The following is a 72,089-nucleotide window of genomic DNA, read 5'->3' as shown; positions in this document are numbered from 1 at the left end:
TGACAAGATTGAAATGTATGTATATAGTAAATTGTTTGTGAAGCAGTATTGAAGATTACTGTAAGTCAAACAATTTACTTAGTCTCTGATTGCTTCACAAATATTTAGGTGTGAGAGCAACTCCTTGAAGATTATAGCAAATCCACCAATTGCATGCAAGAAAAAAGAAAGATATGATATCCATATCATAACAAACCAAATTCCCATATACTGAAAAATTAAAATCAGCATAGCTGCACTCATAAAGCGTCTTTTCTACCTAATGTTAACTGAAACTAGGTTACTCTACATGAGTAAACTTCAACATCTAATTAGGAGCTCTGAATTGAGAAGGGCTTCGAATGGAGAGAAAAACGATCAACCCCTTAATCAAAGAGACCAAAGAGACCACCCTGCAACAAGTTCAAGTAAAAGAGAAAACAATTAGATAAAATCCAACAGTTCAGATATATATATATATATATATATTTTTCAGTGCCTGCAAACATAAGTAGTATGATATGATGGTTTCAGAAAGGCATGTTATGATATGATCCTAACACAGCATATTGGCATATGCACCACAAAAATGACTCAAATGATAATGCATGTTAATAAAGCACGTACAACTCCTTCTCACAACATGGGCAAGAAATGGTTTTATGATTTGCAATATGCAACTTTCAACTGAAATCTTCATGTAAAAAACTGCATATGCACCACACAAATGACTCAAATGATAATGCATGTTAGTAAAGCATGTACAACTCCTTCTCACAACATGGGCAAGAAATTTTATGATTTGCAACTTTCAACTGAAATCTTCTTGTAAAAAAGTGCAGACTATGATTTAGGCAATTATCAAAATATTAGTGCAAAATTAATGTACTAGCTCCAAAAGGATTATGTCAAGAAAGGCTTACATCTTCCTCCTCTGACTCCTCCTTTTCCTCTTTCTTAGACTCAGCAGCAGCAGGAGCAGCGGCAGCAGCAGTGGCACCAGTATCAGCACCACCTGCAACTGCCACTGCAACTGCAGCAGCACCACCAGAAGGCACTGAGGCCAGCTTCTCTCGCCCAGCAGCAATAAGTTCTGTTATGTCTTTTCCCTTAACTTGTGAAAGAAGAAGCTCAATCTTGTCATCATCAGCTTCAGCACCAACTGTAAACAATGAAACAATAAAGAAGTCTCAGCCAATTGTGGTACATTAATGCAAGGGGGATTTCCACAATAGAGAAAAACAAACCAACAACTTGTGCTACAAGGCTTGTCTCCAACAAAACTAAGCAAACAGATAATCCAAAATCAGCATTATAGAATCCAACAGTAACACAATGAATATCATATTAGCAGTCTTATGTAGGGTCTCCAATAATAACAAGTCACATTATTCACAACTCCCATTTCCAAACTAATTAACATAAGTCACATTACATTGAATTCAAACAATGGCACTCCCAACTCCCAAGCCAAAAGATGGGTCGATAATATATTTTTTTCTCTCTTCAAAATAAGAAACATAAAAAAATAATAATAATAAAGGTAAAATACTATTTTAGTTCCTAAACTTTACCAAAAGTTTCTTTTTCATCCTTAAATTTGAAGAAGTCCATTTTTCATCACTAAACTATTGAAAAGTTCATATCTTTCTTCCCTAAACTATTGAAGATTTTTTATTTATGTCCTTAAACTTTATTAAAAGTTTATTTTTCATCCCTAAACTATTGAAAAAAAGAGAGTTCTTTTTCATCCCTATTCTTGTTTCTAACTATTAAAAAAACTCTTTATAAAGTTTAGGGATGAAAAAACAACTTTTTAAAGTTTTAGTAACGAAAAACAAACTTTTGTTGTTTCTAACTATTAAAAAAACTCTTTATAAAGTTTAAGGATGAAAAAAGAATATTTTAAAGTTTTAGGAATGAAAAACAAATTTTTGTTAAAGTTTAGAGTCCAAATAGAATTTTATCCTAATAATAATAATAATAATAAAATACTACACATACACAGTACATATATTTTTTTTAAAAAAAATTGTAACTCCCTTTTTGCAATTTATCCTAAAGCCAAGAAAACATGAGTAATGTATAACAAAAAACCAGTCATACATAGATCTATACAAAACAAACATGTTTATACAAGTAAACAAGTAAAAAAAGAAAGCTTTTATTTTATATATTTTTTTTTAAGTGTGAAAAAATAACCAGAGCCGAGAATGTTCTTGATGTCTTCAGCAGAAGGGGTGGTGTTCCCTCCCAACACAGCAAGCAAATACGCAGCGATCACCTTCATCTTTCTCTACTCAACAACTCACAAACCCTAGCAATCCAAATTTTTAGAGGCAACAAAATAAAGGCCGAGAAAAGAGGGTTTTATATGTGTGTAGAAGACACTAGGGCTTTTGTAGTACGACGTGGAGTACAAGAAATGTGTCTGTTTGGTTCGGGTCCGAATTCCAAATGGGGTCTGGGCTTAACATGCAGGCCTATCACATGATCTCACGGTCTTCTCCTTTTCTTCTTTTTTAATTTTTTTTTATTTTTAATTTAATTTTTTTATTCACCCTTTTATTTTTAATTTTCCTAACATTAATATTCAATACTTTTAGGAGTGGCCCCTAATAAGTTTGGTTAGGAATTTTGATTCTAGAATCTTATGAGACTTTGGGAACTGAATTAGAATTTCAAGTAAGAAAGTCTAAGGATACAACATTTTCATAACACCCTTATTTTTAGTTCTGGTAGTCCAGGTCTAATATTTTATTATTCTATTTAATTTTATTTTAATATATGAGGGATTGACATCTCAATTGTAGTGAAAATATTATAACAGTTTGTTGTATTCGTAGAAAAAAATGTACAGTAATTATTAAAATGGTTTCAATTATATGAGTAAAATATTTTATTTATTTTATATATAATTTTTCCTTCGTTTCATATATAATTATAATTAATCAATGCATTAATTAATTGGGAAACTATGGTTAGTGCTCTCACTTTGGGGGCAATTTCAAGATAGCTCATGAAAAGGAGCTCTCATGAATGCTATGATTTCTTTTTTCTTCATAGAAAAATTGATGCACAGCAGTACAAGGGTACAAGGCCAACTGAATCAACTAGTAGGTTATTCACATCAAGATTGTAAAATGTAAGGTAGTAGAATTGTGTGAGAATGAGAATGACTCATTATAACATAGGGTTTGTTCTTTGCCTTTGTTTATATCAAAAGTCATAGGTGGACATGGAAGGTTGCAATTTGGGCAGAAATTCATGACAGCCAAAGCCCACAATCTTCACTGGACCTCATTACGATAAGCTGGAGCTGAAGGTGTTCAATAGCTACAGGACTCAAGCCTGTTACCTCTTATAATTTTGGGGAAGTGGAAATCCAAAAAAAGCAAAGGCACAGTCTAATGTAGCCACAAGTTTTTCTCTAAGAGCATATTCTATTTGATAAGGTTTTAGATTCTTTTAAGTTTAAATTTTTAGATCAATAGTCTTGTAGTTCAATTAGTACATTTTAACGTTTTTATTAGGAATGTGTAGGATTCAAATTCCTAGACCCCATTATTGTAAGTATGGAGATATTTTCTCAAAAAAAAAAAAAAAAAAGTATGGAGATATCAAAAAATTAAAATTTTTGGCTTCTTGAATTGTTGAGATATAATGTCTTATTATTTTAAAGGGGAGAAAGAAAACAATCTAGGTGGTCATTATGGAGAGGTATTATAAGATTTTCACAGTCCAATTATATTTACTCAAAAAAAAAAAAAAATCCTATAATATAAGACCTTATGTGGGGCCCAATAATTTATGGGCCAGGCCCATTTGCCCGTGGAAAGTCCAAAGGCCCAAACCGAAAAAGGTTAAGGCCCGAGCTCAAAGATACAAGGCAAGGAGATGCAACCGAGGACAGTCTAGTCCTCGGCAGGCCCAAAGCTCCATTGAGAAGAGGGGTAAAAGAGAGATATAGGAACAAATTTGGAAGGAGATCTAAAATATCTTGGGGAAGTTATCCTTACTACCCCTCCCAGATAAGACTCTGCACATAACAGAGCCGTATTCTTCAGCTTTATCAACCATCCCCAACAATTCTGGGATGAGACTGATGGGACAAATGTCAGTCTCGTAAAGGTTGACCCTACACGTGAACGAAGGACAGCGAACGCAGGCTAGTATAAAAGAAGAAGTAAGTGAATCTGGTAAGGGGCTCTGATCCAACCCCCAGAAAGAAAGACTCCATGGGTGGAAACACCCTAAGAACACATGCAGATCACAAAAAGACCCACCGTCGGGTAACCAGGGTAAGGCCCCAATGGTCCTCGGATCAAGTCCGAGGAGCCTAATCCCATAGGATGCGACGCCATAGGGTCTAAATATTCAAACCCAACTCCTTTTTCTACCGGAATTCCTCTAAAATCAAGACCGGAACATCGCCCCGCGACCAAAGCCAAGCTTTTCAAGCCCACTCTCTACAAATCATATTGTGAGGGATCTTTCATGTGCGAGCCCACCATCATTATTGGGCCGCAAAAGAATCGTGTCCCTACACCTTACATTTTATTTTTATTTTTATTTTTATTTTTTTATTATCATGTTTTTTTGAAATACTTTTTTTTAATCATTTTTTTTTTTTTGCAATATTATAAGACGAATATTTTATTTTAGGAGACACTCTTTTGTTTGGGGCAGCTATTGCCTAAATAGCCTAATGATTGAGCTGCCTATACTCTTAATGGGGGACAAAGCTGAACCAACATTCCTTTAATTCTTTAAACACAAAGTCAGATAATTATCTAAGTCCTTGATTGATCAAATTGAAGTTCAATATAAGAGCATTGAATAACCACCTGTAATCACATCAAATAGATTAAAATTACAATCCTCTTATACACCAGCAAATTAACGAACACAACCTATGTAGTGAAGTACTTTGTGAGGTGTTTGAGCTGATTTCTCCATTATTAGGCCTTTGAATCGATCTAAATTTTTTGTTTTCTTCTTCTTTTTTGGGTGGTGACACTATTTGTTTGGTAAAAATCTCTAGTGGTGTAAGGATTATTTTGTGTACCGCTTTTGAGGTGTTTGATTGACTTGTAGGGTCTTTGAGCCGTCTTTATCTCCAACGGGATTTTGAAACATGACGTGGTGGAACAGAAAGCTCTGTACCATGCAAATGTAAAAACACTTTGAACGATTGGCACTGGTTCTAGTTGTCCACTTCACAACAAAAAAAAGGTCTCTTAATTTTTTTCAAAATAAAAATTCATTATGAAAGTAAATTAAATTATCTTTAAGAAGCAAGTGTAGTCTCATCCTCTTCGAGGATTCTAGTCAGGGATGGACACATGATTTTAAGTTAGCATGAATCGAAGAATAAAGAAGAAGAAAAAAAATTAAATAGACATTCATATAATATTAAAAAAATAAATACACAAAATCAGTGTTTCTAAATACAATAAGATGCAATCATCTACAAACAAAGACAAAAACAAAAACAAAATAATGTTTTTTTTTTACAGTGGTGCTAAAATTTTTACAGTGGTGGTGCTAAAAATTTTAGCTTTTAATATATCAAAAAACCACTTTATTTATTTTACTACCACACTTTACAATATACTCAATATCAAACGTTTTATTTTTTTATTACTTCATTTAAAATGATATAAATAACTCACTAAAATAATAAGGAAGAGATAGAATTTGAGTTTTTTAATTGAAGGAAGAGATTTTTTTTTTTTTTTTTTTTTTTTGAGAAACGAAGAGATGTAATCTTAATAAAATATTGTATTTTATTTTTAATAGCTTACTACAGTCCACTAGTATTTATACCAGTTTACTGTAATTGCAAATAACACATGATTTTTTTGTTCTTTAGTGATAAAATAGTATTTTTTTTTAACTAAAATACAATAACTATTGTGAATATTTTTATTGTTTTTATTAAGTTTTTGCATTAGATAGTTGCTATTTAAATTAGGTTAACTAAACTGATCGGGGAGAAACAGTTCAAATACAAAAATGAAATAGAGAATTACTTAAAAAAAAAAAAATTTGGACCCAGGGGGCCCGGGCCCCCACCTGGGCCGTCCCTGATTTTAATAAAATTTCTTGTCGGTCGGATAAAAAACTTTAAGATTCAAACTGTATTTATTGCATAAACTAATTAGCGTTTTAATCTTATAATAATGATAAATCAATTATAACATAATGTCGTAAGTTAAATTTTTTTAATCTATTTTATAAAAAATTGTCTCACCCACTCTTTTGGACCGCTAGGTTTTCCCACATGTCACTGACATGACTCACAAGAGTCATGACATTTATTTATTTATTTATTTTTTTGATAAGGAGAGTCATGACATTTATGCAACAATAATTATAGTAAAAAAGGGACAAATTTTTGCGTAGGTACGTCAGGGACGAAATTAGGAGCAAAATTTGGGAGAGGGGCCAAAGCCTCAATAAAAAAAATTCATTAAAATACAAATTAACATATATTTAATGTTAAGAAAGTATCAACAAAAGAGAGGAGAAACAAAATAACTGTTTATTAATATATTTTAAATTAATAATTTAAAAATAGAATTCAACATTCTTTTAAATAACAAAAATCATCTATAGTTGATTTTGTACTAAACTTTGCAACAATCTTCCTTTCAATCCTAATTTTCTTTTAATTAATGATACATGAATTTATAAATTTTATGTAGTAAAATTTGTAATACTAATGACTATACACTACACATTAGTACCAATTTATTAACGCAGCTATTCAATTCCATAAGACCACACATAAAATTAAACGAATTCACTAATAAACAACCATCAACAACTAGTAAGTAGTAAGTAAAAAAAAAAAAATATATATATATATATATATATTTTTTAAGATAAAATTAATAGCCAAACACACCTGCCATCCCAGCCCACACACTGATTAATGGCCTCCCATGCACCCCACTCTCACTCGCTACAAGTACATTAACTTGATTTGTAATTTGTATTCATCCATCTTTCTTCTTTTTTGCTTTGCGTATTTTTTCCCTTTTTAGCAAAAATAATCATATATTTTTCACAAAAATTTAAATAATCAATCTTAAACACTCATAAAAAAATAGCTTGGATCTAAGAAGAAAGAGTAAGAAACAGCTAACAAAGTAACATAGATGTTATGGTACAATTGTTTGCTAGTTGGGTTTTATCATTTTCATGGGCCAATTTGTAACTTATTGGGAGCAGGGGGGCCAAAAATAATTATTTTAGGCTCAATTATTAAACTACTCATTAAATGTGTATATTATTACTATTTTTTCAAAAAAGTTCTGGGAAGTGTTTTTTTTTTTTTGGGCCCCTCAGGCCTCAACGCCTTACTAGTCCCATCTCTGCGGTATATGATCCGAATAATATATTAAATGCAAACATGGGAGTAAATACAAAATTTAAGAAGCTAAAAGTTCTTATCAAAAAAGAAAAAAGGAAAAGAAGAAGCTAAAAGTTAGTTCAGAAATCTAATTAATTACGGGTTGAAGGAACTATTAAGATTTGTCTTGCATGGTTCTGAATATTGAACAGTGATCTTAATTCATAAAAATCATAAACCACTGTTGATTCTTGGGCCCGCTTTAATTGTCACTTATAAAAAATATGTTTTGAGCCCTGGAATCTCCAAATTTCTTTAGCTTGACTTGTCCTTGTCTGGCTTTCTCAATTTTATTCATTATAATTTGGAAGCCCACACTTACCTGTAAGGTTTTTGTCATCCCTTCAAAAAGTGAGGAAGATAAGACACATGCACAGTATATTAAGTGAGCAAAAGTAGTACCAAGATGTGTTATCTTTTCAAATAATTCGAATGGTACAATTTTTTTTTTAGAAATTTGTTTTATAATTATATACTAATGTCACATCAAACGTGTTATAAATAATGTATAATAAAAATAATCTTAAAATTAGATTAACGTGAAAGTGACATGTTTTCCTATTCATTATTATATGAATAGTTACTATCTCAATAAATTATGATTTTATGTGTGACTAACATTACTTTTTTTTTTTTGTAAACACATTAATCTTATTTTTAGGATTAAGCATGTCCACTTGTTGGTCAAAGTTGAGTTATGGGGGTGATTATTACTTTTTAACTTTAGGTGTGACGTGTGAGGTTGGCTCTCTAGGCGGTTGGCGAGTTGTGATTATTCCTTTTTAAAATAAAAATAACATAATACATTCATTTTCTTATACTTTTTTTGGTAACAAAACAGGGAAAAATTATAAAAAAATTAAAAAGAATAAGAGGAAATATTATTATTTTTTTATATTTTGTGTAATAATTTTATTATTATTATTATTATTTTGGTATAAGTTGCTTCGTAAAGTCATGTTGTCCCCCAAATATAATTAATTTCTGATACTAATGTCTTGTACAATGCTTAGATGATATTATAATAATATTTTGTTAAAAAAATCACATATAAATATTTATAAATAGTATATAATAAAAATAATATTAAAATTAGATTCACATTAAAGTGATATTATACAACTGTAAGGACACGATTCGTGGCGGACCGTAATAGTGTCGGGTTCGCACGTGAAGAGGCCCTAACAATATCATTTGTAGAGCGTGGGTTTGGAAGGCTAGGCCTTGATCGACAGGCGATGGGTTTTTCGTGGTGTTCATACAAGGTTAAGTTTCCCCTCACCCCTGGAGCCTTTCTCCTGGAGGTGGGCTGGGAGGCTCTGGTTTTTGGCCATTTTTCCCAGCCTCCTCTTTAGGTTACTGATTTTTCCTTTTTATGCTCGCATGTGTTCACTGTCCTTCGTCCACGTATAGGGTCAACATTTCCAAGGCTGATATTTGTCCCATCAGCCCATATTCAAAGTCGTTGGGGGTGGTTGTAAAAGCCAAAGAATGCGGCTCTGTCAGATTCAGAGCATTAAATGGCAGTAACAGCAGCTTTCCCTGGATATTTTAGATCTTTCTTCCAAGTTTCAGTCCTATACCGTTTTTACCCTTCTTTCTGGGGGATACTTTGGGTCTGCCGAGGACTGAACTGCCCTCGGCGGTACCCAAAGGCTATCTTGTCGAGTTTGGGCCATAGCCCTCCTCGGCTTGGGCCTTTGGATTCTCCCCAGGTAGATGGGCTTGGCCCATAAATCATTTGGGTCCCACAATAGCCCTTCAAAACCCGGCTGTCCAACCTCTTGGTTGGAAATGGGGGTTTTGGTGATGCCGAACCTCCTCCTACGGCCCAATCAATTCGGCCTATTAATAATGCTAGCGGCTCTTCATCTGCCCAAGAAATGCACCGGTCTACGAGACAGTTTTTTGATTTCGCGCTTGATGCGTTCCTACCGTTTGGGTATCCAAAACGCGCTTTTAATGACCACTATTTACGTGACTACTTTACTTCGGCGGTTTGTTTTGATGGGCTGGAGAAACGGAACCAGCATGTTTGTGTTGGCAGATTCCTTTGGAGATCTGAACCTATTAAATGTCTCCCGCTCCACCCTCTGTATAAGAAGGAAGGGAGGAGGTTATTGTTTTTGTAAAGAATCCCTTTTCATCCTTCTGAGATTTGAAATACTTGGCCTCCCCTAGGGTTCATTTTACCCACTGGTTTATACATTAAATCATGATACACTTTACCATAACAACGAGTGATGCAGGAGCCAAACCCCTCCCATAAACGCCACGTTCCGATAAAACTCATTATGGCTCGATCGGGACAGGGATAGCGAAGACTCAAAATCAACCTCACCCTTCTTTCAGTCAAAATCCGAAGCAGGGACTTATCACGTCAAACTTCCGGTGTGACTGAGTCGAGAACACCCATTATCAGTACCAACCGCTCTCCTATGAGCATACCTAGTATGGCTTCAGTGTGTTGGGAGTCAGGATCGAGGCAGGGACTAAGTGTCTCTACTTCTTCCTCTCTTTCTTCACTGGTGCTATCCTCCGTCTCCTTTTCTTAGTCTTCCCAGCACCAGATCCATTATGGTGCTTTCACTTCTCCCTCTTTTGCTCCTTTTTCTTTCTTTTCATCTCTTCTCTCTTCTTCTCCTCCTTCTTTACTCATGTCCTCCATCTTCTTCATTCATCTCCTCCATCTTCTTCATTGATTTCTTCCTTACTATTTCCTTCTCTTTCATTTTTTCCCAAAGAAGGTTCTTATCGTAATATGAGCAGTATTGAGGCAGAGATTGGAGAGACTTTGAAGACGAGTTTAAATGACGCCTGACAGTTTACTTATCTGTACTACGGATGTAATTGTTGCTTAGACAGTTCACATTTTGTATAGGCTCGTTTGAGCCCTTTTTTGTACGTTGTAATAATTTTTCATATTAATAAAAATTGTTGTTTATCTCATTTCGCATGTTATGTCTCTATGTTTTTATAAATTTGCAAGCGCTGCTCGGCACAATAATATAGCACCTAAATCAATGACGACTAATACCAAAATACTTGATAATAAAAAGATATCGCCATAACTTTAATGGAAGTGCTTGGCACAATAAGGCCGACCCGTAAGAAATAGAACTTACCCGGAACTAGCCGAGGAGAGAACCGAAGGCTTGATGCCGTGTGAGAAATAACCATCCGAGGACATATCACCCGCCAAATGAATAGCCCTCTTAGGCTACTGAATACTGGGGCATTCCACCCCCTTCCTTATACCTTTGTTGGCCTTAGCCTTTTACGGTGTTTAAGCCGTGGCTGAAGTAACCTGGCATTTTTATCAAGTAGCCAATCTTTCGAAACTTAATTAATTTATTTATTTTTTTTATACAAGTAGTTGGTTCCCCCATTGGTTTGAGTCCGAGGACTATGCAATGCCTTGGTTCAGTTTATCCCTTTCCTCAGGTATCTCACAAGTTGCCGAGCAGGAGGTTGTCCTCGGCAACGGTTATTCCTTGGCATGGGCCGTAGTCCGAGGACCCCCATGCAGAACGAGCCTGGGCCGCGATTTTACTAAGCCCACAAATTAAGAGGCATTTCTGTAGTCTTTAGTCACGCGGTACTTTTTGGCGTCCCAGTGTTCGAGGTGCGCCTTCGCGAGACTCCTTTAATCTCAGATTTGCAGACGGCATTGGAAATCGAGCCAGAGACGTTTTGTCTGTAGCGTTCCTTGGGACGCTGCGTGAATTAAATGCCACCACCTTATCTTTTAAATAAATAGGAGAGAAAGTTGCTTTACTTTCGCACAAACCCTTTAGTCTCCTCTCCTAGTACATCATGTTTGAGGCGAGGATTGAGGCAAAGGAACTCTCTCCGCCACAAAGGCGCGTGTCCTCCTGAGACTCCAGATAGTGGGGTACGGGCAAAGGAAGCATGAATTCAAGAGAATATTCCTGTTTGACAGAGGGGAAAGGGTGTTTCTCCCTCTTTTAGTCAAAATCCGAAGCAGGTTCTGTTCATGCCATAATTTTGGTGTGTCAGAAGAAAGGTTCTCCGCCCCCAGCGCCTCTACCTTGTGGCAGGCAAATTTTTGGTGAAGGCTCCTCAGCTTCCGGCTCCCTGCACCTTTCCCTCAGCGGTGTGAGGCTTAAGTCGGGTTCTTTTGCTGCCTGAGTTACGGGCGTGCAAAAGCATTGAGGAGGAATAAGGTCTCGAGGCAGTAGCCAACTTCTCCTCTGTGCTACCTCCTCGGTTTTATCTTCACTCTCTTGTATTTTTCGTTACTTATGTAGTTAGTTTCAATATAAGCTCTGTTTCAGCTTTTCATTGTACACTGTACTGTTTCTTTGTCTTAATAAAATATGTGTCTATTTCTCTATACATATCTTTCTTCTCCGTAACAACTACTGTATGCATGAATATTAAATGTAAGCTTGCCCTCAATGATATTCCAGGCAGAAAAATGCCTTAACACAAATTCCTACTAGTTTAAACTCACAAATATTATTAAGCATAACAAGGTTAATCCTCAATAAATTAAACTCTTGGAACTAACCGGGATAATCGCTGAGTGCTGCGCGATGCATGCTAGAGCGGTGTCCGAGAACGATAAACTCTAAATAATTCATTCGAGAGGGTAACCGAGTAGCAAGGGACTTTGGTTGTGCTTTTGGGTAATATATTGCACCGTACCGCATCAACCCCTTTGATACTGGGGATCCGAGGGTAGACCGAGGAATCCGTGCAATCAAGGTATTAACCCATCTGTTAACGAGGAGTTCTCTTCGGATGGATTTTGAGGCTTATGTGCCATAGTTTTTTTTTAAATAGTTGGTTCCTCATCCAAGTAGTTGGTTTCCCCATAGGCTTGAGTCCGAGGACTATGCAATGCCTTGATTCTGTCCAAAACCTAGTTTTCCTCATCCAAGTAGTTGGTTTCCCCATAGGCTTGAGTCCGAGGACCATGCAATGCCCTGGTTCTGTCCAAAACCTAGTTTTCCTCATCCAAGTAGTTGGTTTCCCCATAGACTTGAGTCCGAGGACCATGTAATGCCCTGGTTCTGTCCAAAACCTAGTTTTCCTCATCCAAGTAGTTGGTTTCCCCATAGGCTTGAGTCCGTGGACTATGCAATGCCCTGGTTCTGTCCAAAACCTAGTTTTCCTCATCTAAGCAGTTGGTTTCCCCATAGGCTTGAGTCCGAGGACTATGCAATGCCCTGGTTCTGTCTAAAACCTAGTTTTCCTCATCCAAGTAGTTGGTTTCCCCATAGGCTTGAGTCCGTGGACTATGCAATGCCTTGGTTCTGTCCAAAACCTAGTTTTCCTCATCCAAGTAGTTGGTTTCCCCATAGGCTTGAGTCCGTGGACTATGCAATGCCTTGGTTCTGTCCAAAACCTAGTTTTCCTCATCCAAGTAGTTGGTTTCCCCATAGGCTTGAGTCCGTGGACTATGCAATGCCTTGGTTCTGTCCAAAACCTAGTTTTCCTCATCCAGGTAGTTGGTTTCCCCATAGGCTTGAGTCCGAGGACTATGCAATGCCTTGGTTCTGTCCAAAACCTAGTTTTCCTCATCCAGGTAGTTGGTTTCCCCATAGCTTGAGTCCGTGGACTATGCAATGCCCTGGTTCTGTCCAAAACCTAGTTTCCTCATCCAGTAGTTGTTTCCCCATAGGCTTGAGTCCGTGGACTATGCAAGTTCTGTCCAAACCTCCACATCCAGGTAGTTGGTTTCCCCATAGGCTTGAGTCCGTGGACTATGCAATGCCTTGGTTCTGTCCAAAACCTAGTTTTCCACATCCAGGTAGTTGGTTTCCCCATAGGCTTGAGTCCGTGGACTATGCAATGCCCTGGTTCTGTCCAAAACCTAGTTTTCCTCATCCAAGTAGTTGGTTTCCCCATAGGCTTGAGTCCGTGGACTATGCAATGCCTTGGTTCTGTCCAAAACCTAGTTTTCTTTGGCACTGGAACTTGGTTTTACGGGAGTTAGCTCCTCGACCAAGCCCCTAGAATTATTCACGCGATTAACGCTGACAAACGTAGCCCCTAATCAAGAAGCATAGCCCCTAACGGAACTTTACGCTGAAACTTTATAACCAATTGTTAGGAATAAAAAAGGAACTATTTCGACCTACCGCCTACGCCAACACACAAGCCTCCCCACAGACGGCGCCAATTGTAAGGACATGATTCGTGGCGGACCGTAACAGTGTCGGGTTCGCACGTGAAGAGGCCCTAACAATATCATTTGTAGAGCGTGGGTTTGGAAGGCTAGGCCTTGATCGACAGGCGGTGGGTTTTTCGTGGTGTTCATACAAGGTTAAGTTTCCCCTCACCCCTGGAGCCTTTCTCCTGGAGGTGGGCTGGGAGGCTCTGGTTTTTGGTCATTTTTCCCAGCCTCCTCTTTAGGTTACTGATTTTTCCTTTTTATGCTCGCATGTGTTCACTGTCCTTCGTCCACGTATAGGGTCAACATTTCCAAAGCTGATATTTGTCCCATCAGCCCATATTCAAAGTCGTTGGGAGTGGTTGTAAAAGCCAAAGAATGCGGCTCTGTCAGGTTCAGAGCATTAAATGGCAGTAACAGCAGCTTTCCCTGGATATTTTAGATCTTTCTTCCAAGTTTCAATCCTATACCGTTTTTACCCTTTTTTCTGGGGGATACTTTGGGTCTGCCGAGGACTGAACTGCCCTCGGCGGTACCCAAAGGCTATCTTGTCGAGTTTGGGCCATAGCCCTCCTCGGCTTGGGCCTTTGGATTCTCCCCGGGTAGATGGGCCTGGCCCATAAATCATTTGGGCCCCACAATAACTATTTATAATTAGTTGCTATTTCAATAAATTGTGATTTTATGTGTGACTAACATTAATATATTACTCTTATCTTTAGGATTAGGTATATCCACTTGTTGATCAGGGTTGAGTTATGGGTTGGATTATTACTTTTTAACTTTGGAGTGAGGTGTTATCAGAAATTAAAAAAACTTTGGGTGTGAGGTTGGGTCTCCGGCAGGTGGGTAGGTCGTGATTATTCCCTTTTATAAATAAAAATAAAATATTGCATTTATTTCCTTAGACTTTCATGGTAACAAAAACAAACAGAGAAAGTTTATATATATATATATATATATATACAAATAAGAATAAGAGGAAATATTACTTTTTTATATTTTGTGTAATGATTTTTATTATTAATAATTTTTTTTGTTATAAGTTGCTTCCTAAAGTCATGTTATCCCACAAATATAATTAATTTCTGATACTAATATCTCGTACAATATTTAAATGATATTATAGTAATATTTTGTGCCCAAAAAAAAACACACACACACATAAATATTCAATTTTCCCTTCTCTAGTTAACGACTAGTTTGAAATTAGACTCAGGCTGTCGAAAACCACCTCCCATTTTATAAAGAAACCTTTTTGTTTTTCCTCTTTGGCATAGCATTAACCTGACGTAGATAAAATATTAATAATAACCTGACGAGATTCACGTTGCATTAGTTATAGAGAAAATAGCAAATCTCAGGTCTCAGCCAAAATCAAGACCATTGTGTGAAAGTGTGAAACCATTTCAGAGTATTATATCATTAAAATTATATAACTGCACTAAGAAGAAGTGTACTAATGCAAACGTAGTTAATTCAGTTGGTAAAATATTTTCTGGTTAAATGGTAAAGTCTCTTATGGTCGAATAAGAGATTTGAAGTTTAATTTCTGTTTATACCAAAAATCGATTGGTATCTTCGTCTAATGATAAAGAGAACAATTATCAGAAACGGATAGGTTGAAACTTTATCATAAAAAAAAAAAAAAAAAACTTTATAAAAAAAATGTAAACAATAAGATTATTATGTTATTGAAATTAAGGAAGTATTTACTCATCCATATTCTACTATTCAGGTCGACAAATCCTAAACACGTGATCCCATCACTGTCCCTAAAAGTCTTAACAATGCTGGTGAGGAAAATATTCTGAAACTTACAAAAAAGATAAAAGTAATGACTAAAACTACCACTATAGCGCCATTTAATAACGACCAGAAGACTAATTTTTGCCACTAATTGAAGAAAAGGTTCTAAGAGAATTTGCGTAAATGGCCAGGTCAGAGTTTGAGTTCAATTAGAGTAGTTATTTCCTTTTATAGAATTATTAGTTTAATTGTGCGTTTGACTCTAGTTTAAAAAGTTAATTTATTTTACTATTTTATTTATTTTTGTTACTATTTATAAGCCCTACTGCACTTTTTGGTATTATTTATTGGTCATTCTGTACTATTTTAGTTAACTTTTACATTTAATTACAGTACTTTTAGTAAAAAGTTTTCAATTTCAGTAAAATAAACGGATCTCAAACAGATCATAAGTGTTAAAAAGTCAAGGTGACCTTAAAAGTTAAAACCGTTTTACGATTATTTTTTTATTTATTTATCAAATCACCAATTAATTTTGGGCGTAGTTGGAATTTTCAAACCCCATATCTTTTATTCAATAATAAGATATTTTACTAATTACATTTGACTTCTCACTAACTACACAATCTTATGGGTGGTATCCTTCATCATTTGGAAGTTTACCCTCAATTTAAGTGGGCTGCTGGATGATATTCATAATGATATTACGAAAAAGCAATTCCAAGAGATTATCCTAGTAGCTTTTACCTTTCAAGGTCTCATGATATAGGTCCATGAGATCATATATTTAAAATTAATTGCATAGCGTATACGAGATGGGAACTATATACATGCCTAGGAAAATAGTTAGATATTCTAAGAGCTCTAAATACCTATGTTAACAAAAAACAAATGAAACTATGAAGAAGCGTTTGAAATAGCCCTTGGCTATGGAATGTAGGCTTGAATTGAGTTTAGACTCTATAATCTAAACCTCCATTTTATTGAGGCAACATGGTTTAGTTATGAAGGTATATATCATTATATCTATCAAGGGAGGAAATAAATAATCACCTCTGAATAATTTAATTTGAGTGGTACCTCCAAACATCACCTTAGGAGACGTCTAGGGTTCTATCCACCACAATAGAACTCTTGATGTAAAAAAGAAAAAGGTAAATAATTCATTACATTTCTTATGTGCCATTTACAATGAACTATCTTTACTTTGCACATCTTTGGATTTTTTTTTTTGTCAACACAAGGACTAATTAATTATTGACCTTAACAATTACTACAAGCATGCATGTTTTTAGTCATTTTGATGCTTCTTTATAACTTTTTTTTAGAGAGTTTCAACCTATAGCATCCGCTCCTGATAATAGCTCTTTATTATTATACTAAGACACCAATGGATTTTTGGTTTAGGCGAGAACTGAACCTCTAAACTTTTATTCAGCCATTAAAGACTTTACTAATTGAGTTAACTAAAACCCACTAATACCTCTTCAGACCTTATAATGGGAAATGGGTTTCATATTCTATTTCAAGTTAAAACAATTGTTTAATGGAAGGTAGCGAAAAATAAAGATGATAGGGAGAGAAAATATGGGAGCCTGTGGAGGGGGTTAGTAACTTGAGATTTAAGATTAATAAATAATAATAATATCAATGACCCAAAGATTATTTCAAGTATATGTAGGGACCATCATGATATGGTTGATACTAGCTGGATCAATCTATCACTATTACAGGAAATTCTCTATCACTTTGAAAACAGTTTGTCTTATACAATAAAAACCATTTTATCATGAAATGGAGATTCAAATCCTAATATATATATATTCTCTATTGTCCACAACCTAGCTACATGGGAAGCACCTTCTCATATCAAGTGACCTAATTTTACTGATTATTCCTTTCGTGTCCTCTCGGGTCTTTGTTAGAGGTAAGGAAGCTAGGCTAGTTCCCTGTGAATTGGTCTTTGTGTTTAGGTTTCTTTTTTCTTTGTCTTCTAATGAAGTATTCTTATTTAGGGGGAAAAAAGAGAGATATTCTTTGATGTACTTTTTTTCAATTATCTGTGGGCACCCGGCCACCTGTCTATTTTTTTTTTGGTTTTTCCATCTTTATTGCATTATTATCAATGTAACCAAGTGTACTTGATGCCATTTATATGATACACACACTCAAATGATTTGTCATTGCAATATTCTCACCCAAAAATTCTAATGTCGCATAAAATGCTACAATTATAATAAGTTGTGAGTAGTGAAAAAAAAAAGTGGTTGGTTTATGTGAAAATAACAAATAATCAATCATAATCTAACATGTAGAATAATTGTGGAAAAAAATTGTAGCATTTTATGTGATATTAAAAATACTTGTCTAGAGGTCTACCCAAAAAAGAAAAAAAAATTGCCTAGAGGAGGTTGTCTAAAGTTTAAAGCAATCTATCAGAGCAAATCATTTTTATTTTTTGAAAAAAAAAATCAGAGGAAAGCATTAAAGATTAAATAAAAGAGTCTTTATATCTTCCTCATGAACACCGTTGATTGATTCAAAAAGTGCACAGCATACTCAAATGACACTCTTTCTGAGTCTTTCTTAGTTTTGATTCACTTTTGAAAGGTCAAATGCAAATGTAAGTTTTTTGCTATTCAAATGAAAATGCAAGTAAAACACGTACTTACCCTTATCCGTATATGAAAACATTAATTTTTAGAGTACTCTGTTTTAAGATGAGGCTTTTTTAAGGAAAAAAAAATCATTGAAAATATTATTATCTTAGTAAATTTTGTTTTTGCTTTCTGGTTAAAAGAAAAGGCTTACTAAAATGTAAAATCACAACAAAAATGGAATTATCATGTTTAAACTTTTTAAAGTCTTCTTCATGTTCTTTGAAAAAAACAGCTTAAGATACAATTAAAGAATCTGACAAACAAAGTGGTCTCAAAGTGCCAGCTATGACCAAACAAATTTTGCTTTTGATTTCAACACAGATTATACGACTTTGACTTCGTTTGCACAGTCTTTTTGATAACTCCGAACTCCAAAGTCTGGGATTTCGAAGAAGGAGGGATACATATTACAATATTCTTTGAATTCCTTTTTATTTTTGTTTGTTTTTACCTTTTAAATTAATGAAGATTATTAGCTTGGACGGAGTTTATAAAGTGACATGTTCATTAATTTATTCAAAATGACTAGATCTAACAAGTCATCGACTATTAAATTCCATCAAGTCAGACTTGTACAGATCCCATCAAATCAGACCTGTACAGTAATTAAAGTGACCCGTGTAAGTTAAAAAAAATATATAATTTTCTTAAAATAGAGAATAATACCCAATCCGAAAAAATGCGTATTTTATATTTAAATTATATATTTAAAACAAATTTTAAAATAAATTCAAATGTAAAAATGTGTTTTTTTTTTCCTTCTATATTCATATTCTTAAAAAGAATAATAAAACACTATTTATTTTGTAGAACCAAATATTACCTTGCAGTCTCCACAATTGACTCCATAGATTTTTGTTCTCCACAAAAAAGAAAAAGTGCAATTGATTTGTCCTTTACATCACTCATGAGTCATGACTTTTGGAACCCAACTGTGCGTTGTAGTGTTGTACTATGCGTACGTTAGGAATAATTAATTATTTTTATTATTGATTTATTTTATTTAAAATGAAAATTAGATAGAAGTATATCTATACCATAAGTAACTGAGTTTTGAAAAGGTTATGGGGGCATTTGGTGGGAGAATTCAAACGACAGCTTTCCATATTTAAATAATATAATATATATTTTCATACTATTTTTTTATTCACACATAATTTTTTAATATTTAAATAATATTATTAGAACCTATATTTTAAAAACAACCTTTTATGAAAATGAAAATACATAGAATATTCTATTGAAAGAGGTTGAAGGGAGTGATTTATTAATATGCGTCTTTGCCTTTTCGGTGCATGTGGATGTGGCTAGCTTTTGATTCGGTCAATGCGTATAAATTGATACGGATAAGTACTTCATAGTTCATAGTTCATAGTTCATACCCTGTATGTTGATGAATAGTTGAATACAGAACACTAATTTTATCTCATTTTAAAATTTGAAGGTGAACCCCAAAATTTGACTAAGAAGTCAACTATTGAAACCATGGGCCATGCATAATTTTATCCCTACTTTATAAATCCTTTTGAAGCCATTTGAAGTTATGAGCTTATCAAAGCTCAAAAGGATGTTGAGGTTTAAAGTTTAAACATTAACAAGGTAACATGGTGTGACAAATAAATCTTTATCAGATGGGTTTATTTAAATGATGATCCCTTTACATGAGAAACTAAAAAAATATAATGTAAAGAGTTTTTTAACTCAATCTCGAATTACCTTTTTCCTATTTGTTTTAATTGGTAATAAAAATATCATTTTATATTTTCCTTTTGATGATATATACATACTGTACAATCTTTTTGTGACCATATGCATGTACAGATATCAAACCGAACACAATCTAAGCATTATGTTTGATGACGTTGAAAATTGTCACCAATGGGTCACACCGTACTCGCGACTCAATCGAACCTGCACGATAAAAACGATCGAAAGAAAACCTTTAGAGAGCACCGGTGTGGGGCCGGCCAAATACTCTCCGAAGGTCAAGTCAGAATTTGTCTCTTTACTCTAGAGTGTTAGGTAGGGTCAATTCATCATACCTCGATTTGCGAGAATGTTAGTCCTTTTATAGCAGTGGAGAGGTGGCTTTTCTTCTTGACCTCCAGATCTTTTCAATGTGGGACTCTGATACAAATTCTCCAAAAGCGTGGTGGGCCGGGATTCCCCTTTTCGGATCTTAGGGCTTTTCTAGGCGATACGGATTTCGGATCATGGGCCCATACTGTGTCTGTCAGCGATGGGCCTTAAAAGCGCGTGGGACCATCCTCACACAGGCCAAACAGTCCCAATCCGTCAGGCCCCTTAAGATAGGCCCATCAGATTATATATTTCATCATCTTCAGTTGCTCCCTTCACCCCAATGATCCGTCTGCTTTTAGGTCAAAGGATCAATGGGGTGACGGTCCTAATGTAGGGGCATGACGGGTATTTTAAAGACGGAATGGGATCCGTGAGACAAAAAGGTTTAAACTGATTGACGGAGTTAACCGTCGGGTAGGATGACGGTTTAAGATGGATCAACCGTCCGAAGAAGATTCATTGAGTCGACGGTTATAAGTAAGGCACAATCTGTTGATGCGTACTGACAGGTTGTCAACATTTATTGAGCATGCCACGTGTCAATCTCTGAATGGCCGTTGTATAGGATCGATGCGTCGCTTCGTCTTCCGTGCATCCCCTATATATATGAGGCGTCTCAATCTCTCACTTTCGCATTTCCAAACAAAAACGTCTGTCAGAGCGAGCCGTCAACCTTGTCAGAGCAATCCGTCGACTACTGATAACCATCAATCACCACAACCGTCACCCGTCCTCTGCCAGGTGTGGTAAGTATTTACTTTAATATCATATTCAAGTTACCTTTTTGTCCAAGCATTGTTGTTAGGCTTACTATACCCGTCAATGCTTTCAAACCCGTCAAGTCTTAGGTTTCATCATTAATTGTAGAAAATGTCTAGTGCGTCAAGTAACCAGTCGGTGGTTCGTGACGGGACGGAATACGAGAATGTATACCCGTCCGGTCATAAAGACCAAGATAGTCCTGGCGAAGATAGGAGTCCGTCTGCATCCTCTTCGTCCTCAACAAGTGAGGATGTGGAGATAATTGAGGTAGAGGGTCCTGCTGACGACGGGAATCAAGCACTGGAGTCCGTCGTAGGTGCTGATGGACTAAGGCAGTTCATCATGCTACTAGAGTGGACTGTGCATAGGTTCACATCCGTCATCAGGGAGACACATTTCAGTACATTTAGAACAAATTTCCAGATTCCAGATTCCAGATTACATTCCCATCCGTCTACCCTACGTGTCGGAGAAATGTTATTATGACGGGGTAGAAGGAGTTGGAGTGTACGAGCAGGTGTTGAAGGCAGGACTTCGGTTCCCGCTCTCTACACTCCATAGGGAACTCTTGCATTACCTGGGACTGTCCGTCACCCAGATAATGGAGGGTTTTCATAGCAATGGAGATTCTTTATGGTGCAATGTCAGATGGAGAAAGGAGATTGACGGTCCGTGAATTTCTTCACTGTTACCGTCCTGATGAGATTGATAGATCAAGGGGGTTGTACCGTTTTGCTAGTCGGGGTCCCCTGTTGAAGATTATCTTTGAAACCCCAGACTCAAATAAAGACTGGAAGAGTCGCTACTTCTTCATGGAGGGTGACAGATGGATGAACCGTCCAGGAGAGACGGAGTATATGCCCGTCGATACAACTTGGGGAATAATAAATCAATCGCGTATGCACCCGTCTTGCTTGTCCCTTCTTTTTTATACATCCGTCCACTTTTATGTTTGTATTTTGACCGTCTTTCTCTGCAGGTAGACGGCGCCCGCAGGTTAGCCTCGAGGAATTTAGTTTCCTTGAAAAGATTTGCAGGAAAACTAAGCCGGAGGAAAGGACCTGGGCTAAGTTAGTGAATCCAAAGACAATACACTGGTATTGTGACGGTCCAGAACCTACCCGTGAGGCCATTGCATACGACGATAGAATACACAAACGTGAGTCCGTCGACTTTGACTCTTGAAATTGAAATTTTATTTCAGAAAACGCCTTTATCCGTCTTGTATTGCAGAAATGGATGACGCCAAGAGAAGGGCAATGATAAAATCTCTCGCCGTCGAGCAAAAGAAGACGGGTGAGATCGTGGTGCCCAATGTGGCGGGGTCATCGGCTAAAAGGAAGCAGCTCCCAAAATCTGACCGTCCACACAAGCAGCCAAAGGTGTCAATGGAACCTGTGGTGGGCTTAATGGCTGAGGGTGCTAAGACCGTCACCCAAGTTAAACATGGGGTCGGTAAGGGCCTAATGAATGCCCCACCCGTCAACGAGGAGAAACCCCCTCCCCTTCTCCGTGACGACTCGAAGTTCGCTTTGGAGAAGCTTTCGTCCATAATTTCTGCAGAGGACTATGAGGATCTGGGGAATCACTCGACGGAGGCAATGGGGGAGACGGGGTTATTCGCCGTCGGACAGGTAACCTACTTTATCCTTCGGAGTATGTCCGTCCACTTCTTAGTTTCATATTTAACACTTAATTTTGTTTATTTCAGTCCTTGGTTATGATGAAGGGCTTGATGGACCGTTGCCTCAACCGTGAAGCGGCTTTGGAACGGGTACGGTTAAAAGCTGGGCAGACGGAGGAGGAGCTTAGCCAGCTGCACAAGTGGAAGTCCACAATGGAGCAGAAATTTGAACTCTCAGAGATGACGAGAAAAGAGCTTGAACAGAAGACGGAGGAAGCTGGGAAGGCCTTGAAGGGAAAAGATGATGAATTAAAGGATTTGAAGAAGAAACTCCGTCAGGCCAGGGAGGTCGCCGTCAAAGAGTATCGCGACTCGGAGGCTTTGCTGAAGGAGCTGGGGGGATCGTTCCTTCAAGGCTTTGACGATGCACTCCGTCAGATAAAAAAGGCCTACCCAGATCTGGACGTGTCCATGATAACACTTACTGATCAAGACCAGACGTTTGCTGTACCCGTCGCTTCCGAAAATACTGAAGATCTTTTCGGTGAAAATGCTGTCCAGGGAGACGGGGAGTCCGCTGTGCCGAATGAGGTGCCTGTTGCCGACCCCAAGAAAGCAGACTAACCCTTGTAATTGTTGAGGATCCGTCCCTTTTTATGTACTGTTAGTAATTTGTAGACGGTTTGTTTTAAGAATGATTTTGTACTGAACAATGTTTTCCATTCATTGTCTCTTCGTTATTTGTATCCGTTAAGGATTTTTTTTTTGTCTACTTGTATGTTAAGTGTTAATTTGCATAAACTGGTCTGTTGATCCGTCCACTTAAAAGCTTTTCTCACCTCTAATCGGACCCGTCTATTACGTATACGATATACTATCCGTCCGCTTTATTTAAGCTGACTTATATCGTCATGTTGTCCGTCCACATCGTGGGCGTTTTAGAACCGTCCGTGTTGGGAGCATATCATTCATGAACTTATAAAATTACTCACCGTTTTCAGTGATCCGTCCACTTTGTGGCGGTTGCACCGTCCGCGGTTATCCGTCCAATTTGTTTCAGCTATACCGTCCACTTTATGGACATGTAGAATTACTAACATTTTAGGTGATCCGTTCACTTTGTGGGTGAAACACCGTCCAATTTATGGACGTGTATAATTTTCACCGTTTTGGTGATCCGTCCACTTTATGGACATGTGAGATTATTCAACATTTTAGGTGATCCGTCCACTTTGTGGCGGATACACCGTCCAATTATGGACTTGTATAATTTTCACCGTTTTGGTGATCCGTCCACTTTATGGACATGTGGGATTATTCAACATTTTAGGTGATCCGTCCACTTTGTGGCGGACATACCGTCCAATTTATGGACGTGTTGAATTGCGGTGATCCGTCCACTTTGTGGCGGATACACCGTCCAATTATGGACTTGTATAATTTTCACCGTTTTGGTGATCCGTCCACTTTATGGACATGTAGGATTATTCAATGTTTTGGGTGATCCGTCCACTTTGTGGTGGAAATACCGTCCACTTTATGGACTCGTAGAATTACTCTCCGTTTTGTTGATCCGTCCACTTTGTGGACCGTCCAACTTATGGACTTGTATAATTCTCACCGTCTTGGTGATCCGTCGGGCATTCATCTTGTGAATTTCAAGTAATCATCTGTGGGATGGTGACATCCGTGTAAGATGGTCCATCCATCTTGTGGACTTTATTTTGTGTCCGTCCATCTTGTGGACTTTTAACTAGCATTCGTTAACTTTGAGGACAATTGTAATGACATCCATGTAGAAGAAGATCATAATTGTATCTAATTATAGAGATGCGTAAAGGAAAAGTACCTGCCCCCTTGGGCTTAAAAAAAAAGGCACGACAAGATTGTAGCAAGAGAAACACAGTTTAAAGAAAAAACTTATAAATAGTTATAATAAAAGCCAAATGGAAAATTGGTTGCCGTTCGCCGTGTTACTATCACTGGTAGTATTTCTTCAAATGCTCAGCATTCCATGGATGCGGTAGCTTCTCCCCCTCTGTAGTCTCCAGGTGGTATGTTCCTTTCCTTTTCCATGCCGTGACTCTGTAAGGTCCTTCCCAGTTGGGGCCGAGTTTTCCCTGTGTAGGGTCTCTAGCTGCACCCAGGACCCTCCTAAGTACCAGGTCTCCTACTTGGAAGTCTCTGTGTCGGACCCGGGAATTGTAATGTCTGGCCATGCGATCCTGGTATCTTGCGATCCTTTGCTCCGCCACCGACCTTACCTCATCTATCAGGTCCAGCTGTAGCCTCATAGATTCGTCGTTCCTGCTTTCGTCATGGTTGTGAACCCTGTAACTTGTGAGGCAAACTTCTGCGGGGATGACCGCCTCACTCCCGTATGTCAGTCGGAATGGCGTCTCTCCTGTCGGAGTCCTCGCCATTGTCCTGTATGCCCATAGTATGCTCGGTAATTCTTCGGGCCATATTCCCTTTGCCCCCTCGAGCCGAGTCTTGATAATCTTTAGCAGGGATCGGTTCGTGACTTCAACCTGGCCATTGGCCTGAGGATGGGCGGGTGATGAGTAGTGGTTTTTTATTCCTAGCTGTGTGCAGAAATCCCGGAAGTGGCTGTTGTCGAACTGCCTCCCGTTATCCGAGACAAGGACTCTAGGAATACCAAACCTGCATACGATGCATCGCCAAACAAAACTTCTAATGTTCTTTTCTGTAATGGTGGCCAAGGCTTCCGCTTTTACCCATTTTGTGAAGTAGTCAATACCCACTACCAAGAACTTCAGCTGCCGTACCGCTGTTGGGAAAGGTCCCATGATATCCAGTCCCCACTGAGCGAACGGCCATGGAGCCGTGATAGGGGTCAGCTCCTCAGCTGGCTGTCCGATAAAATTGCTGAACCTCTGGCATTTGTCGCAGCTTTTAACATAAGACTCGGCATCCTTCTGCATGGTTGGCCAGTAATACCCAGCCCGTACCAGTTTGTGCACCAACGACCGCGATCCAGAGTGGTTCCCGCATATTCCTTCGTGTACTTCCCTCATTACGTAGTCTGCCTCCTCAACCCCGAGGTATCTTAGGTAAGGGCGGGAGAAACCTCTCTTGTAAAGAATGTCTTTTATCAGGACGAATCTTGCAGCTTGGACTTTCAGCTTCCTCGCTGCATTCTTCTCTTGTGGCAGTAACCCGTCCTTCAAGTACGAAGTTATCTGGGTGGTCCAGTTTCTTTCAGAGCGTATCTCCTGCATATTGTCGGGGTCTATTAGTGGAAAGAGTTGAACAAAGGAAAGTACATTACCCACTACCACATTCGCCAGCCAATCGGGATAGTAGACCTCCCTGATGAAGCTTGCCTCTTGGAGTTTGCGGACCTCCTCCGCTATTGCTTGGTCTCGTTCCGTTGCGAACACTCTCTTCTTTTGTCGGACGGGTGGAAATGAGGGCAGTACATTCAATTTGTGTACCATGACGGAGGGATCGATTCCCGGCATATCGTCATGGCTCCAGGCGAACACATCCTTATTGCTCCTCAGGAAAGCTACGAGCTCTTGACGGATTGCGGGTTTGGCAAGCGTTCCGATCTTGGTTGTTCTGTCCGGATTGGAACTGTCCAGAGTTATCTCCTCCAGCTTCTCTGTTGGTTCCGCCACCGTTCGATGCTCTTCTATGTTCAAGGCCTGGATTTGGTCTTGCATCTCTATCATAGCGACGTAGCATTCTCGTGCGGCAACTTGACTTCCGCGTAGCTCTCTTACCCCATACTCCGTCGGGAACCTGATCATTAGGTGGTAAGTTGATGTTGCCGCCTTCCACGAGTTGAGCGTAGGTCGTCCAAGAATGGCATTGTAGGCGGACGAGCAATCAACCACCAAGAATGTCACGTTCCTGGTGATTTGTTGGGGGTAATCTCCTACTGTCACTCGTAACGTTACCGAGCCCAAAGGGAATACCCTACTCCCTCCGAAACCAACGAGCGGGGCGTCTGTCGGTATTAGCAGGTCCCTGTCAATCCTCATCTGCTGGAATGCCGGATAGTACAATATGTCGGCCGAGCTGCCGTTGTCGATCAACACTCGGTGCACGTTGTAGTCTCCTGTCCGCACGCTGACGACGAGGGCATCGTCGTGTGGATGGTGTAGGCGTCGTGCATCCTCTTCCGTGAACCCAACAATAGGGCCTTCTCCGTTTGCTATCCTTGGCACTCTACCCGTCAACTGGACATTCTGTACCATCCGAAGGTATGTTTTGCGAGCCTTCTTTGACGATCCGGCCGCAGCAGTTCCTCCGATTATCATTCTTATGTCTCCAATTGGGGGTCTTGGTCGCTCGTTTTCTCGGCGGAGGTGTTGTTCCTGTGGGGGTTGATCTGTTCTTCCCTTGTTGACGAACTTCTGCAGCTTCCCCTGTCGGATAAGGGCTTCGATTTGCTGTTTCAAGTCGTAGCAATCGGCCGTGTCGTGGCCGTGGTCACGATGAAAGCGGCAATATTTGTCTTTGGACCTTCTGCTGGGATCACTCTTCAGCTTTCCCGGGAACGTCAGGGACCCTTCGTCCTTAATCTGCATTAGGACTTGGTCTATCGGCGAGGTCAACGGGGTGAAGCTTGTGAATCTTCCGCCCGTGGGTTTTGGACGTCTGTCCTCCCTTCGATCTCCCATTCTTCCTTTCTTCCGTCCCTGGTCCTGTCGGGGATCCTCTTGTCTTTCCCTTTTCTTGGGTCTATCTTCTCGGGCTAGTAGCGCGTCTTCAGCGTTCATATATTTGGTGGCCCTGTAAAGCACCTCCGTCATGGTCTTGGGATCGTTTTTGTATAGGGAGAACAAAAACTTACCCCCCTTCAGCCCGTTCGTGAATGCTGCTACCAATATCTTGTCGTCGGCTTCGTCGATCGAGAGTGCTTCCTTGTTGAAGTGTGATATGTAGGCCCGCAGCGTCTCCTCCTCTCGCTGCTTGATATTCATTAAACAAGCCGTGGATTTTCTATGTCGGTGTCCTCCGATGAAATGCGTAGTAAATTGAGCACTTAGTTCCTTGAAGGTGCAAATGGAGTTGGGCGCTAGCCGGCTGAACCAAATTCTTGCTGCTCCCTTCAGGGTTGTAGGAAAGGCCCTGCACATAATCGCGTCTGCCACTCCCTGAAGGTGCATCAGGGTCTTGAAGGTCTCTAGGTGATCTAGAGGGTCCTTGACTCCGTCATAACTATCCATATTTGGCATACGGAACTTGTTCGGCAGGGGGAAAGAGTTGACGGTTGCCGTGAATGGCGAGTCAGTCCGGTTTACAAGGTCGTCAAGATCACTTGACACTCGCCCCTTGAGAGTGTTCATCATTACATCCATCTGTTCCTTCATCGCCTGCATCTCCGCGATGACGGATTGTGGAGCCGTATCCGTTAGAGAAGGGATGCTAATGTCCCGTCGCACTTGTTTACTCGGGGCGTTACTCCCCTGTGGTCCGTCCTGATTTCTCCTATCAGCGCTGTTCCCTTCTTGATCCGCTCCTTGGTTATTCTCCGCGGCATTCTTTTGTTTCAGCTGTTCTTCTAGGTCGTGGTTTTGTTTGGTGAGGCGCTCCAAGGCTGCGGCGAGCGTCCTGACCTGTTTCTCAAGGGCAGTCGTTGGGGCTTCTTCTTCCTGAACGTCATTTGTGGTTGCCATTGAGCGTGTGAGTACCATGTAACTCTTTTGTCTAGGAAGCGATGAGGTGTTACACGTCGATCCCCACAGACGGCGCCAACTGATGACGTTGAAAATTGTCACCAATGGGTCACACCGTACTCGCGACTCAATCGAACCTGCACGATAAAAACGATCGAAAGAAAACCTTTAGAGAGCACCGGTGTGGGGCCGGCCAAATACTCTCCGAAGGTCAAGTCAGAATTTGTCTCTTTACTCTAGAGTGTTAGGTAGGGTCAATTCATCATACCTCGATTTGCGAGAATGTTAGTCCTTTTATAGCAGTGGAGAGGTGGCTTTTCTTCTTGACCTCCAGATCTTTCCAATGTAGGACTCTGATACAAATTCTCCAAAAGCGTGGTGGGCCGGGATTCCCCTTTTCGGATCTTAGGGCTTTTCTAGGCGATACGGATTTCGGATCATGGGCCCATACTGTGTCTGTCAGCGATGGGCCTTAAAAGCGCGTGGGACCATCCTCACACAGGCCAAACAGTCCCAATCCGTCAGGCCCCTTAAGATAGGCCCATCAGATTATATATTTCATCATCTTCAATGTTCCTCTAAGAAAATTAGTGTATTTAAAAAAAAAAAACAAAAAATGTTATCTTTTAAAAAAAAATTATATTTAGTGTCCTCCGTAATTTTTAGTGGCAATTATCAAACGTAGTAAACATAAGAGAGCCCTAGATTAGAACAAACACTTCTTATCTGAATGAAATTTATAGTCTCCCTAAAAAAAAAAAGAAGAAAAAAAGAAAAGGAAAAAAAAAAGAGTGCCCTAGTGCATCATCTAATACAATTATCTCTACTGCTAATCAGCAGAATTCTTGAGTAGTTTTCAATTATAAGTTTGGTTACATAAAATGTAAAGGAGCATTCTTCTGTGAACTAATTGTGTGACATTGAGTCAACAGAATAATTATAATTTTTTATCATCGTACTTATTTGATTATTTCAACACTTTGACTCCATGTAAAATGAGTGATGGTAGTGAAATAGGATTTGAACTAGTGGAGGTAGGTCTCCAGCATATATAATAACAAGATGATAATTGGTATGTGAACAACTCTTGAACAACACAACAATATTGTCAATGAAGTGATGAACTCTCCATAAAGAAAAAAAAATTATCATGCTAATCCTCAGTTTAATTTTTTATTTTTAGAGATAATTACAATATACAGCTAACATTGCAGTTTGAATTTTTTCTGTCCTAAATCTCCAAACACTTTATATATGAAAAAGTACCAATTTAGTTACAAAACTCTTAGCAATCCTCAGCTTAACTCATGGGAAAAAGAATATATTTTCATTAATTTATGAAGTTTAAAAATCAAACTGGGCAAAAGATATAAATTGTACCTAAAAGGCTAAAACATGGGGGCAAGCACTTAAGTAGGTCTTAAACTAAAATCTAGGGCCACATCTTAACCTCCTTGAATGTAATTCAAACCCAATATTACCTTTTTAATACTAAATCATTTTTCTACTAATTTGTTTCTAGTTTTATCATTTAAAATTTCAATCTTGGCCATTAGTTCATGGTTTCTCACAGTTCCGCGTGGCCATTACTAATGGCCCATTAGTTCATGGTTTCTCACACTTCCGCATGGCTCATGCCTTGGAAAACCCAAAGCAATGACCCCCCCAATAATGTTTTACTAAACTCTCACTGGTGTACCACGTCAAGCACGGACAAGGTCAAAGTCTTTCTCATTTGGCCTTCATTCAAGTCTCCCTTCTAGCTTCTTAACAATTTCCATTCTTTTAACTCGACAAAAATGTCGCCTTTATATTTTAGAAAGCATTTATATCGTGTAATAGAAAAAATTGTGACTTTTACAATTAAGTCTCAAAATTATCCACATCAATTCAGTTAAAATGTATAAATTTGTAAAATTACAATAGTAATTATGTAAATATATACAGTCTATTGTAACTTTATATATTATTATCTTCATTTTTTCTTCTCACCTCTTATCTTATCAAATTTCTAACCCTTACTTTCCTTTTCACTTTATGAAGATAATAATAATTAAAAAATGAAAAATGATTATTTGATTAAAATAAAATATAAAATAGATAATTTGATGTGAATAATTTAAAATAAAATGGTTACTTTTTTTCGTTTTATGAAGATAATAACAAATAAAGAATGAAAAATGATTATTTGATTAAAATAGAACATAAAATAAATAATTTGATGTAGATAATTTTAAAAAACAATTTGTGTAAAATAAAAAAAAATAGGCAACGAATTTTTGTATTGCTTTAAAAAATCGCCGTAATAAAATCAAATTTCTGGGGGTTTCGACTCAACAAGTCGATTCTGTCTGCAACAGCGAGTAGCCTTAGCTCTACAAAAAAGCGCGTAACAAAACCGCTACTTCCAAAAACAGAGTAAAGGAAAAACATAAATATAAATTGACAGGTAGGTTTCCCGGTGAAACCATATATATATATCGAAACTCCGAAACTCAATGCTTGTCTCTCTCTTTGTGTTCTTGTTTGGTCTTTGTTTGTAGCATATAATCAGAGACTTTTCATAGCTCATTATTTTGACACGGTCTTTGAGTTTTGAAATTAATGAAGGTTCAAGTTCAAAGCTTGGAGCTCCAGTCAAAGCGAGCTTCTTCTTCTTCTTCTTCTTCTTCATTTCCTTTCTCTCTCGACGAAATGGGTGTGCCATCTTCGTCGTCTTCGGGTCTCATTTGCCCGGACTTTCGGAGCTCCGACCCGCTTGACTCACCCTCCTCCACCACCGACGAGTCACTGACGAAGAAGAAGAAGAAGAGGATGTCTGACGTGGAGTCCACGCTCGCAGTGGTGGAGGAGGAGGAGGAGGAGAAGGAGTCTGAGGCTCACGCGCCGGAAAGCGCGTGTCCCGCGTCGGACGCGGCTGTGAGGTTGCAGAAAGTGTACCGGAGTTACCGTACGAGGCGTAGGTTAGCGGACTCCGCTGTTGTCGCTGAAGAGCTCTGGTGGGTACACAATATCTCTGTGCTATATATATATATATATTTCTTGTTGAATTGAATATTTGACTGAAGGATGAGACTATTATTAGAGTGTGATTTTGTGTGTGACTGTGTGTGTAGGTGGCAAGTGATAGACTTTGCTAGACAGAGCCACAATACGATATCTTTCTTTAATTTCTCCAAGCCAGAAAGTTTGGCTTCCAAGTGGAATCGGATTAGTTTGAATGCTGCAAGGGTAATTTTTTTTTTTTTTTTTTTTTGAATAAAGGTTTAAATTTTTTTTTTTTAAAGTTTTCTTATTGGATCAGAAAATAACAAGTTTTGTAGTTACTGTAGGGAATAGTTGGCATGTGCTTGATAGTAATTTGGGAAAAAGACGATTTGGGTGTGAATGAAGTGAGTTCAATTTAATTAAAATTTGGACTTTTATTGGGCAGGTTGGCAAGGGTTTGTCCAAAGATGCCAGAGCACAGAAATTGGCTTTTCAGCATTGGATTGAAGCTGTAAGTACTATTTACTTTCTTCTCTCTAAAGCCTTTGCAATTTATCTGATAATTAGAGTTTTGTTTTTGTTTTATAATTTGTATTCACTTATGTTAATGTTATTACTTGAAATTGTAGATTGATCCGAGGCATCGATATGGGCATAGCTTGCATTATTACTATGAAGAGTGGTGCAAAGCCGATGCTGGTCAGCCATTTTTCTACTGGTAAGCAAAATTTTGCTCCAAAATAAGTTGGCATTGCAAAAAGTTATTCTTTTATGGTATTGGGATTCATGATATTGATACTTTGAATCAAAATGAGCATAATTCTTAGAGGTGAAACAAATTCGTCAAGCTTTACAAAGCGAGTTGTCTTACATGGACAAATTTGTCCTAGTATGCATTCTGGGTATATAATGTTTCTGATGCCTTTGTAACATATGGCGTGGATTTGGCAAGAATATTTTATGTACCTTAAAAAAAGAATATTTTGCTCAGAAAATATTCTATTTTTATATTGGATTGTGCTAGATATTGATAAGGTGCTTTTCAGTTATCACAATCTATGTAGTTATTTGATGGTAGTCTTGTGAGTTTTGTGTCTCTCATTTATTTATCATATGAAAGGTTCTTCATCCATTTTGTTGATGTTGGTTTCTGGTTTATTGCTCAAGTAGGATTATATTCAATCAGAAGGTTATGGTCATACAGTATGTCCATGCCATATATGTTTCATATGATCTGAAAGTCACATATTCCCTTAAAATGTTCTAGAGATGATAGATAAATAGAGCTTTTATAGAGTTACATAAGGGAAAATTTGGGGGAGGGGGGGGGGGGTTTAGAAAACTTACAAAATGTGTGGGTCAGTAATTACTTTTTGCCTGTTGTTGACTTCTTGATACAGCCTTCATATGGAAAAAACTGTCTTTTACTAGTTGTAAAGGCAAATGGTTGCTGAAATTTTTGTTATTTTAACTCTCTGCAGGTTGGATGCTGGAGAAGGCAAAGAGCTTGATCTCAAAGAATGCTCAAGATCAAAGCTGCGACAACAATGCATCAAGTATCTTGGACCTGTATGTGTTTGCATGAATTGAATTAAATTAGAAGTGATTTTAATGCAATTTGCTGCATAATAACTGAAATTGTTAAGGATCTAGCATTTTTTTTATAATTGTTTCTCCTTCCTTCCCCTTATAATTTTTCTGCCTTTCTCCTGGTGGCTTTTATTTGCTGAAATTAGCAAGAGAGGGAACATTATGAATACATCATTGTTGAAAGGAAAATAATTCACAAGCAAACTGGAGATCTCCTTGATACTACCCAAGATTCACAATCAGCCAAGTGGATATTCGTCATGAGCACCACCAAGAAACTGTATGTTGGTCGGGTAAGAGATTTAAAAAACTGGGAACTTATTTCTTTTTGACAAGTTATATACTTCCATTGCTCTGATAATATTCCAGAACAAACTAATACATTGTTAATCCTCTACAGAAAAAGAAAGGAGTATTCCATCATTCTAGCTTCTTAGCTGGAGGAGCTACGTTAGCTGCTGGAAGGCTAGTGGCAGAGCAAGGAATTCTTAAGGTAAATTTCTTACAGATTTATACATGGCATAAGTTGTCAGCACTGGAATGGGTACAGATTTTTACAACAAAATTCTGAGCAGTAGTTGTCTACATAGGGATAGCTTTGGAAGACTGCTCTAGGTGTCCTTTTTTGGAGCTTATACATGGCTCTAGTCATTGATAGTATGCTTAATTTTTATATTTGAACTGTGGCTGTGATATTCAGAAATTCTAAACCAAGTGCTCATATTTGTTGTTTATACCTGGAAAACAGTGTAATTCATAATAACTGTACACTGATGTATTGTTGGATATAGTAGGTGGCAGTCTTCTTCTTTTCCTGCACACATGCGCACAAAAGTTACATGTTAAAATGCCAAATCAAAGTTCTGGTTCTGATAAGATGCGCTCATCTTGCATCTGATCTTTTGCTTTAATTTACAGTCCGTATCTCCATACAGTGGACATTACCGACCAACAGATGACAGCCTTGACAGCTTTTTATCCCTTCTCAAGGAAAATGGGCTGAACCTTGATGAAATTCAGGTAATTGTTCATTTGTCTGACCACATTACTCATAATCGTCATTCTAAAAAAGCTTGGTGCTTACTTGGCAAAGAAAAGTTTGGATAGTGTAAAAGATTTTTTTTTTTTTTTTTTGGGGGGGGGGGGGGGGGGATAAGAAAAATCAAATCAACCTAATACCAGGAAAGAAGATTTTCTAAAACGATGCAAAAAACTTCAGATTACAGAGCAGTCAAATGGATTGGTTTTTTATTTTTGATAATTAGATTGTTACAATGGGGGAGGGAGGGTTTAAACCCTGAATGTCTCTTTTGGAAACACCAAGAGGTGTGGATTGAGCTACAACTGTACTAGAACCGGAGTGTATCTTTTCTGATCACTTTACTTGTCTGTGGTCTGGTTATTTCAAAGTTAAAATGCCTTCTGTAATTGCCTGACAAAACTTTCACAACCTTCTTTTCAGGTATGCAAAGCCAATGAAGATATGGATGCCTATGATGAGGGCAAACTCAATGGGAATGAGACTTTAGTTGAAGGTTCGACGAAATCAAAAACTCAAGAACTCGAAATTCCAGATGAAGAAGAGAAACCCCCATCCCCAGAATCAACTGAATCTTCTCAAACTGAAACCAAAAACATTTACGAAAGGACACTGTCTGGTGGTCTTCAGAGCCCGAGAGCTGAGGTTCCCAAGACTGCAATATTGCAACGAATCAATTCCAAGAAGGCAGCAAAATCATACCAATTAGGCAATCAGCTCTCATGTAAGTGGTCAAGTGGAGCTGGACCAAGAATTGGTTGTGTCGCTGACTACCCTGTAGAACTGAGGCAACATGCCTTGGAGTTTGTTAGCCTGTCTCCAAGAACTCCACCCACACCATCAGCCTTCAGGCGAATGGCTGGTCTTGCATCACCTACTGCATCTATATCTCACCACCAGTCGGATATCAGTAATGGTGATGGGACCTCTGCTGATTAAATTCATATATCACTTAGTTTTTGCATCCTGCCTAACGAATGCTTAGTGTACATATCTGTTCTTTATGTCACCTAAAACTCTTTTGAATGGTTAGAGAATAATGCTTTTTAGGTCTAATCATGTTCCATAATCTCTACTTATTCTCTGTTTAACCCACTATATTGGAATTCCAATTGGTGGTCAAAAATTTGAGGCAAATCGTAGGGCGTAGAAGCTGTATAATCTCCTGTTGAATCCAACTACTATATTCAAGAGTTCACTGCCCATGGAAAGAGAAAACGTGCCCTTTTATCTTAGCCATACGTTGAAGGTGTTCCTTCTAGTGCTCTCTCATCACGTGAATTATCTCGCTTGGCCTATTTTGTCACATCTTGACTTTCCTAGAGTGTATGGCACATGGCAAAAACAAGCAAATAAAACATAAAAAAGGTGATGATGAAATTATCTTATTTTTTGTAAAATCAACAGAGTATGATTTTGGATAGAGTGACAAAAAAATGAAAGTGATTGACCCTGATTAATTTGTTGAAGGTTTATAACTGACCCCAAAATTTTTGAACTAAAGGTTGGTTGGTTGTTTGTAAAATCAAAATCACCACGGGTACAGAATTTGTAGGATAGTCGCAACTCCTAATGGCATTGCAGGGTCGTGGTTGCTTCTGAAGGGAAAGAAAAGTGGTGGCAACATCCAAACCAAACACTTTAAAAGCCCAATTCATTCCCGTTCCCACTCTTGTTAATTAAACCCTAACCCAATTCATTATAGTATAGGTTGGGTTAGGATTGAAAATAGATATCCACTTATGAAGGGTTACAATGATTTTAATTGTTCATAAAATATGAATTTAATAACTAACTGAAAAAAATGCTATTAAGAAAATCAATATAACTGAGCTCTCATTTAGAAATGAAGCATTGTTAAATTCTTGATGCTCTCATCTACAAGTGGCCTTCCTCACTTAACACGTTGTATTTTTTTTTTTTTTTTGGATGGGATTAACACGTTGTATTTTATTATGTTATGCTGTGTGTGTGTGTGGATAGAGACAACGACTAAAAGCCACAAAGGACCATTGGACAAGACTAAGCGTTAGTCAACTCTATATGCTTCTATAACCAAAAACACAAAGATGACTTTGAAGGAGGAATTCCACTTATTCACAAACACGACTTCGAAGGGGCAAGTCCACCCATTCTCATTTTAATAGTTTTTCTTAGGAGGCTTTGAAACTCGAAAATTTATCAAAATATTATTTTATACTCCTAGTATATTATATCTTGCTCTCTCACATGAAATGTGTGTCACATGTGTGGAATCTGCAAATGAGATCCACTTTTATATAAAATAAGAGCATAATACATTGAATAATTTCAAGATAATGACTTTACATTTATATTCAATAATCAAATTGCATACAAAAACTTAATTCATATCTCAAATAGAGAAATTGAAACCATGAAACAAATTTAGTTTGGATCTAAACTTATTTTACCAAATTAAAAGTATTAAAAAACAGGATACATTGTTCCTAACTGATCAAGTTTTGTAATTGTTCACCCTTAAATCTTATGTCATTAGAGATGTCTAATTTTTTTTTTCTTTTGCAAATTTTTTGATGTGACTGGCACTGACTACATTTTTCTTCTTTTGTAAATTCAGATTCTAGCCTTTTTAATTTTTTTTTCCTTAAGTATATATGTATCAATGATAAAGGCAGTTGAATATTTCTTTGTTCTTTACCATTTGAAGCTAAATATTCCTCTTTGGTCACTCACAATCCACTGGGTCTTACCGCGAAGGATACTAGTGAGAATGTGCTTTGGAAGTGGACCACGTGAAAACTAAGGAATAAATAAATTTATCTTATGTTTTCTCATACTATAAAGTGACATGTTAGATTTCCCGCTAAAGCCACAACTGAACCAAAGTACTTAGCTCTCTCAACTCTCAAGTCAAAGTCTCAACTCTCAACGACACAAAATGGCCATTGATTCTCTGCAGGCTGCAACTCACGCAGCTGTGAAGTTGCAGAACATGTATAGGAGTTTTCGTGACCGGCGCAAGTTAGCTGACACCCTTATAGCCGAGCTCTGGTATTTCTCTCTCTCTCTATATGTATCATATGTTCTTGGAATATCTTTGCTTATTGTTTGTCTTGCTATCTGGTTTTTTACTTGAATGTTGGACTGAAAAAATGGTGTTGATTATGAAGGGGACACGCAATAGACTTTGCTATACTGAACATCAGTACGACTTTCTTCTTCGAGTGCTTGAATGAGAGGAGTTCCAATACTCGCTGGACTCGGATTGGCTTTAATGCTTCTATGGTTTGAATATCAATTCTTGGAAATCTTTCTTTTATTATTGTGCCTATTGTTTTGATTTTACTTTTCTTTTTTTTTGGTTAGGATTTGAAGAAGGGAAAATTATAACTGTTTGTATATAGTATCTCCTTGATTCGAGGAAGATTCCGTTGCCCAAAACCAATTCTAGAGAATAGTGAATGTGAGCTCTATTTATGAAAAATTCTTGTACGAGACAATTTCATGAGACTATCTCATACAATATTTACTCCTTATCCATTTATGGGTTTTCACCTATGGTAAAAGACGGGTTTTTTTATCTCGAGAAGAAAAATAGACCATAGTTACTTTTAGGGTTTAATGGATTTTCTTGTGTTATTTTTAGGATTTTTTATTTTTATTGTCTTTCCCCTCACCTCCCTTTTTGAGAAGTGGGGTAAAGTGTTCATGGGTCCATCAAGTGGCAGGCAGTCAGGTAGGTTTGAGTTGACACTCAACCTTCCACTCGATTTGAGAACATCGATGAGTTTAAAAAACTACACCTATTGCTAACCGATACCAATTAGGTTGTTGACCTAACATAACCTCTAAGTTCTCGGTTGAATATTTTGATTATTATTTTGATTTAAAATTTTTTGGTTAGGATTTGAAGAACAAAAAATTTATAACCATTGTATCTTGTGACTCCCTCACAGCATGTAAGCCTTATTCACCTATGGGTTCACCTATTGTGAATGGTAAGATACTACCTTTAGAAGTACAAAAGAGCAAATCATGGTTGTTTTTCGGATTTAATAGATTTTCTTGAGTGATTGTTGAGATTTGATATCAACTTAAAAATGACAACTCAATAAACAATGAGAGAAAGGGAAAAGGTTGACCAAACATCATAGTCAATGGCAAGGAAGGGATGGCAAGAAGGGGAGAATGGATGCTTGTTCTAGCCTCCCATGGATGTATCTCAATAGATTTTTGGCCTCCTTCGACCATAATCATGATTGGTAAGTCGGGTCTATAAGTTCTCTTACCTAAACCTGATATTCGACCAAATTGGATCGGGTTTGATGAGAAGTAATCCAACATTAACCAAACCATTGATTGAAATAACCCAAAATAGAATGGATTGGCCCGATTTGGATGAGTGGATTGGATGCTTGAGCAACCCTAATTGTCTTTACAAGTACATTTGGTTAAAACGAGTGATATTTTAATTGGATAAGAAATAAGTGTCTTTCTCTGATTTATATATAATGTGGAGAGGGTATACTATTAAATAAGTTGGTTTTTATTAGATCTTTATCTGTTGTGAAGTCAAATTTTTTTAAAGGAGACTAAGGAAACTTAAATATGAGAGATACTATCGTTAAATTACATATTTAGATGAGAGGGGTTGCTAAACATGTCATAAGCTAATTCAATCCATCTAGCTATGTGAAGTGGAGGAAATGGGAGTGGAATATTATAAGGACTTGTACACTACGAGTCAACCAACAGAGTTCTCAGGGATGATCCAAAAAAGTAAAAGCTATGTGAAGTGGGGAAGGTTATTTGTAGAAAGTTTTGATTACATTTTCTTCCTTCAATTATGGTACAAATTATATATCCTCCCTAAAGTTTAAAAATTTGGTAATATCCTCCTTTAATTGTTGCTAATAAACACTTTATATTGTTAGGAGTGTCAAATTTAACATAAATGTTTTCCCAAAAAGGTATCTAATAGAAAAATAAATTTTTAGTATATTTTGAAATTCTACATATGCAAAATACTTATCGTCAATAGTTACGGAGGTCATTGTTCACACTTTTTTTTTTTTCCTTATCTAATATAGAATTCTACTTTAACATGAACTAAATGTATATGTAAGTGTATATGTGTGTAACTACCGCACATCCTTGGTGCGATGGTCACTCCACAAGTATAAGTGCTTATGGAGTGTGGGAGGTAAGAGCCGGGGTTCAAGTTCTCAGAAGAGAGTTTTCACACACATATACACTTAGATTAGGTTAGAGTAGAATTTTTATCCTGTATTAAAAAAGTGTATATGTGTGTGAAGTTTAAGAGCATTAGTATTGGTGATGCTAAAAAGTAATATTGCTATTTTTAACACCACCAAATACAAATTTATGCTTTGTAGTGGATATATTATTTTATTGTGTTGAAAGATAAAATAAAACTACTGATGTTAGATGTTTTGTAAAGTGAGAATGTAAAATAGATAAAGTAATTTTTTGTAGAGTCATATTGCTAAATTTATGGTTAGATGCTCTTAAAAACTTAAATCTTGGCCCTTCTTGCCCCTTTTCTCCACCTCATAAGAATTTATATTTATAAAGTCATCATCATGACAAGGTGTCGTACTGTTCATTATTCACTTTTGAAGCTGAGGAAATATTACCAGTTCACCGGAATTTTTTTTTTTTTTTTTTTCCTTTTAACAATGAAAAGCCCAAAAAATAAAAAATAAAAAGAAGAAAAAAGAGAAAACCAAGGGGGCCTACCAATATCATTAAGACTTAACAAGGTCAACCTGTTCCAAAACAACGTTATAATGATAACATAACCTTTTTTGTCTTGTCTACGTAGTCATTTTTTCAATCATAACCACAAAAAATGTTTATCTTATTCCTCTTTTTTTTTTCTTTTCATAATCCAAATAATAACTCATTACATGGAGGGAAGCTTTCATAAAGAAGCACTTTCTTTGAATTTATATTTAAAGTATAGGAAGTGATATATTTTGAAACAGTACCGTTCTTTGAATTTGAAGTAGACTTTTTCAGTCTTTTTTAATTATTATATAGAGTAGAGATGTCATAAAATTATCAGAAAATTATGTAAAAAACGATCAGTTGATGAAAATTTTAAAACTCATATATACTACAGTTCATAATTGATTTCAAGATGTCTTAATTTAAAATGCGCATATTTTATTTTCAAACACAAACCGATTTAAAATGTGTTTAGATAGCTTTTTTTTTTTTTTTTTGTTATTTTATTTGGTTATAAACAACTTTTTAAAACTTTTTTTTTTTTAAAAATACAACTATACTTTTATTAACTTTCCACAAATAACAAATAATCGTCATGAGAAATCTAATTTAAGTTTTGCTAACACGGAAAATTTAACTTCTTGGGCAGGTAGGCAGAGGTTTCTCAGAAGATGACGAAGCACAAATATTGGCTTTTCAGCATTGGATTGAAGCAGTACTAGCTTCTACTCCAAAACCTTTCTGCTTAATAATATATCTTGTTAATTTGATTTCTTTGCTAATTTTAACTATATCCTATTTTTATTATTATCATTTTATGTCTTTATCTTTACTCTTCATTGTATTTTGAACCACATAGATTGATCCACGGCATCGTTATGGGAGTTGCTTACGTTTGTACTTCAACCAGTGGTATAGATCAAATGTTGGTCAGCCATTTTTTTATTGGTAAGCAAATTATGCTCATAGGAACTTTTAGCACTACATATATAGAAAGGACTTGGTCTAGGTTTTAGATAAAAAAGGACTTAAAAAGTTGAACTTTTAGCACCACATATATAGAAAAAAGAAAGTTTGACTTTAGAACTTTGGATATTCTGAGTGGTGTTTGGTTTGTGTTTTCAAACAACTATTTTTAGTTTTTAAATAATATTACATGTATTTTCACACACTTTTTCATCCATACATATTTTCACAAATGTTTTCAAATAATAATTTTTAGTTTTTAAACACATATGCATATATAGAGCATCTTAAACACATATCCGTTTGGTAGAGCATCTTAAACACATGTTTTCAGTTTTTAAACAATTACACGTATTTTCACATATTTTTTCACTCATACGTATTTCAAAAAAATACAAACAACATTACTCAAATTCCTCTACCAAACGGGCCAGACTTTGAGAGTACTTTGAAAAAAAAAATTGTGGGCTAAGGATTTGGAAGCTTTGCTTCATCAAAAAATTTGAATCATAATATCATAAAAGTCTTAATACTTGGTCTAGGTTTTAGATCTGAAAATGGACTTAAAAAATGAGTTTTTAAAACTTAAAAGTCGAAATACCATTCAATAATTTCAATTCCTACTAGCTAGAGTGGTTGGTGATTTGATTCGAGTCCACCATTGATGTATTATACGTGAAGACAAAAAAATGATGTTTAGGACAGTTTGTGTATATCCCTTCTTTTTTTTTTTTTTTTTTTTTGGTAAGTGGAACTGTTGAACTTTAGCTGGTAGGAATTGAATGGTAGTTCAACATTATTAATGGTTGCAACTTGCTTTATTAGGAAATTGGAGTTAAATCAAATCACATACGATCTTCATATATATGACAAATAATATGGGCCTCATGAATTTCTTGAGAAATATTAACATTTGGATCATCTGCTTGAGAAATATTAGTCAGGAGAGATAAGACTTTCTATACGTTTGTTACTTTGAATAGAATCTGTTCCTTCAGATGTTTTACATTTCCTTGTTTCTGATTTTTCAAATTCTTAATATAAACAACATAGTCCTTTTTCTCAAAAAGAAAAGAAAAGGATCATCTGCTTGATATTATCATAAATTACTATTTATCCCAAAAAATTAATAGACAATAATAAATTTGAATATTTAACCATAATTTTAACAGACATATTTAACAGTTAATAGACAATTGTTATGCTCAATCAAGTTTTAGAGTAATTATTCTAGTAAGGATGTTGCTTGCAGGTTGGATCATGGAGCTGGTAAAGAGATTGACCTCACAGAATGCCCAAGAAAAAAGCTTAAAAAACAATGCGTTAAGTATCTTGGACCGGTATGTGCTTCCATAAATCAAATCCAGAACATGTATTGGACTGACATTGAGTATCAACTGTTATGCATATTGTTGCATTATAAATGAAATTGCAAATTAAGACCTTTCTTTTTCTGGTGAATATGTTATTTTTTGAAATTAATTAGATAGAGAGAAACCAATACGAATATGTGGTTGCTGAGGGGAAAATTGTTCACAATCAAAGTAGACATGAGCTTCATACAATTGAAGGATCGGAAGGGCCCAAGACAAAGTGGATATTTGTTATGAGTCCCTCAGGGAGACTCTATATCGGTAAGGTAAGATAGACTAAACAAGCAGAAACTTATTTGGTTTTTTTTGGGACAAGTTTTTCATATTTCCATGCTTCTGTAATTGTCTTTTAGAACTAATTAACACATTGTTAATACCTTGTAGAAAGAGAAAGGAAAGTTTCATCATTCAAGCTTCTTGGCTGGAGGAGCTACAATAGCTGCTGGAAGCCTAGAGGCAAAACATGGATTTGTTAAGGTACAGTTTTATAGGGGGATTGTTACATGGGAAAAGTTGTTGGGCTGGGCTTGGCCACCGGCAATTATGTTGTTGATCTGGTTAGTCATGTACCTGTAAAACCTGTTACACACACCATTTTGCACACTCATGGGTTGAAGACGTACACGATTTCAATTCAAATCATCGTGTATACAGACGTGTGTGTAAATGGTGTGTAATTAATGCTGCCCCGCCGATCATGTATTTGTGCTTTTTTGTGGCTTCTAATTATCGATTGCTCTAACATTTCAGCTCATCTCTAGAAATAGTGGACATTACCAGCCCGGAGATGACAGCCTTGAGCGCTTTTTATCCTTTCTAAGAGAACATGGGGTAAACCTCGTTGGAGTTCAGGTAACTATTTCCTCTCAGCCAATAATTATTTCATGTATGACTTATCAAATATATGCTTTTACTGGCTTATTGGGTTCAAAATATAAATTAGCCAAAAATATAGTTGTATTTAGAAAAGCAAAACTTTAAAAAGTTAAACATAAGCTCCAGCAATCAAGTCATATGTGCACATGGATCTTATCTTTTTTGTTTGCATTATTTGTTTGTTATCAATAAGGATTGTGTATCAATCCCATCAATCCAATCAAACCGACCCAACTCCGATACCTCGAATTGGTTTTTCGTTGGTTGGGTTGGTATTTTATTTTGAGTCTTGGGTCATGTTGGTTTTAGGTTGATAGTTTTTTCAACCCGTTTGACCGAATCCAACCCAACCCAACACATAAATAAGTTTATTTTATATTCTTTATTTTCATTTTTTAGTTTGATTTATTTTGGTATATTAAGAATTAGTTTTGATAAATTTGAAAATTTGCAATATAATCTAGGTATATTATGTGAGTTGTAGTACTTTAATTTAAAAAGTAATTAAATACTTAGAGAAAATCCAACTTTTTACAAGGAATAGAAAATGTAAGCACAACCCATTGACCCTCAAACCTGACTTATTTTTTGCTTAAATGTCATCTCTTGTAATTGCCTAACGGGATGGTTTGCACATTGCTTGTTTGCAGATAGGAAAGGTGAATGAAGATTCTGATTAAGGAAGATTATGGCCATTAATGGAAATGGAAATGCTGTTAATGTTTTGACAATGTCAAAATTAAACTCCCTTACCTAAAAATGCTGCCCAAATAATAATAAAAATGTACTTTATAGCCAAAGATGCTCTACTTCTCCTCATGAATCATCTTGATCGTCCTGTTTATTTGTTCCTAATCGTACTAGTTAGGTTCTGTTTGTGTATTGTGCACTGCGAAGATATCAAGCAATTATAATAACAGGGTGAAGATAAAGCAAAGAGGAAAAATAAAAGAAATGAATTACTGATCATCGAAGATGGTGGTAACCCTTGTTCTAAAACTTTATGTTAACTTATTATTATATTTGTTGGTTTCTAATAGTTGAATAAGGGATTTGTGGTTTAATCATTGCTTACACAAAAAACTGATTGATGTCTTAATTTAATGATAAATGGCCTAATCATCAGAAGCGGACACCATAAATTAAAACTCTATAATAAAAAAAAAGTATACTTGCCATATATATTTATTGCTCATGGATCACAATCACAAAGATTTTTTTTTTTCTTCCAACGGCATGCCAAAGGCCAACAAGGAAATAATTTTTTTTTTTTTTTAATAAGAAATTTGTAACTTTTGTTAAGAAGTAGATAAAAACAATACATCTTGAGACAAAGAAGACTCAATCATACTAGGATTTTACTCTATCTAAGTTACATAATCAAAAACATCCTTGGCAAGAACTCGACACAGAAATGACATCCAAAATTGGTGTGTGATTCTATCTAAGGCCTGCAAGCACTTGTAATAGAAATTACATTGAAAGCACATCAAAAACATATTATTTTCATCTAAGAAACATTGATATAGACATTAAATGAGATACAACATCATGAAAATTTCAAATACATAGACAATTAATTATTAATTTTATGTTTATTTTAATCTTTCAAAATAAATAACTATTATAAAAATTGTTAAAAGCATGTATATCTAAAAATCAAGTTAAGTTTTTTAAATAAGAGAAAATCATATATTTTTGTGGGGCGATGAAGATCCAAAGTAGTTAAACAAGCGGCTAAGGTTATTTCCGAGGAGTTAAAATCCATAAAATGATCTAGGGTGGAGATCCCACGACTTGAAGAGAGGTTGGGGTAACTCATTTGGTGAGAATTTCGAGGACATACTCCAGACCTCGAAGGGACGAGCACCGGTGGTATAAAGGGCATGGAGCTAAACCACCCAAAAGGGAAAACTAACTCGGCACGGAATGTGAGAAGGATGAAGAAGGAAGGGCATAGAAGCCATCCCCTTCGCATTAAATACAATACAACCACTTTTCTGGTCGCATTGACGAGAAAGTGACAATGAGCAGTGGTGACACAACTAAGATTTTAGTGTAAAGCTTACCGGTATGTTCCTGATGGGACAAGGATCTAAGGAATGTGATCCTAACCCTCCAAGTGTAAAATCCAGATGCGTTCAAGCTGAAGATATAAGGAAAAATAGAACATCTGGGAGAGGGAGAGGAAAAAAGGGAGAAAGAAAAAAAGAAAAGGGAGAGATATAGTTCATTTGTTCTATAATGCCTTCCTCGAACCAAACCCGAGGACAAGCACTTAATTTGTTTTTAATCCAATTTCCGAGTTGAATATTAATGAGACAGATAGCACCTCTTTCTGGTGTTTTGACAATGTCCTTCATGATCTTGTAGTGTGTATTTAAAAGTAGACTTGACATTCTATCTCTAAAGAAATTAATTGTGATAGTAAATAGCAAACATATTAATTGACGTCAAGTCGTTGTTTTGCTTTTTGCCTACCACAATTTTTTTCTCAGATATATATATATATTAAGAACACATTACACATAAAATGTTTTCAACATTTCTGTATTGATATGTACATTTAGTATGTATGCGTTAGAAATTTTAGGATGCATGTGTGTATTTCTTAGTGTAGATGTTAATTTGTTAGTAATTTAGTACACATGACTAGAATCAAACTTTGAAAGGAAATAAGTTACTATAGCATATAATGTTTGATCTAATTTCAACTGGAATGAAGCCTATTACCTAATCTAACATTCTTGGGGTGGACCTCATGAAAAAAGTTGCTACAGGAATTACATGAGCAGATTGTGCAAAAGGCTATTATCTACAATTAGTAAGGAAATGAACCTGCATTTTACCTAGAGCTACTTCCTTTCAGGTGGTATACAAAACCATTTAGCTGGCTAAAATCCACATATTGTTGAACCCTGCAATTAGATCATAAACTCATAATACAAAACCTACACAAAATGAAAGATTTAAATGGAAACAACATAAAATAGCATCTAACGCTGAAGGATTACAAATATTTGTTCAATTCCATTATGCTCCTTTTCCGCGTCATTACAGAATGTAGTGATCATTTCCGTGACAATTTTGGGACTGTTTGCATCTTGCAAAGCTTAAATATAGGGTATTGTAAAGCCGAACCGAGTATTATATGTAGTACTATAGTTAATTTGAGCCCTAATGTTTACGTGCTTGTTCATGAACACATTATTATGTTTGAGTTTGGCTCGTTTAATAATCGAGTCTATGGTTGGGTTTGAGCTTGGCTTGTTTACTAAACGAGCGAACATAAACAAGCTTTCTTCTCGAGCCGAGCTCGAGTGGTTCATAAACAGTTTGGTTTATTTATAGCCCTACTTGAATATGAGCAAAAAAATTAGTCCAACATACCTTGCAAATAATTTGTTTGAGACAACTGCTCTACTAGCTTGACAAATATTTTTTGCAACCATCTTCCCCAAATTACTTCACCGAAAGATGAAGTTCAAGAAGAAAACACACTAAAAAAAAGGAAGTCATTTTGTCATTTTTCTTTCATCACTATTTTTTTTTGTTGCTTTAAAATAATAAATATTATTGTCAAGAGTCTCTAATAACACTTCATTTTCTCTTCATAGAAAAAGCTAATTACCGATCAATGTTCACTCTTGACTATTAGCAATAATTACGTACTATAAGTCTTTACTCTCTACTATTAGGTTTTCGTCAAGTCTAATACTTTAAAGAGTAAAAAATTTCAAAAAGAAACATGTATAACAAAAATTTGAATGTTTTCGTTAAAATTTGATTTGATATATATATATATTTTTTTTAGAATCAAAATTTGAAACTTTTTTTTTTTGTTGTTGTTGAGGAAAATCAAAATTTGAAACTTGGATGTTACAATTGCACCATAATTAAAGGTGAGAAAATACAGTTTGCCTAAAATTAAAATTTGAACCTAATAAAAGTAGTATGCTACATGTTTTAAGAACAAAAATTGTCGACTCAACAATCAATCAAAATGAAAAAAGTGGGTTTCAATAAGTTTAACTTGTGATGTCTCTTATCACCGCACACCTTTGGTACAATGATTATTCTACATGTATAAATAAATGCTTATGGGATGTGGGGGGTAAGGGCTGAGTTCAAAAAAAAAAAAAAAAAAACCTTGTGATATCTCTTGCCATTGAATAAATAAATATAGGCTTAAATTATTTTTACACTACAAATTAATTAATGTCTATTATTTAGGCCTAATAATAAAAGAAAATTATTATGGAGCGATGCAAATCTCATCATAGCTATTTAAAAAAAATCAAAATGAAAAATTTTCTAACTCTATCATAAGCACACCCGTTATTATTATTATTATAAAAAAACAAAGTAAGATGTAGCCATACACAAAAAAAAAAAAAAAAAGGAGGTATAGACATGGATTAGACAAGTCCTTGCACTGTGCTTGACGCCCAGGTCCATGTTATCTCAAGGAGACTAGTCTGAAAATTGGATGGAAAGGTAGAGCTCGTTGTTGAGGAGAAACACGTTGAAGCTGAAAAGGCTTTTTAAATTGTGAATGAATAATTTCTCAATTAGACTAAGTTTTTTTTAGAAGATCAATTAGACAAGTAGGTGTAAAATATCACAAAGAAATTTGTTTACTCTAAAGCACAGGAGTTACATTCGTTCACTGCCATGTGACTGTAAGTATTCTCAAATTTCAATTCTTGTTGCAACAAAATTGCTAGGTCTTCTTATAGAAATAAATAACTGGTGCTAACTTTTCGCCCGCATTTATGCAAATGTGTGAGTGAACTTCCCAATCAGCACAACGAATAAAAAATTAAAATTACCAGGTGATGTCACATTTGCATAAATAAGAGCAATTTATTGGTTGGGGGGTCAGGGAGGACCACGTCAGCAGTCCTCCCGATAGACCTAATAATTTCTCTGTCCCGTTTATATTAAAAAAAATTAAAAAAAACTATTATTATTATTATTATTATATATTTTTAAATATGAAATATATGTGCTTTAGCTTTCAAATTTTGAATTTATGATTTTTTTGGTGTTTTGTTTTTTTTAAGAAATTTATATTTATATGTTTCAAGAAATAAATTGTTTATATTTTTTTAAATGTTGTTTTGTTATGCTTGAATTAATTTTGTGTTTTTTTGGTGATTTGTTTTTTTTAAGAAATTTATATTTATATGTTTCAAGAAATAAATTGTTTATATTTTTTTAAATGTTGTATTGTAATGCTTGAATTAATTTTGTGTTTTTTAAACTATATGTTTCAAGAAATATATGTGTTTTTTAATGACGGCTCAACGTCATGGAAAGGTTCTTCATCCATTTTGTTGATGTTGGTTTTTGGTTTATTGCTCAAGTAGGATTATATTCAATCAGAAGGTTATGTTCATACAGTATTTCCATGCCATATATGTTTCATATGATCTGAAAGTCACATATTCCCTTAAAATGTTCTAGAGATGATAGATAAATAGAGCTTTATAGGAAAATTTGGGGAAAAGGTTGGGGGGGGTGTTAGAAAACTTACAAAATGTGTGGGTGGGTAATTACTTTTTGCCTGTTGTTGTCGTCTTGATACAGCCTTCATATGGCAAAAACTGTCTTTTACTAGTTGTAAAGGCAAATAGTTGCTGAAAGTTTTGTTATTTTTAACTCTCTGCAGGCTGGTTGCTGGAGAAGGCAAAGAGCTTGATCTCAAAGAATGCTCAAGATCAAAGCTGCGACAACAATGCATCAAGTATCTTGGACCTGTATGTGTTTGCATGAATTGAATTAAATTAGAAGTGATTTTAATGCAATTTGCTGCATAATAACTGAAATTGTTGAGGATCTAGCATTTTATTCATACATTGTTTCTCCTTCCTTCCCCTAATAATTTTTCTGCCTTTCTCCTGGTGGCTTTTATTTGCTGAAATTAGCAAGAGAGGGAACATTATGAATACATCATTATTGAAAGGAAAATAATTCACAAGCAAACTGGAGATCTCCTTGATACTACCCAAGATTCACAATCAGCCAAGCGGATATTCGTCATGAGCACCTCCAAGAAACTGTATGTTGATCAGGTAAGAGATTTAAAAAACTGGGAACCTATTTCTTTTTGACAAGTTATGTACTTCCATTGCTCTGATAATATTCCAGAACAGACTAATACATTGTTAATCCTCTACAGATAAAGAAAGGAGTATTTCATCATTCTAGCTTCTTAGCTGGAGGAGCTACGTTAGCTGCTGGAAGGCTAGTGGCAGAGCAAGGAATTCTTAAGGTAAATTTCCTACAGATTTATACATGGCATAAGTTGTCAGCACTGGAATGGGTACTGATTTTTACAACAAAATTCTGAGCAGTAGTTGTCTACATAGGGATACCTTTGGAAGACTGCTCCAGGTGTCCTTTTTTAGAGCTTATACATGGCTCTACTCATTGATAGTATCCTTAATTTTTATATTTGACCTGTGGCTGTGATATTCAGAAATTTCAAACTAAGTGCTCATATTTGTTGTTTATACCTGGAAAACAGTGTAATTCATAATAACTGTACACTGATGCATTGTTGGATATAGTAGGTGGCAGTCTTCTTCTTTTCCTGCACCCATGCGCACAAAAGTTACATGTTAAAATGCCAAATCAAAGTTCTGGTTCTGATAAGATGCGCTCATCTTGCTTCTGATCTTTTGCTTTAATTTACAGTCCGTATCTCCATACAGTGGACATTACCGACCAACAGATGACAGCCTTGACAGCTTTTTATCCCTTCTCAAGGAAAATGGGCTGAACCTTGATGAAATTCAGGTAATTGTTCATTTGTCTGACCACATTACTCATAATCGTCATTCTAAAAAAGCATGGTGCTTACTTGGCAAAGAAAAGTTTGGATAGTGTAAAAGAAATTTTTTTTTGGGGGGGGGGGGGGAGATAAGAAAAATCAAATCAACCTAATACCGGGAAAGAAGATTTTCTAAAACGATGCAAAAAACATGGCATTTCAATGGGCTGAGTGTTCTGTGTTGTTAAACTTCAGATTACAGAGCAGTCAAATGGATTGGTTTTTTTTTTTTTTTTTTTTTTTTTTTTTTGATAATTAGATTGTTACAATGGAGGAGGGAGGGTTTAAACCCTTGATGTCTCTTTTGGAAACACCAGGAGGTGCGGATTGAGCTACAACTGTACTAGAACCGGAGTGTATCTTTTCTGATCACTTTACTTGTCTGTGGTCTGGTTATTTCAAAGTTAAAATGCCTTCTGTAATTGCCTGACAGAACTTTCACAACCTTGTTTTCAGGTATGCAAAGCCAATGAAGATTCGGATGCCTATGATGAGGCAAACTCAATGGGAATGGGACTTCAGTTGAAGGTTCAACGAAATCAAAAACTCAAGAACTCGAAATTCCAGATGAAGAAGAGAAACCCCCATCCCCAGAATCAACTGAATTTCCTCAAACTGAAACCAAAAACATTTACGAAAGGACACTGTCTGGTGGTCTTCAGAGCCCGAGAGCTGAGGTTCCCAAGACTGCAATATTGGAACGAATCAATTCCAAGAAGGCAGCAAAATCACACCAATTATGCAATCAGCTCTCATGTAAGTGGTCAAGTGGAGCTGGACCAAGAATTGGTTGTGTCGCTGACTACCCCGTAGAACTGAGGCAACATGCCTTGGAGTTTGATAACCTGTCTCCAAGAACTCCACCCACACCATCAGCCTTCAGGCGAATGGCTGGTCTTGCATCACCTACTGCATCATCTATACCTCACCATGAGTCGGATATCAGTAATGGTGATGGGACCTCTGCTGATTAAATTCATATATCACTTAGTTTTTGCATCCTGCCTAACGAATGCTTAGTGTACATATCTGTTCTTCATGTCACCTAAAACTCTTTTGAATGGTTAGAGAATAATGCTTTTTAGGTCTAATCATGTTCCATAATCTCAACTTATTCTCTGTTTAACCCACTATCTTGGAATTCCAATTGGTGGTAAAAAATTTGAGGCAAATCGTAGAGGGTAGAAGCTGTATAATCTCCTGTTGAATCCAACTACTATATTCAAGAGTTCACTGCCCATGGAAAGAAAACGTGCCCTTTTATCTCAGCCATACGTTGAAGGTGTTCCCTCTAGTGCTCTCTCATCATGTGAATTATCTCTCGGCCTATTTTGTCTCATCTTGACATCCTAAATTGTGTATAAGTATATTTTGTCACATCTTGACTTTCTTAGAGCAGTGACGGTTTTTGGAATTTTTCCGAGAGTGTTCCTTAAGAAGTATAAATTACACAACTCACTACGCATTATCTACGGCTCAACCCATTGCCTCACATAATTTAATTTGTTTGTTTTTTATAATGTACTAGTCGCAGACCTGCGCACTGCACATGATAATTTTTTAGATAAAATACTATTTTAGTCCCTAGACTTTATAAAGAGTTTTATTTATTTATTTATTTATTTTTAATAATAAATAGTTTTATCATATTTTTCATAATCTTGTTTATAACATTTTTTACCATTGTCATATATTTATTGGTTGATGATTTGCATAACATAGACATTAAATAAGAGGTAGAACTATTCATTAATTTTTTTTAAGTCATGATGTATGAAGATTATGATTATATATATATATATATATATAAACTAATTTCCATAGTTAGAGTTTGATTAATTTTAAGTTTAAATTTTGTATTATTATATTTAATTTTTGATTATTGATTTAAATAAGTAAATTTAATGGTTGATGTCCTTTGTATACCCATCTCTATTTTATTATTTCTTACTCCTCTTGACTACCATTTTATTTTCCAAATAACGGTTATTAATTGACGTTTGATTTCATTTTTTTTTTCTTGCTTCATTTATTCTTTATTACTCTGTATGTTCCTTTGATAGTTGTAAATTTTATGGTTATCAATAAGAAATAGAAATCATGGATGGCTTAAATAATTATAGATGTAGTTACGTTAGTGGTATGTCAAAGGTTTTTTTTTTTTTTTTTTTGTTGTTGTTGTTGTTCCTTCTGAATTTTCAAGGAAATATGAAAGGCATTCCTCTAGTTTGGTCTTAATCAATTAAGATATCCATAATATATTAACAGAATTAATAATGAGCCTCAAATTTTTTTTAACGTATGAAGTGGTTAGGTTAGAGGTATGTCAAATGTTTTATAAAAAAATTTTAAATTTTTTTTTAAGGAAATGTAAAAGGCCTTTTTTTGAAAAAATAAATTGTGACTTTTTGAATTGTAAAAATATGATTGTCTTAATTACCTCGTTTATAGATTTCATTATTAAGTTATAAACATCTAAATTAAAGTAGATAAATATATAAATGCAAAATTAGATGTAAAGTTACAACCACACAAGATAAATATGTATAGATAATTATTATTATTATTCATGAATCATTAATTTCATTGTTTACTTATAAAATCTAAATAATTTTTTTTTTGAAAAAAATTTAAATTAAAATAGATGAATATGTAAAAGTAAATTTATATGAAAAGTTAAAACTACCTAAGATGAACATTTAACCACCGGTAAATATGTGTTTTTTGAAGACTAAAAGTATACAAGATTGCTTTAGCTGGAACTATATAACTATGCAAATATTGTAAAGTTACAAGATAAATATGTATAGATAACTATTATTATTATTATTCATGAATCATTAATTTCATTGTTTACTTATAAAATCTAAATAATTTTTTTTTTGAAAAAAATCTAAATTAAAATAAATGAATATGTAAAAGTAAAATTATATGAAAAGTTAAAACTACCCAAGATGAACATTTAACCACTGGTAAATAAGTGTTTTTTGAAGACTAAAAGTATACAAGATTGCTTTAGGTGAAACTACATAACTATGCAAATATTGTTGCGAATCCATGATTTGCAAATTATCAAGTTTGGTGGCCTTACAAAACATATATTTCATTTTGCAAAAACCCTTACATGAACTCTTTTGTGACAACCTTTTTATTTTATTTTTTATTTTTTTTTGCATAAACAACTTAAGAATATTAAGACTTAAGTTAACACATGTGGTAGTTGCAAAACACGTAAGTGATATAAAAAATAGAAATTTTTAAATATTTAAAAAACATTTTTAGTAGATTGTAATATAAAGCATTTTTTCTCAATATTTTTTGTAACTTTTCCCATAAGATCAATATTGTTGATATCCTTTAAAGATGATACATAAAAATTTTTGAGAAGAAGAAGAAGAAGCAGAGACGATGCTAACACATAATATAAAATTATTACGTTTGTGTGATTGAAATTTTGGCAAAAAAAATATTAAAGTAACTATGATAAAAGTTTTTCTCTAAATGATATATAATAGTTCATATTTTTTTAGACATAGATTCGAAAACTTCATTCCCAATAGCCTTTTAAGTCTACAAATTCCTCAATCTATGGGCCCAGACACACTCAAATGGTGTTATCTAAATTATAAATTATATGATTAATTATCACACAAATATTTTGTTTCTCCCAACATATGGTAAAGAAAGGAATGTTTGTGACTAGATTTAAATGTTGAATAAAATAAGATGAATAACGTATGGACGATGTGACTGACTTTAAATGTTGAATAAAATAAGATGAGAGGAAAAAAGAGTAAAAATAAAATATATAGCAATAAACATCAAATTATCCATGTCATTCTATGTAATACAATAACATTATATTATTATATACTATATGAATAATGTAGTAGGATAATATTTAATCAAATATAATATAAAAGATAACAACTTAAAACGCAAAACTAAATTGCATCAACCCAAAGTAGAATTCTAATTAACACAAAAATTCATCAACCTAAAGAATTGATGCAATAAAAAAAAAATCATACAAAAAATGAAAAACAAATTGAGTGAGAGAGAGAGAGAGAGAGAGAGAGGTAACATTTTTGTGTGAGAAAATTATGCATAGAACGAAAAAGAAAATGTCAAATTTATTATAAGATGTTGAGAATAAGAAAAGTCAAAATAAAGGAAGATAAAAAGGTAGAGAAAGAATAATATTAAGGTAGAAAGTAGTGGGGAAATGAAGAGATAAAATGGAGGGAGAGTTTTGGAAAATTAATTATAAAAATAATGGTTAAAAGATATTTCAATTTTCAAATAATGGAGTTTTTAAGTCACCTTAAATGTGAAAATGTTTAAAAAAATATATAAGAAAAAATGGGAACAAAAAATGATAAGGTGGCTGCTAATGTGGCTTAATGTGAGCATAGCAACAATAAACGCTACGCTTCAACTTTTAGTAATGTGGGGTCCAACAATTTGTGGCCCTGGCGCATTTTTACATTGGGGCCCAAGGCCCGAGCCGAGGAAGGTTCTAGCCGAGGATAGGTAATAAAAGTTCAAATAGTCTTGAGGCACAGTCGAGGATGATTCTGTCCTCGGCATATCTGAGGTCCCCCTGGAAGGAAGGGCAAAAACGGTATAGGACCAGTTTGGAAAAAATCTAAAATATCTATGTCAATAGAGAAGGATGCGCTGGATAGTATAATGACCAAGGACAAAGGGAAAGCTGCCCTTACTGCCATTCAATACTCTGCACCTGACAAAGCCATACTCTTCAGCTTTTACAACCACCCCCAACCACTCTGGGTATGGGCTGATGGGACAAGTATCAGTCCTAAAAAGTTGAACCCACACGTGGACGTTGGATAAGGGATATAGGCCAGTATAAAAGGAAAAGTAAGCAATCCAGAGAGAGGGGCTGGGAAAAATGGCCAAAAACCAGAGCCTCTCAGCCCGCCTCCAGGAGAAAAACTCCTAGGGCGAACACGATTTAATTATGTATGAACACCACGGAAAACTACTGTCTTGTGACCAAGGCCTAGCCTTTCAAACCCATGCTCTATAAGTGATATTGTTTGGGCCTTTTTACGTGCGAACCCAACACTATTACGGGTCGTTACAAATTGTGTCCTTACAAGTAATATATAGATATAGACAAGAAACATTCAAAGATTGCTATCTAAATTATAAATTATATGATCTTTAATCACACAAATATTTTGATTCTCCCAATGTATGGTAAAGAAAGGCATGTTTGTGGCTGTATTTAAATGTTGAATAAAATAAGATGAATAACGTATGGAAGATGTGACTAGATTTACATGTTGAATAAAAAAAGATGAGAGGAAAAAAGAGTAAAAATAAAATATATAGCAATAAACATCAAATTATCCATGTCATTCTATGTAATATAATAAAATAATATTATTATATATTATATGTATAATGCAGTAGGATAATATTTAATCCAACATAATATAAAAGATAACAACTTAAAACACAAAACTAAATTGCATCAACCCAAAGTAGAATTCCAATTAACACAAAAATTCATCAACCTAAAGAATTGACTCAATAAAAATAAAAAAATAAACCAAAATATGAAAAACAAATTGAGAGAGAGAGAGAGAGAGAGAGAGAGAGAGAGAGAGAGAGAGAGAAGTAACCTTTTTTGTGTGTGAGAAAATTATGCATAGAATGAAAAAGAAAATGTCAAATTTATAATAAAATGTTAAGAATAAGAAAAGTAAAAATAAATGAAGATAAAAAGGTAGAGAAATAATGATATTAAGGTAGAAAGTAGTGGGGAGATGAAAAGATAAAAGGGTGGAAGAGTTTTGGAAAATTAATGGTAAAAATAATGGTTAAAAGATATTTTCATTTTAAAATAACGGAGTTTTTAAGTCACCTTAAATGTGAAAATGTTTAAAAAAATATGTAAGAAAAATTGGGAACAAAAAATGATAACGTGATTGCTAGTGTGGCTTAACGTGATCGCAGCAACATTAAATGTTACACATCAGCTTTTAGTAATATATAGACTAGACACATTAAAAGGGTGTTATCTAAATTATAAATTATATGATCTTTTATCACACAAATATTTTGATTCTCCCAACGCATGGTAAAGAAAGGCATGTTTGAGGCTAGATTAAAATGTTGAATAAAATAAGATGAGAGGAAAAAAAGTAAAAATAAAATATATAGCAATAAACATCAAGTTATCCATGTCATTCTATGTAATATAATAACATTATATTATTACATACTATATGTATAATGTAGTAGGATAATATTTAATCAAACATAATATAAAAGATAACAACTTAAAACACAAAACTAAACTGCATCAACCCAAAGTAGAATTCTAGTCAACACAAAAATTCATCAACCTAAAGAATTGATGAAATAAAAATAAAAAAATCAAACAAAAAATGAAAAACAAATTGAGAGAGAGAGAGAGAGAGAAGTAACCTTTTTTGTGTGAGAAAACTATGTATAGAATGAATAAGAAAATTTCAAATTTATAATAAGATGTTGAGAATAAGAAAAGTCAAAATAAAGGAAGATAAAAATGTAAAGAAAGAATGATATTAAGGAAGAAAGTAGCGGGGAGATAAAGAGGTAAAAGGGAGAGAGAGTTTTGGAAAATTAATAATAAAAATAATGGATAGAAGATATTTTAATTTTTAAATAATGGAGTTTTTAAGTAACCTCAAAAGTGAAAATGTTTTAAAAAATATATAAGAAAAATTGGGAACAAAAAATGATAACATGGCTGCCAATGTGGCTTAACGTGAGCATAACAATATTAAGTGCTATGCTTCAGTTTTTAGTAATATATTGACTAGACACATCCAAAAGATGCTATTTAAATTATAAATTATATGATCTTTTATCACATAAATATTTTGATTCTCCCAACGTATGGTAAAGAAAGGCATGTTTGTGGTTGGACTTAAATGTTGAATAAAATAAGATGAATAACGTATGGATGATATTACTTGATTTAAATGTTGAATAAAATAAGATAAGAGGAAAAAAGAGTAAAAATAAAATATGTAGCAATAAATATCAAATTATCCATGTCATTCTATGTAATATAATAACATTATATTATTATATACTATATGTATAATGCAGTAGGATAGTATTTAATCAAAAATAATATAAAAGACAACAACTTAAAACACAAAACTAAATTGCATCAACCCAAAGTAGAATTCTAATTAACACAAAAATTCATCAACCTAAAGAATTGATGCAATAAAAAAATAAAATAAAAAATGAAAAAAAAATTGAGAGAGAGAGAGAGAGAGAGAGAGAGAGAGAGAGAGAGAGAGAAGTAACATTTTTTGTGTGAGAAAACTATGCATAGAATGAAAAAAAAAATGTCAAATTTATAATAAGATGTTGAGAATGAGAAAAGTTAAAATAAAGGAAGATAAAAATGTAGAGAAAGAATGATATTAAGGTAGAAAGTAGCGGGGAGATGAAGAGGTAAAAAGGAGGGTAAGTTTTGGAAAATTAATAATAAAAATAATGGTTAAAAGAATGATATTAAAAGATGTTTTAATTTTTAAATAATGGAGTTTTTAAGTAACCTCAAATGTGAAAATATTTAAAAAAATATATAAGAAAAATTGGGAACAAAAAATGATAACATGGCTGCTAATGTGGTTTAACATGAGTTTAGCAATATTAAATGCCACATTTCAGTTTTTAGTAATATATTGACTAGAGACATTCAAAAGATGCTATCTATCTAAATTATAAAATACGTGATCTTTCCACACAAAAATATTTTTATTCTCCCAACGTTTGGTAAAGAAGGCATGTTTGTGGCTGGACTTATATGTTGAATAAAATAAGATGAATAATGTATGGAGGATTTGACTTTATTTAAATGTTGAGTAAAATAAGATGAGAGGAAAAAAGAGTAAAAATAAAATATGTAGCAATAAACATCACATTATCCATGTCATTCTATGTAATATAATAACATTATATTATTATATACTATATGTGTAAGGACACGATTCGTGACGAACCGCAACAGTGTTGGGTTCGCACGTAAAAAGGCCCAAACAATATCATTTGTAGAGCGTGGGTTTGAAAGTCTAGGTCTTGGTCACCAGACGGTGGGTTTTTCGTGGTGTTCATACGTGGTTAAGTTGTCTTCACCCCTGGAGTCTTTTTCCAGGAGGTGGGCTGGGAGGCTCTGGTTTTTGGCCATTTTTCCCAGACGCTTCTCTAGGTTACTTATTTTTCCTTTTATATCTGCCTGCGTTCATTGTCCTTCTTCCACGTATAGGGTCAACCTTTCTAAGACTGATACTTGTCCCATCAGCCCATACCCAAAGTCATTGGGAGTGGTTGTAAAAGCCAAAGAATACGGCTCTGTCAGGTTCAAAGTATTGAATGGCAGTAAGGGCAGCTTTCCCTGGATATTTTGGATTTTTCTTCCTAGTTTTAGTCCTATACCGTTTTTACCCCTCTTTCTGGTGGGACTTTGGGTCTGCCGAGGACTTAACTGTCATCGGCTGAATCCCAAGGCTATCTTGTCGAGTTTGGGCCATAGCCCTCCTCGGCTTGGGCCTCTGGCCTCCTCACGGGTAAATGGGCCTGGCCCATAAATTAGTTGGGCCCCACAATAGCCCCTCAAAACCCTGCTATCCAACCCCTTGGTTGGAAAGGGAGGTTTTGGTAATACCGAGCATTTATTATGGCTCATTCAATTCGGCCTTTCACTAATGCTGGCGGTTCTCCATCTGCCCAGGAAACGCACCGGTCTACGAGACAGTCTTTTGATTTTACTCTTGATACGTTCTTGCCGTTTGGTTATCTAAAACGTGCTTTTAATGACCTCTATTTACGAGGCTACTTTAATTCGACGGTTTGCTTTGATGAGGTGGAAAAGTGGAACCGGCATGTTTGTGCTTGCAGATTCCTTTGGAGATCTGAATCTATTAAATGCCTTCCGTTCCACCCTCCATATAAGAAGGACGGTAGGAGGTTATTGTTTTTGTAAAGAGTCCCTTTTCATCCTTCTAAGATCTGAAATACTTGGCCTCCCCCAGAGTTTATTTGACCCACTAGTTTATACCCTAAATCGTGATACGCTTTACCATAACAACGAGTCATGAAGGAGCCATACCCCCCCCGTAAACACCACGTTCCCATAAAACTCGTAATGACTCGGTCAGGGCAGGGATGGCGAAGACTCAAAATCAACCTCATCTTTCTTTCAGCCAAAATCCGAAGCAGGGACTCGTCACGTCAAACTTTCGGCGTGACTGAGTCGAGGACACCCATCATCGGTACCAACCGCTCTCTCATGAGCATACCTGATATGACACCAGTGTGTTAGGAGTCAGGACTGAGGCAGGGACCAAGCGCCCCTGCTTCTTCCTCTCTTCGTTCACTGGTGCCTCCTCTTGCCTCTCTTTCTTCTTCTTTCCACCACCAGATCCATCCTGGTACTTTTCCTTCTCCCTCTTTTACTCATTTTTCTTTCTTTTCATCTCTTCTCTCTTCTTCTCCTCCTTCTTTTCATTCATCTCCTCCATCTTCTTCTGAAGAAGGTCTTTCTCTCGATATGGGCGCTACTGAGGTAGAGTTTGGAAGGACTTTGGAGACGAGTTTAAAAAGAGACCTGACTGTTTACTTAATGTATTGTTTTTTTATTTTTTATTTTTTTTTTTATTTTTATTGTTTTGGCAATCTACCTTTTGTATAGGCTTGTTTTAAACCCCTCTTTGTACGTTGTAACGCATCTTTGTATTAATGAAAATTGTTATCACTTTATTTCACATACTCTATCTCTATATTTCCGGAATGATAAAGCAATGAATAGATATACAATCTTGTGAGTGAAATTTTTTTTTTTTAAACTGTGGCCGACGTCTAGGAACAAAGTCCCAGTTAATAGAAAGATCTTGCTCTGCGCTTATAAAAACAATCCGGCTTAATAATATTGAATCAAACAAAAGATACCTAAGGCTGAAACTCCCATTAGGCAGGAAAAGAAAGGACATTATGATGGGTTTACTGAGTCGGTCTGGCACCATACCGCCAACCTTAGAGTACAATACTTGGGGCCATAATCCTTTATCCAAGAGAAAGGCGCTATCATGTATTGATAAGTGCTGTTCGGCATAGCAATATAGCATTTGAATCAATGACACTTAGGGCAAAAATGCTTGCTAAGAAAAAGATATCACCATAACCTTAATTAGAGTTGTTTAGCACAACAATGCCGACCTGTAAAAAACGATACTTACCCCGAAATCGGCCGAGATGATAGCTCAATGCACGATGCGGTGTAGGAAGTAACCACCCGGGGACATATCACCCGCAAAATGAACAGCCCCCCTAGGCTACTAAATAGTGACGCGTTTCAACATCTTCTTAACACTCCTATTGGCATTAACCTTTTACAGTTTTTGAGCTGAGTACTGAGCAACTTAGAATTGTTATTAAATAGCCAACCTTACAAAAATTCAATCTTCTTCTCATCCAAGAAATTGGTTACCCAAGTAGTTGGTTTCCCCATAGGCTTGAGTCCGAGGACCATGCAATGCCCTGGTTCTGTCCAAAATCTAGTTTTCCTCATCCAGGTAGTTGGTTTCCCCATAGGCTTGAGTCCGAGGACCATGCAATGCCTTGGTTCTGTCCAAAACCTAGTTTTCCTCATCCAGGTAGTTGGTTTCCCCATAGGCTTGAGTCCGAGGACCATGCAATGCCTTGGTTCTGTCCAAAACCTAGTTTTCCTCATCCAGGTAGTTGGTTTCCCCCTAGGCTTGAGTCCGAGGACCATGCAATGCCTTGGTTCTGTCCAAAACCTAGTTTTCTTTTGGCGCTGGGCCTTGGCTTTAGGGGAGTTAGCTCCTCGGCCAAGCCCCTAGAATTATCCGTGCGATTAACGCTACCAAGCGTAGCCCCTAGTCAAGAAGCATAGCCCCTAGCGGAACTTTGCTCTAAAACTCTATAACCAGTTGTCAGAAATGACAAAGGAACTCTCTCGACCCACCGCCTGTGCCAGCACACAAGCCTTCCCACAGACGACGCCAATTGTAAGGACACGATTCGTGACGAACTGCAACAGTGTTGGGTTCGCACGTAAAAAGGCCCAAACAATATCATTTGTAGAGCGTGAGTTTGAAAGGCTAGGCCTTGGTCACCAGACGGTGGGTTTTTCGTGGTGTTCATACATGGTTAAGTTGTCTTCACCCCTGGAGTCTTTTCCAGGAGGTGGGCTGGGAGGCTCTGGTTTTTGGCCATTTTTCCCAGCCGCTTCTCTAGGTTACTTATTTTTCCTTTTATATCTGCCTGCGTTCATTGTCCTTCGTCCACATATAGGGTCAACATTTCCAAGACTGATACTTGTCCCATCAGCCCATACCCAAAGTCGTTGAGGGTGGTTGTAAAAGCCAAAGAATACGGCTCTGTCAGGTTCAGAGTATTGAATGGCAGTAAGGGCAGCTTTCCCTGGATATTTTGGATTTTTCTTCCTAGTTTTAGTCCTATACCGTTTTTACCTCTCTTTCCGGTGGGACTTTGGGTCTGCCGATGACTGAAATGTCCTCGGCTGAATCCCAAGGCTATCTTGTCGAGTTTGGGCCATAGCCCTCCTCGGCTTGGGCCTCTGGCCTCCTCACGGGTAAATGGGCCTGGCCCATAAATTAGTTGGGCCCCACAATATGTATAATGAAATAGGATAATATTTAATCAAACATAATATAAAAGACAGCAATTTAAAACACAAAACTAAATTGCATCAACCCAAAGTAGAATTCTAATTAATACAAAAATTCATCAACCTAAAGAATTGATGTAATAAAAATAAAAAAAATAAACAAAAAATGAAAAACAAATTGAGATAATGAGAGAGATAGGGAGAGAGAGAAGTAACCTTTTTTTGTGTGAGAAAACTATGCATAGAATGAAAAAGAAATTGTCAAATTTATAATAAGATGATGAAAATAAGAGAAGTCAAAATAAGGAAAGATAAAATAGTATAGAAAGAATGATATTAAGGTTGAAAGTAGAGGGGAGATGAAGAAGTAAAAGAGAGGGAGAGTTTTGGAAAATGAATAATAAAAATAATTGTTAAAAAATATATTAATTTTTAAATAACAGTGCTTTTAAGTCTCCTAAAATATGAAAATGTTTAAAAAAATATATACGAGAAATTGGGTACAAAAAATGATAACGTGGCTGCTAATGTGGCTTAACATGAGCATAGCAACATTAAATGCAACGCTTCAGCTTTTAATAATATATAGATTTTTAAATAACAGTGCTTTTAAGTCTCCTAAAATGTGAAAATGTTTAAAAAAATATATACAAGAAATTGGGTACAAAAAATGATAACGTGGCTGCTAATGTGGCTTAACATGAGCATAGCAATATTAAATGCAACGCTCCAGCTTTTAGTAATATATAGACTAGACACATTCAATGGGTGCTATCTAAATTATAAATTATATGATCTTTTATCACACAAATATTTTGATTCTCCCAACGTATGGTAAAGAAAGGCACGTTTGTGGCTGGATTTAAATGCTAAATAAAATAAGTTGAATAACGTATAGAGGATGTGATTGGATTTAAATGTTGAATAAAATAAGATGAGTGGAAAAATGAGTGAAAATAAAATAGATGGCAGTAAAAATCAAATTATCCATGTCATTCTATGTAATATAATAATATTATATTATTATATACTATATGTATAATGCAGTCGGATAATATTTAATCAAACATAATATAAAAGATAACAACTTAAAATACAAAACTAAATTGCGTCAACCCAAAGTAAAATTCTAATTAACACAAAAATTCATCAACCTAAAGAATTGAAGCAATAAAAAAAAAAAATCAAACAAAAAATGAAAAACAAATTGAGCTAGTGAGAGAGAGACAGGGAGAGAGAGAAGTATCATTTTTTGTGTGAGAAAACCATGCATAGAATGAAAAAGAAAATATCAAATATATAATAAGATGATGAGAATAAGAAAAGTCAAAATGAGAGAAAATAAAATGGTAGAGAGAGAATGATATTAAGTTAGAAAGTAGCGGGGAGATGAAGAGGTAAAAGGGAGGGAGAGTTTTGGAAAATTAATAATAAAAATAATGGTTAAAAGATATTTTAATTTTTAAATAGTGAAGTTTTTAAGTAACCTCAAATGTGAAAATGTTTAAAAAAATATATAAGAAAAATTGGGAACAAAAAATGATAACGCGGCTGCTAATGTGGTTTAACGTGAACATAGCAACATTAAATGCTATGCTTTAGCTTTTAGTAATATGTTGACTAGACACATACAAAAGATGCTATCTAAATTATAAATTGTATAATCTTTTATCACACAAATATTTTGATTCTCCCAACGTATTGTAAAGAAAGGCATGTTTGTGTCTGGACTTAAATGTTGAACAAAATAAGATGAATAACACATGGAGGATGTGACTTGATTTAAATGTTGAATAAAATAAGACGAGAAGAAAAAAGAGTAAAAATCAAATATGTAACAATAAACAGCAAATTATCCATGTCATTCTATGTAATATAATAACATTATATTATTATATACTATATGTATAATGCGGTAGGATAATATTTAATCAAACATAATATAAAAGACAACAACTTAAAACACAAAACTAAATTGCATCAACCCAAAATATAATTCTAATTAAAACAAAAATTCATCAACCTAAAGAATTGATGCAATAAAAATAAAAATAAAAACCAAACAAAAAATGAAAAAAAATTTAGATGGTGACAGAGAGAGAAGTAACATTTTTTGTGTGAGAAAACTATGCATAGAATGAAAAAGAAAATATCAAATTTATAATAGTATGATGAGAATAAGAAAAGTCAAAATAAGGGAAGATAAAATGGTAGAGAAATAATGATATTAAGGTGGAAAGTGGGGGAGAGATCAAGAGGTAAAAGGGAGGGAGAGTTTTGGAAAACGAATAATAAAAATAATGGTTAAAAGATATTTTAATTTTTAAATAATGGATTTTTTAAGTCACCTTAAATGTGAAAATGTTTTAAAAAATATATAAGAAAAATTGGGAACAAAAAATGATAACGTGGTTGCTAATGTGGCTTGACGTGAGTAGAGCAATATCAAATTTTACGCTTCAACTTTTAGTAATATATAGACTAGATACATTCAATGGGTGCTATTGAAATTAATAATTATATGATCTTTTATCACACAAATATTTTGATTCTCCTAATGTATGGAAAAGAAAGGCATGTTTGCGGCTGAATTTAAATGTTGAATAAAATAAGTTGAATAACGTATAGAGGATGTAATTGGATTTAAATGTTGAATAACATAAGATGAGAGGAAAAATGAGTAAAAAAAAAATAGATAGCAATAAAAATCAAATTATCCATGTTGTTCTATGTAATATAATAACATTATATTATTATATAGTATATGTATAATGCAGTAGGATAATATTTAATCAAACATAATATAAAAGATAACAACTTAAAACGCAAAACTAAATTGCATCAACCCAAAGTAGAATTCTAATTAATACAAAAATTCATCATCCTAAAGAATTGATGCAATAAAAATTAAAAAAATCAAACAAAAAATGAAAAACAAATTGAGAGAGAGAGAGAGAGAGAGAGAGAGAAGTAATCTTTTTTGTGTGAAAAGACTATGCATAGAATGAAAAAGAAAGTGTCAAATTTATAATAAGAAGTGGAGAATAAGAAAAGTCAAAATAAAGGAAGATAGAAATGTAGAGAAAGAATGATATTAAGGTAGAAAGTAGCGGGGAGATGAAGAGGTAAAAGGAAGGGAGAATTCTGGAAAATTAATAATAAAAGTAATGGTCAAAATATATTTTAATTTTTAAATAATGGAGTTTTTAAGTCACCTTAAATGTGAAAATGTTTAAAAAAATATATAAGAAAATTGGCAACAAAAAATTATAACATGGATGCTAATGTGGCTTAACGTGAGCATAATAATATTAAATGCTTCGTTTTAGCTTTTTGTAATATATAGACTAGGCACGTTCAAAAGATGCTATCTAAATTATAAATTATATAATCTTTTATCAAACAAATATTTTGATTCTCCCAACGTATGGCAAAGAAAGGCATGTTTGTGGCTGGATTTAAATGTTGAATAACGTATGGAGGATGTGATTGGATTTATATCTTGAATAAAATAAGATGAGAGGAAAAAAGAGTAAAAATAAAATATAGAGTAATAAACATCAAATTATCCATGCCATTCTGTGTAATAGAATAGCATTATATTATTATATACTATATGTATAATGCAATAGGATAATATTTAATCATATATAATATAAAAGATAACAACTTAAAACCCAAAACTAAATAGCATCAACCCAAAGTAAAATTCTAATTAAGTCAAAAATTCATCAACCTAAAGAATTTATGCAATAAAAATAAAAAAATCAAACAAAAAATGAAAAACAAATTGAGAGAGAGAGAGAGAGAGAGAAGTAACCTTTTTTGTGTGAAAAAACTATGCATAGAATGGAAAAGAAAATTTCAAATTTATAATAAGATGTGGAGAATAAGAAAAGTCAAAATTAAGGAAGATAAAAAGGTAGAGAACGAATGATATTAAGGTTGAAAGTAGTGGGGAGATGAAGAGGTAAAAGGGAGGGAGAGTTTTGGAAAAGTAATAATTAAAATAATGGTTAAAAGATATTTTAATTTTTAAATAATGGAGTTTTTAAGTCACCTTATGTGAGAGTGCTTTTTTTCTTTAGCACACAGGCCCAAGGATCCTGTGCCAAATAGTTGTAGTTTGGTGGACTGAGCTTGGTTCACCGCAGCTAAATAGGGGCTGATTACGAATCAAATTGTGCGCAAGTCACATAAATCTCCTCAAGGCAAAAATGCGATTCCTCCTAAGCAATAAAATACCATTATAAGTGTTTTAGTATCATAAAATGACCCTTTACTCTTACAAAATAAGTAAAATAGATGTTCATAATATTCACAATGAGAAAGAGATTGAAATAGAATATTTAAGGCTTATCTTTTATCGTATAAAAATTTTAAAAAATTCCTTCACTTGGTACCCCGGGCGTACTGTCGTGGGATTCCGGGACGTATTAGGCTTGTAAGAACTTAGAATTTCTGGTTCTCTGCACTATACAATCTTTCTCCATGCTTGTTATGCAATGGAGTTTTGTCATTTCCTTTTACCTCTATAGGTCCTACATAAGAACAACTGTACAATGCACATATCTTCAAATAATTGTTAGTTTCTTAGATTAGGATATATATATATATATATATATATATTAATACATATACATATATGTAAATGAATTTCATGAGAATGATTCAGCCACGAGAATCCTGGCCCCAATTCTCACAGACTTAGTGCTTTTGCACCAGACTTGTGGGATTTGGAACTCAAGTCTGAGTGGCTTTGCTTGGGTAAAGGACTCAGCTTTACAAGCAAGAATATATGTATTGAGCAACAAGAAGTAGTAAAGGAAGATAATATAATAAAGAAATATGCAAAGTAATTGTTAGAAATCCTCAAATCAATATGAGATATTTCATTATTTTTCTTAATTGTGGATTACAAATGTGCTCACTAAGACGTGATACAAGGTTCAAATAAGTTCAAAAATTACAGACTTCGATAGCTATCCAAGCCTCTAAGACTTGCAAAGTTTGAATCCTTTTGAATCCAAGTATGTGCTATAGTGGCTGTTTCTGGGATACCGGGAGACGTTCCTCTGTTTTTCTTAAATTTTATAGAGTTCTAATAGCTCTGTTATGATATTCTTTCTACTGAAAATCCCCCCCCACTTCAACATGGGTTTTCTCTTCCTTTTATAGTGTGTTTTCTAGGGCTCCGAGGTACTAGTGATTTCTCTCTTTTGCCCCTCAGAGCTCGTGTTGTGACAGTTGCCCAGGGGCTGGTCTCTTCCCTTTTTCCTCATAGTTTTCATCTTTTAGTGCTGTTTCTCTAAAAGTCACTTGCTGACTTTCCATTTCGGGGCGTCCTTAGGCAACTAGCCTTCAATCTCTCTTCTTTCAAGGTTTCTCACTTTTCAAACTCAGCTGTCGGTTGTCTTTCCTTGCTGTCATTATTCCTAAATAGTTGGAATCTTTTACTGCTGGGTTGAAAGTTCCCTTCCAGTTGCTTCTACTTATGGTTTTCTCATACTTGGTTCATTGTGGTACAACTCCTTTGTTCATGAATGTTTGCTTTATACTTTCTGATTCTTTACTGCACCATTGGGTACTTGAGAATGACATATCTGTTCTTCATTTCTTGTATTTCGTGGTACCTCTCTTGAGCTGTCTCAATCCTACATTAGCTGTACCTGAGGATCCCGGGCCTCTGGCAGCCTCTGGGTATCCCGGCCTAGTTCTTTCACTAGATTTTGCTGGATTTTTTAATGGCCTTTTTGCTGGAAATCTGAACATAAATAGGGCCTTAATGTTGATTCTTCTTGCTGCTTGAATTGGGCCTTCTTTACTTTTCATGGAATGGGCTTTCTTGTGAAATTTTGGCCTTCAACACCTTAAATGTGAAAATGTTTAAAAAAATATATACGAGAAATTGGGTAAAAAAAAATGATAACGTGGCTGCTAATGTGGCTTAACGTGAGCATATCAATATTAAATGCTACACTTCAGCTTTTAGTAATATATACACTAGACACATTCAGAGGGTGCTATCTAAATTATAAATTATATGATTTTTTATCACACAAATATTTTGATTCTCCCAATGTATGGTAAAGAACGGCATGTTTGTGGCTGGATTTAATTGCGGAATAAAATAAGTCGAATAACATATGGAGGATGTGATTGGATTTAAATGTTGAATAAAATAAGATGAGTGGAAAAATGAGTAAAAATAAAATAGATAGCAGTAAAAATCAAATTATCCATGTCATTCTATGTAATATAAGAACAATATATTATTATATACTATATGTATAATGCAGTAGGATAATATTTAATAAAACATAATATAAAAGATAACAATTTAAAATACAAAACTAAATTGCGTCAACCCAAAGTAGAATTCTAATTAACACAAAAATTTCATCAACCTAAAGAATTGATGCAATAAAAAAAAATCAAACAAAAAATGAAAAACAAATTGAGAGAGAGAGAGAAGTAACCTTTTTTGTGTGAAAAAATTATGCATAGAATGAAAAAGAAAATGTCAAATTTATAATAAGATGTTGAGAATAAGAAAAGTCAAAATAAAGGAAGATAAAAAGGTAGAGAAAGAATGATATTAAGGTTGAAAGTAGTGGGGAGATGAAGAGGTAAAAGGGAGGGAGAGTTTTGGAAAATTAATAATAAAAATAATGGTTAAAAGATATTTTAATTTTTAAATATTGGAGTTTTTAGGTAACCTCAAATGTTTAAAAAAATATATAAGGAAAATTGGTAGTAAAAAATGATAACGTGACTGCTAATGTGGATTAATGTGAGTATAGCAATATTAAATGCTATGCCTCGGTTTTTAATAATATATAGATATAGACTAGACACATTCAAAGGGTGCTATCTAAATTATAAATTATATGATCTTTTATCACACAAATATTTTGATTCTTCCAACGTATGGTAAAGAATGGCATGTTTGTGGCTGGATTGAAATGCAGAATAAAATAAGTCGAATAACGTATGGAGGATGTGATTGAATTTAAATGTTGAATAAAATAAGATGAGTGGAAAAATGAGTAAAAATAAAATAGATAGCAGTAAAAATCAAATTATCCATGTCATTCTATGTAATATAAGAACATTATATTATTATATACTACATGTATAATGCAGTAGGATAATATTTAATCAAACATAATATAAAAGATAACAATTTAAAATATAATACTAAATTGCATCAACCCAAAGTAGAATTCTAATTAACACAAAAATTCATCAACCTAAAGAATTGATGCACTAAAAATAAAAATAAAAAAATCAAACAAAAAATGAAAAAAAAAAATTGAGAGAGAGAGAGAGAGAGAGAGAAGTAACATTTTTTGTGTGAAAAAATTATGCATAGAATGAAAAAGAAAATGTCAAATTTATAATAAGATGTTGAGAATAAGAGAAGTCAAAATAATGGAAGATAAAAAGGTAGAGAAAGAATGATATTAAGGTTGAAAGTAGTGGAGAGATGAAGAGGTAAATGGGAGGGAGAGTTTTGGAAAATTAATAATAAAAATAATGGTTAAAAGATATTTTAATTTTTGAATAATGGAGTTTTTATGTAACCTCAAATGTGAAAATGTTTAAAAAAATATATAAGGAAAATTGGGAACAAAAAATGATAACGTGGCTGCTGATGTGGCTTAACATGAGCATAATAATACTAAATGCTACACCTCAGTTTTTAATAATATATAGACTAGACACATTACAAAGATGCTATCTAAATTATAAATTATATAATCTTTTATCAAACAAATATTTTGATTCTCCCAACGTATGGCAAAGAAAGTAATGTTTGTGGCTGGATTTAAATGTTGAATAAAATAAGTTGAATAACGAATGGAGGATGTGACTTAATTTAAAAGTTGAATAAAATAAGATGAGAGGAAAAAAGAGTAAAAATATAATATATATCAATAAAAACCAAATTATCCATGTCATTCTATGTAATAGAATAGCATTATATTATTATAAACTATATGTATAATGCAGTAGGATAATATTTAATCAAACATAATATAAAAGATAACAACTTAAAACACAAAACTAAATTGCATCAACCCAAAGTAGAATTCTAATTAACACAAAAATTCATCAACCTAAAGAGTTGATGCAATAAAAATAAAAAAGTCAAATAAAAAATGAAAAACAAATTGAGAGAGAGAGAGAGAGAGAGAGAGAAGTAACCTTTTTTATGTGAAAAAACTATGCATAGAATGAAAAAGAAAACATCAAATTTATAATAAGATGTTGAGAATAAGAAAAGTCAAAATAAAAGAAGAAAAAAAGGTAGATAAAAAATGATATTAAGGTTGAAAGTAGTGGGGAGATGAAGAGGTAAAAGGGAGGGAGAGTTTTGGAAAATTAATTATAAAAATAACAGTTAAAAGATATTTTAATTTTTAAATAATGGAGCTTTTAAGTCACCTTAAATGTGAAAATGTTTAAAAAAATATATAAGAAAAATTGGGAACAAAAAATGATAATGTGGCTGTTAATGTGGCTTAACGTAAGCATAGCAACGTTAAATGCTGCGTTTCAGTTTTTAGTAATATATAGATTGGTTAATTAAATTATTAATTAATTATTGTTGTTTAGTTGCTTCATTATTTTTCTTTACTGACTACTAGCAGTCTAACACACACCCCACTGTGCATTAGCATACATCCCATGTGCATTATCCACGGCTCAACCTACTGCCTAACATAATTTAATTTGTTTGTCTTTTATATTGTATTGGTTAATTAAATTATTAATTAATTATTGTTGTTTAGTTGCTTCATTATTTTTCTTTACTAACTACTAGCAGCCTAGCTCACACCCCACTGTGCATTAGCACACACCCCATGTGCATTATCCACGGCTTAACCCACTGCCTAGTGCCTAACATAATTTAATTTTTTGTGTTTTATATTGCCTTTGCATGCCTTCAGCCTTTATTGCCTCTACCTGTCCACTTCCCTAATTCAAATATCCCACCCCACGGCCCTATGGCCCCCATCCACTGCCCACTCAACAGACAAGAGTCACAAGAGCCAATCAACATTCCACAAAATATTAAATATATAAAACATTCACAACACACAACACACAAAATTCACAATACACAAAATGACAAACTCACAAACCAATAAAGTCAAAATGTCAAATAAAGTTATAAAGTAAAGACAATTAGACATTTAGACATAGAGAAATAAAGAAACAGAGAGATATATGAGAATCTCGTTTCAGTTCAAAGAGAAAGAAAGAGAGAGCTTCGCTCTCACTCAGTCACTCTCAGATCAGAGCACGGCAATTAGCAAAGCCAAAGATGTAAGATTTAGATGAGATAGACTAAAAGAGAAAAAGAGAGAGAAGTAAAGACCTGAAATACCTTGAGGCCTGAAGGGCGGCGCCGTGACAGCACGTCGAGGTGAGGACTCAGGGGACAAGGGTCGAGGCGACGAGGCAAGCCAAGCAATCTCTGATCTGATCTCCGATCTCGCTGTCACTGTTGCTCAAGTTTGAGGCTCGATGTACTTTGTTGCCCGATGTGCTTGGAGCTTGGTTGTTGATGAGGGGTTTTTTTTTTTTTTTTTTCATTTAGGTTAGGAGTTCATTTCTGATTTCAATTTTGCTAATTTGCTTTACCATTTGATGATTTTGATCAATCGGCGTATTCGTAATTTGGGTTTTGGTTTTTTTTTTTTGAGAATCCGTTTGGGTTAGTTTTGTTTAAGATTGATATTGGGCTTTTTTTCCTTGGGGTGGGCTTGCTATGTTAATTTTTTTTTTTTTTAAAGATTTTAGTTAAATTTTTTTTTGGGCTTTTTCTTTTTGCTTGAAAGTAGAACAAATAATGGAGCAAAATTTAATTTTATTGGCATAAAAAAAATTGAGGGTGTTCCCAAATTTTTTTTTAAAGAGTATTCAAATAATTTTTTTTTTCAAGTCAGGGTGGTCTTGGGACCACCCTACCCTTAACGTGGCACCGCCACTGTCCTAGAGTGTATAGCACATGGCAAACACGAGCAAAAAAAATATCAAAAAGGTGGTGATGAAATTATCTTATTTTTTGTAAAATCAATAGAGTATGATTTTGGATAGAATAGAGTGACCAAAAAAAAAAAAAAAGTGATTGACCTTGATTAATTTGTTGAAGATTTATGACCGACCTCAAAATTTTTGAACCATTTTAGAACTAAAGGTTGGTTGTTGTTTGTAAAATCAAAATCACCATGGGTACAGAATTTGTAGGATAGTCCTAACTCCTAATGGCATTGCAGGGTCATGGTTGCTTCTGAAGGGAAAGAAAAGTGGTGGCAACATCCAACTCAAACACATTAATAGACCAATTCATTCCCATTCCCACTCCTGTTAATTAAACCCTAACCCAATTCATTATAGTGTAGGTTGGGTTAGGATTGAAGATAGAAATCCACTTATGAAGGGTTACAATGATTTTAATTGTTCATAAAATATGAATTTAATAACTAACTGAAAAAATGCTATTAAGATAATCAATATAACTGAGCTCTTATTTAGAAAAGAAGCATTGTTAAATTCTTGATGCTCTCATCTACAGGTGGCCTTCCTCACTTAACACCTTGTATTTTATTATGTTATGCTCTGTGTGTGTGGATAGAGACAACGACTAAAAGCCACAAGGACCATTGGACAAGACTAAGCGTAGTCAACTGTGTGCGCTTCTATAACCAAAAACACAAAGATGACTTTGAAGGAGGAATTCCACTTATTCACAAACACGACTTTGAAGGGGCAAGTCCACCCATTCTCATTTTAATAGTTTTTCTTATGAGGCTTCGAAACTCGAAAGTTCATCAAAATATTATTTCATACTCTCAGTATATTATATCTTGCTCTCTCATATGAAGTGTTTGTCATATGTGTGGAATTTGCAGATGAGA

General features: G+C 34.9%; 3 protein-coding genes and 1 pseudogene across 4 annotated transcripts; 3 read left to right on the top strand and 1 right to left on the bottom strand.

The window, feature by feature from the left end:
* Positions 1-65: 65 nt before the first annotated feature.
* Positions 66-2,364, bottom strand: LOC115953464 (60S acidic ribosomal protein P2-like). Its single transcript, XM_031071110.1, has 3 exons — positions 2,182-2,364; positions 903-1,141; positions 66-392 (listed from the first exon to the last, which is right to left on the bottom strand). Exons 1-3 carry the CDS (start codon positions 2,267-2,269, stop codon positions 366-368), a joined length of 354 nt encoding a protein of 117 aa, XP_030926970.1. The 5' UTR covers positions 2,270-2,364; the 3' UTR covers positions 66-365.
* A 19,050-nt stretch (positions 2,365-21,414) lies between these two features.
* On the top strand, positions 21,415-23,042 carry LOC115952037. The gene is made up of 4 exons (XM_031069131.1): positions 21,415-21,691; positions 21,774-21,953; positions 22,028-22,428; positions 22,506-23,042. Exons 1-4 carry the CDS (start codon positions 21,415-21,417, stop codon positions 23,040-23,042), a joined length of 1,395 nt encoding a protein of 464 aa, XP_030924991.1.
* A 7,501-nt stretch (positions 23,043-30,543) lies between these two features.
* Positions 30,544-34,921, top strand: LOC115953640 (IQ domain-containing protein IQM3-like). Its single transcript, XM_031071378.1, has 9 exons — positions 30,544-31,068; positions 31,186-31,300; positions 31,503-31,568; positions 31,687-31,775; positions 32,539-32,626; positions 32,794-32,940; positions 33,048-33,140; positions 33,566-33,667; positions 34,110-34,921. Exons 1-9 carry the CDS (start codon positions 30,674-30,676, stop codon positions 34,623-34,625), a joined length of 1,611 nt encoding a protein of 536 aa, XP_030927238.1. The 5' UTR covers positions 30,544-30,673; the 3' UTR covers positions 34,626-34,921.
* Positions 34,922-36,606: 1,685 nt separating this feature from the next.
* On the top strand, positions 36,607-50,726 carry LOC115952036 (annotated as a pseudogene). The gene is made up of 9 exons (XR_004083291.1): positions 36,607-36,719; positions 36,839-36,953; positions 40,069-40,134; positions 40,279-40,367; positions 48,309-48,396; positions 48,565-48,711; positions 48,819-48,911; positions 49,337-49,438; positions 49,929-50,726. The product of XR_004083291.1 is annotated as an IQ domain-containing protein IQM3-like (transcript).
* Positions 50,727-72,089: the final 21,363 nt, after the last annotated feature.

Source organism: Quercus lobata, chromosome 7, assembly GCF_001633185.2.
Source record: "Quercus lobata isolate SW786 chromosome 7, ValleyOak3.0 Primary Assembly, whole genome shotgun sequence".
In the NCBI taxonomy this organism is placed as follows: domain Eukaryota; kingdom Viridiplantae; phylum Streptophyta; class Magnoliopsida; order Fagales; family Fagaceae; genus Quercus; species Quercus lobata.
The sequence above is the reverse complement of the archived record's forward strand: the minus strand, read 5'-3'. Positions and strand labels throughout refer to the sequence as shown.

Coding starts and splice junctions, on each gene's coding strand:
- LOC115952037 (XM_031069131.1), top strand. CDS start 21,415: ATGGAGATTCTTTATGGTGCAATGTCAGATGGAGAAAGGAGATTGACG. Junction 21,954..22,027: donor CGACGATAGAATACACAAAC/GTGAGTCCGTCG, acceptor CTTGTATTGCAG/AAATGGATGACGCCAAGAGA. Junction 22,429..22,505: donor GGTTATTCGCCGTCGGACAG/GTAACCTACTTT, acceptor TGTTTATTTCAG/TCCTTGGTTATGATGAAGGG.
- LOC115953640 (XM_031071378.1), top strand. CDS start 30,674: ATGAAGGTTCAAGTTCAAAGCTTGGAGCTCCAGTCAAAGCGAGCTTCT. Junction 31,069..31,185: donor GTTGTCGCTGAAGAGCTCTG/GTGGGTACACAA, acceptor CTGTGTGTGTAG/GTGGCAAGTGATAGACTTTG. Junction 32,941..33,047: donor AGAAACTGTATGTTGGTCGG/GTAAGAGATTTA, acceptor AATCCTCTACAG/AAAAAGAAAGGAGTATTCCA.
- LOC115953464 (XM_031071110.1), bottom strand. CDS start 2,269: ATGAAGGTGATCGCTGCGTATTTGCTTGCTGTGTTGGGAGGGAACACC. Junction 1,142..2,181: donor CAAGAACATTCTCGGCTCTG/GTTATTTTTTCA, acceptor CATTGTTTACAG/TTGGTGCTGAAGCTGATGAT. Junction 393..902: donor AGGAGTCAGAGGAGGAAGAT/GTAAGCCTTTCT, acceptor AACTTGTTGCAG/GGTGGTCTCTTTGGTCTCTT.